Source organism: Camelus bactrianus, chromosome 29, assembly GCF_048773025.1.
Source record: "Camelus bactrianus isolate YW-2024 breed Bactrian camel chromosome 29, ASM4877302v1, whole genome shotgun sequence".
In the NCBI taxonomy this organism is placed as follows: domain Eukaryota; kingdom Metazoa; phylum Chordata; class Mammalia; order Artiodactyla; family Camelidae; genus Camelus; species Camelus bactrianus.
The window spans coordinates 25,845,493-25,906,440 of NC_133567.1; the positions used below are offsets into that span (position 1 = coordinate 25,845,493).

General features: G+C 36.9%; 1 long non-coding RNA gene and 1 pseudogene across 1 annotated transcript; one reads left to right on the forward strand and one right to left on the reverse strand.

Moving 5' to 3' along the window:
• Positions 1-4,832: 4,832 nt before the first annotated feature.
• Positions 4,833-47,880, reverse strand: LOC141575547 (uncharacterized). The gene is made up of 3 exons (XR_012503189.1): positions 47,783-47,880; positions 7,697-7,807; positions 4,833-4,898 (listed from the first exon to the last, which is right to left on the reverse strand). It is a non-coding gene; the product is annotated as an uncharacterized LOC141575547 (long non-coding RNA).
• Positions 47,881-58,635: 10,755 nt separating this feature from the next.
• On the forward strand, positions 58,636-59,348 carry LOC105064743 (geranylgeranyl pyrophosphate synthase-like; annotated as a pseudogene).
• The last annotated feature ends 1,600 nt before the right edge of the window (positions 59,349-60,948 follow it).

Consider the following 60,948-nt stretch of genomic DNA (forward strand, 5'->3'; position numbering starts at 1 on the left):
TAAGTCTCAGTACTGAGAGGAGTGTCCTCAAGGGGCTGTACTCTAGAAATCACACACAGGACCCTCATCCTCATCTTTATCTGATAAAGATGGTAAGATCTTGGACTCAAGCCTGAACCTAACATGACAGCAATGGAGACTTGTGGAGGAATTGGCTAGGGAGAAGTGTATTTTTCATGTGGAAGCAATATAAAAAAGTGTGGCTAGTAAGCAGATTATGCTAGTTTTTTGATGTATCCATAAGTTAAAACTAATTCCATAGAAAGCTAGAATATGGGCCAATCTTAAGTGACTTGCTCCTAATGAACAGAATATGGTGAAAGTATGAAAAAATGCTCAATATCACTAATTATCAGAGAAGTGCAAATCAAAACTACAATGAGGTATCACTTCACACCAGTCAGAATGGCCATCATTCAAAAATCCACAAATGACAAATGCTGGAGAGGCTGTGGAGAAAGGGGAACCCTCCTAAACTGCTGGTGGGAATGCACTTTGGTGCAGCCACTGTGCAAAACAGTTTGGAGATTCCTCAAAAGACTAGGAATAGACTTACCATATGACCTAATAATCCCACTCCTGGGCATATATCCAGAAGGAACCCTACTTCAAAAAGACACCTGCACCCCAGTGTTCATAGCAGCACTATTTACAACAGACAAGACATGGAAACAGCCTAAATGTCCATCAACAGATAACTGGATAAAGAAGATACGGTGTATTTCTACAATGGAATACTATTCAGCCATAAAACACAACAACATAACACCATTTGCAGCAATGTGGATGCTCCTCGAGAACATCATCCTAAATGAACTGAGCCAGAAATAGAAAGAAAAATACTATATGAGATCACTCATATGTGGAATCCGGAAAAAAAAAAAAAAAAGAACATACATACAAAACAGAAACAGACTCAGACATAGAATACAAACTTGTGGTTGCCAAAGGGGAGGAGGGTGGGAAGGGACAGATTGGGAGTTTGAAATTTGTAGATACTGTCAGGCATATGCAGAATAGATAAACAAGATTATACTGTATAGCACAGGGAAATATATACAAGATCTTGTGATAGCTCACAGTGAAAAAGAATGTGACAATGAATATATCTATGTTCATGTATAACTGAAAAATTGTGCTCTGCTCTGGAATTTGACACAACGTTGTAAAATGACTATAACTCAATAAAAAAAATGTTAAAAAAAGAGTTAAACTGTACCATTAATGACAATCATTTAAAATAATTTCATCTGATCAAGAAAATGCTGGTGATTAAATTCATATGGTCTTTATAACTACATCAAACTCTTAACACTCCTGCACGGCAAAGAAAATCATCAACAATTTGAAAAGGCACCTACTAAATGGGAGAAAATTTATCAGCAAACCATGTATCTGACAAGGGGTCAAAAACCAAAATATAAAAAGAACTCATGCAATGCAACAGTGTTAAAAAAAAAAAAAGTCCAAGTGAAAAATGGACAGATGTTCTCACATTATTTACAAAAATAACCTCCAAATGGACTAAATATAAGACTGGAAACCATAAAGCTCCTAGAAGAAAATGTACACTCTTTGACATCACTCTTAGCAATATTCTTTGGCTCTGTCTCCTAAGGCAAAGGAAACAAAGCAAAAATAAACAAATGGGACCTAATTAAACTTAAAAGCTTTTGCACAACAAAGAAAAGTATCAATAAAATGAAAAGACAACTTACCGAATAAGAAAATATTTGCAAATGATATAACTGATGGGAGCTACTATCCAGAATATATAAACAGCTCACTCAACTCAATATGAATAAAATAAACAACCTGATTAAAAAATGGGCAGAAGACCTGAATAGACATTTTTCCAAAGAAGAAAAGACATATAGATGGCAGACTGGTACCTGAAAGGATGCTCAACATCACTAATCATCAGGGAAATGTACATCAAACCCACAATGAGATATCTCCTAACACGTATTAAAATGGTCTATCAAAAAGACAAGAAAGTGTTGGCTGGAATGTGGAAAAAAGGAAAACCTTATGCACTGCTGGTGTAAGTTTAAATTGGTGTAGCCACTATGGAAAACAGAATGGAGGGCCCTGAAAAATTAAAAATAGAACTAGTATATGATCCAGCATTTCCACTGCTGGGTAGTTATGCAAAGGAACTGTAAACACTAATTTGTAAAGATCTGTGCACCCCCGTGTTTGCTGCAGCGTTAGGTACAATAGCCAAGATATGAAAACAATCTAAGCATCTAATGACAGATGAACAGACAAAGACGCCTGTGTGTGTATAATTCAGCCACAGAAAAGAATGAAACCTTGCCATTTGCAACAACATAGACCCTGAGTGCATTGTGCTGAGTGAAATAAGTCAGACAGAGAAAGACAAGTACTATATGATATCACTTACATGTGGAGTCTGAAAAATGAGGAAAAAACAAAACAAAACAAAAAATATCAAGGTTACAGATACAGAGAACAGACTGGTGGTTGCCAGAGGGGAAAGAAAGTGGAGGTGGACAAAATGGATGAAGGGGGTCAAAAGGTACAAACTTCCAGTTATAAAATTAAAAGTCACGGGGATATAATGTACAGCATGGTGACTACAGTCAGTAATATTATATTGCATATTTAAAGAGTTGCTAAGACGGTAAATCTTAAAAAGTCCTTATCATTAGAAAAAAAAATTTTGCAACCATGCACGGTGATGGATGTTAACTAGACTTAATGGGGTGAGCCTTCTGCAATGTACACAAATACTGAATCATGTTGTGCACCTGAAACTAATAATAATGCTATATGCCAATTATACATCAATAAAAATAAAAGAAAATGTATATGGTCTTTATAATGATAACAAAAACAAAATTGTTCAAAGAGACTGTCAGCACAATGCCCACAAGAGGATATGAAATTCTAGAACTTTCACTAAATGACTACAGTCAATAAATACATGGTTTAATTTTTTTATTTAATACTCATGTGGTCTAGTAGTATTTTTCTGTGACCTCACTGAAAACATATTGAGATTAGATCACTCTTGGAGGCTTATTTCCTCTAACAGAAATATTTTATCCAAATGCTGATACTTTCTATCAGTTGACAGAAGGCTACAGAATGTACTAGGGAACAATCAAAAATCTACATACAGTCAATAAAAAAAAGTTAATTGAAAAATCTACATACCAAAAAAATCTACAGACAAGAGAAATATGTTAACAATGTTGAGACCAAAATTTAATATACTTGCCTATGTCAAAATCCAAATGGTCTTAAGCCTTAATCACAAAAAAATTTTAATAAAATAAGAAAAACCAAACAAGCAAAATAAATCAACTATGCCACAAAGAGGCTGGAGCAACAGGAGAGGAAGATGGCTTGATGATACAAAGTAACTGTCTTTCCTGTCGCTTGCAACACTGAACATTTTTTGTAGTTGGTACCAGCTGGCCTGTGCCAGGTGAACAGGGTAGTCAGGCACTGAAAAGCTGTGATGGTGTTATTATCAGGCAAACACACAAAAAAGGCATGAAGAGGTATGTGTTCTGATCATCCAGAGGGCACTATGTTCAATTACAGGCTGTGAATCTACCAGAATTTTGGTTGTCATTACTGGCTCTAAAACCTTGGCCAGATAACTTTATCTCCCACCTCCCTTCAGTTTCCTCTTCCATAAGGAGATGTTATGAAGATTACACATGACAGTATGTGCAGAGGACTCAGTACAGTCCTAGCACATACTAAGTGCAAAATGAATGGCGGCTAATGTCCAATCATACACATGCGTGTTTTTGTCTTTTTGTCCCCACAAGTGACGTACATGTGCGTGTAAGATGGCACCTACAAAACAGAAGGGCAGAAAATATTTTTACATGGAGTAATTTCAAAAACTTACAAATTTTAGGCCCCCACAGTACCTACTACATATGCAAGGTACTAATGCCCTGGGGATCCAATTAAGTTTTTAAGTCGACCACAAACCAGCAGATACACACATCTATCTATTCTTTACAAAGTACAGCTTCATTAGGACAAGATATTTCGTGCATCTGCAAATGCTTCTTCAGTTTTGTTAGCATTTCTTAAAATTCACTCAGCTAGGTCAACATCCATTTCAGACACTCAAAAAGGCCAAAGGGAATATGAAAACAAATACATGTATGTATATGCATGACAGAGACACCATGCTGTACACCAGAAACTGACTGTACTTCAATTTAAAAAAATAAATTTTAAAAATTAAAACAAAAAAATGGCCAAAGAGCACACAGCAGCTTCCCACACATTCCCTTTAGCCTGCTCCCTAGTGGGAAGTAAAGCAGCGTGAACTTCACTGGCCAATGAAGAGAAACGGATGCAAAGAAATAAAACTCTGTATGTATGACCTTGTTCATCATGTACAACTTGCTGACAACCCTGAAACAATTTCATATGCCAGTAGCTGCTTTAAAGAACTAAAAGGTCTGAGATTTTTTATATTTTTTTGTTTTCTCACTTTTCATATTATCATGGAACTTACGTCACTTGATCTCCAATTCATCACCTATAATTCTGGAAATTCCATCATTTTAGTGTGTGAAACATGTTGAGACCAAGACAGGTGAGTAAATAGACAGCAATCAATGCTTCCTTGATGTTCATTTCATTTCTGAGCACAGTTAGGATATCAGGTTTTACTGAACACCATGTCTACTTTTTTCTATTAGTCTATTTAGAGAGAATTGTGTATTTATCAACTCAGTAACAAAGTAATCAATTAATTTTTAAAAGACCATGTACAATTATTGTTTCCCATTGAAGCATTAGAATTAACAGTGAATAAATAAATGAATTACCTTTAGTGGGCCATTTATGTGGTCATCCTGAACTTCCACTGTTGAAGAATCATGCCTAAATGTTACCTAGAGATTATAAAGTTTATTAGCCAACAAAAAAGCAAAAAAAAAAAAAAAAAAATCAAGCCACTGTTGAAGAATCATGCCTAAATGTAACCTAGAGATTATAAAGCTTATTAGCCAACAAAAAAGAAAAAAAATATCAAGCAACACAAGCTCATCAATGCATGAATCCATTTTTATTACAAGTAATCTAAACAAACAGCTGCCTAGTTTATACAAAATCTCAATCCCTAAGTAGATTAACTGAAAATTTTATTATTTAAACAGAAAAATTCCCAGACTAACTTACTTGATGTTTCACATATCATATTTTATGCAATACTATTAGTTATTAGTTTAACTGTATAATTTCTTTTCCTAAAAAAATGAGGGAAAAAGAGGTGGCAATCTTAGGCTGTTATATGAGGTACTCCACCATTTTGTGAAGGCCCAGCTCAACAACAAGCAACAGTAACCCTCACTCAGAGAGCCTAGCATCAGGCTCAGGCATAAGTATATAATCTTCACAACACCCTTATTAGGTAGGTGTAATTATTCCCATAATGTTGATAAGAAAACTGAGGGATGGAAAGGTTAAGTGACTGGCCCAAGATCACAGAACTAGGACATGGTGGAGCTGAGACTGAAACTCAGGCCATCTAGATCCAGAACTCTGTGTTACTACAGAACTCAGAGAACGGAATACCAGACATGAAGTAAAAATAAAGGGATAAGTTTAAATATTTAATTAGTTGGTTAAAAAACAAAACAGCTTCCTGTGTTCAGTACAGAAAAGGTTGTTTTCTCTATACAAAGCAGGAGTTCTTACAGGGACTGAACCATTAACATGGTCTTATTTGATGTGCGTGGTCGTTAATTTAGGTAACAGACTCACAAACCACGGAAGAAAGGACAGATCCTATACTCACAGCATCAGGGGCATTTCTGTTTCATACAACGGCACTGTAACACTTTATTTAAATTATGCATTTAGATGTCTGCATCTTTCACTTAGACTTAAGCCACTTAAGGATGAAGACAAGATGTAAATCCTAGAGTTTCAACACCTGACATAGTGCTTAGCATGCAGTAAATGCTCAATAAGGGAAAACTGATGGGGAAGAAGTGTATCAACACATTGCTGAAAAATTTACTACCTTTGAATCATAAATAAATTAAACTGGCACAGAAATATATTATGATACTTGTTGAGAAAATCATTAGCTTTGAATTACAAGCAGATTTTCAGGGCAGCAACAAATACTAACAACAAATTTCAGACAGTCAATATTTATAAGGCACAAGGTCCTGGTTGGCACTATCAGCAGAAGCAGTAGAAACTAACAGTTCTTGTCCTTTTACTGACACCAAGAAACAGCAGAGTTGCTACCTGCCATTTAGCTGGTTCACTCTTACCCAGAGCCCTCGAGCTGCGATTACCAGTCAGGGCCCAGATCTAACGCAGCATGAGGCCTGGCGCAGCGCAGCTCCAGCCCACGTAGAGCACCTTTCCTCACCCGCACGGAAGTGCTCACCTACAGGCCGAGCTCTGCTGAGGAAGGTCTCTACCGGAAGGGAGGGGTTTTGTCTAATTCACATGAAGATGTTACATGTGTGAGCAGTAGCTCTGTCTAAAAGAGTGAGAAAACTGATGAAAAAAAAGCTTTCTCTTCATCTCTAAGATAGTAATGGCAAAAAACAAGTGCTCAGAGAACAGCAGTGTGTGAAGTCAGAACAGGAAAGGCCACTACAAGAGCACTGGAAGATGGTCAAACCACAAACACGCTCACAAGCACCAAGCACGTGCAAACTGACGGCAGGGTGGGGCACCGGGACAGGCATCCCACAGGCTTACAGTTAATTTAAAAGCCTGATCACAATGGCTCTGTGTAAGGGAGAATCACCCAGGCAGTTTTCTTCAACATATCCATGTGTAAGGAAGGAACCTAGGTGTACAACACATGGAAAAGGCTCCGAGGAGGCTCTGATACTCTCCCCTGGAAGTACATCACCTCCAAGGCCTGTTTAACTCCTGGTGTTCAAACCAATGTTTTAAAGGGTATCTGCTAATCTGGAATATAAATCCCTTGGAAACAGAGACCGGGTTATTCTCATATCCCCATCCTCCTTCCCATCTAAGAGAGTAACCTGCACAGTTTGCCAGTCAATAAATGATTAACAAAAGAATAAAGATCTACCTTGAAATCTTTCTCTTATCTCATATTTTTCAACACTGAAAAGTTCACTAAAATGTAAACAACTACATTTCTTTTTGTGCATTATCTGAGACAAAGCACAGATTTTTAGAAAGATTTTTCAAGAAAAGTAAAGGGTAAGGAATCCACAACTAGATCCATGATCATCAGTTATAAATCACATCCCAATCTCATGGTTAAACCTGTGGGGGCGGGGGTGTCTTAGAACTGAAGTGCTATGGTCATTCCCATTCTGCCACTAAATTCTAATAATGGCCCTGGAGAAATCACTAACCCTTTATGAACCTCATTTTTCTTACAATAAAATTAAGAAATTAAACCATATGACTTCTAAGTTCCTTTCCATCTCTAAAAGGCTAACGATACAAACAATAACAAGTCTGTGGTGAAACAGCATTGAAAATAACAGCTGGGATCATCTAATTTCATTCTAACTGCAATACTTTAAAATCACAAAGAATGCTTTGTTTTTGGGTATTTTTACAATCATCACTCCTAGAAACTAAATTCATCTTGCAGGAAAAAAATTCTTAAATACACTCACCAAATAAAAGTTTAATTATCAAATACTAAACATATAATTTATAAAATCTACATATACTGTACCGTGACTTTGACAAGTCTTTTTGCTGTCTTGATCTTGGCTTCACAAAAGGCTCCTCTGTATTTCACACTCACATCAGTGCCCATTGTCAAATAGGGAGGCTCATCAAAGGCCTAAAAATGCAAACAAATATAATTAGATTTTAACTCTCCAATTCTTCCCCACAATCAGACCTTAGAATGGAGAACCCAATCCTACTGTAGTTATAAAAGTTGTAATAGATGGATGTATTTGTTAACAGGAACAATCTATCAAATACTTTAACTTAAAAATAAGTAAGTATGTATCCTAAAGCCTGTGTAAGTGTACTAAAATGTACATCACATAAAACATAAAGGCATCCTTTTTCTCTCTTAAAATACATATGGTCCATGATGAGAATTAGCTCAAACACAAGTATATCATTCCATCCACCCCTCCATCTACCCATTCATTCAAATATTTTTGTCCTAAACGACCACTGAAAGAGAAGGCAGATCCTTAAAGCTCAGTCTGAGAAAGCTCCAATATTCAGGCTGTCTCTTGCCAGCCACCCAAATTCAGAATGGCTCTGTTATATCCCTATCTAGGCAATTCTATGGCAGACGAGCATGCAAGGGGCTGAGAGGGGACTCTGTGTACTCAAACTACTGGGAAAACTAGATGAAGAAATTCAATCTAAAAAGTCTCAAGTAAAAATGAGCCACAATGTCTCCAATGCTTTGGCATGGGTTCACTGTGTATTTCCTATCTATAATAAATATTGTTTCCTCACTTGTGATTTAATTCTTAACAGTCCTAGTCTAGTTGCTCTTTTTATAATCAGGTGATTTTCTGCACAGGATCTGTATTTCTATGGAGGTCTATGTATATTAAACAATTTCATAGTCAAAGAAAGATTATGTAAGTAACTTTTCCCAAAGTGTTTTACAAGAAATACTAACATCCCAAGATGTTCCATCAGAAAGAAAAGGAGTTGGAAGTTTGGGAAAATCAGTTTATTGAATGAATTCCCACTCTGCCTCATCATTTCCCAATCTGTTTGTCCAAAGAACCCTTTTTTTTTTTTCTATCAACATCCTGCAGAAATTCTGTACAGCATAGGCTGAAAAATGCTGCTATTCAGCAATAAATAATGAAAACATTCATTTCATTTCGATCTGAAAATAAATTCACCCTTAATAGTTCCGGCTAATACAGACAGAAGAGAAAGACCCTCCCTCAAAAAAAGATACTCTAATGCTCTAACAAAAGCAACCATATGTCTATCAAATAACTTTAATAACCCTTTTAAAGGTGGGGAGGCACCACAAACCACAGGGGCGCTGCAGCCACCAGCATCAGGCCAGCCTCTTAGTGGCCCCTGGCTTCTTGTTCTATGCACTTCATGAAAAGTATTTAAAAAAAAGAACTCAAAATGCATCAAGTATATACTTTTTAAAATCTACTTAGGAAAGTGCCTGTATTTCAATTTATTTATGCCATAATAGAGGTGTATTCTCATAGAATGATAATCATTTCTGCAATGCTACCTTTCAAATTTGTTGGTATCACTAACTACAATTTGATAGCTCTGTACTGTTCCTGCACGCACTTTAAGTTCATAAATGCATTTCAACGTCATGCCTAGCCTTCTTAAAGTACCATTTTCCCTTGGTCAAAATTTTGATTAAATTTCAGACAAGCTAGTAGCTTTATTTTAGCAAGAATATGAAAGGGATTCACAATACTTCACTCAGAAAGTTTAGGAAATTTTCAATAAAACATCAATTCACTTTGTGGTTCAATTGATATTGTATGTTATTGCTAGAAAAGCCCAAAGGGTGTGGCACCCTTCATGGCCGCAAGGCTCATTACTCTCCACAACTTGCAAGCTCTCCCATGAACACTTCCTGCTTTATTAGCCACTAAAAATTTATTTTCATAGACAAATAGTACAGTTAAATAAAACTAATGAGGAACCCAAAATTGTGAAATGTAGAAGAGAATAAGAGATCATTTAAAAGTTGCATGTAACAAACAAATATTTCAGAAGCGATAAGCTCTTTATTTTTATTACAGAGAATTTTGAACAAAGAATAGTTACTTTTGTGTTCCTAAAGTCTCATCACTAGAAGAATATAATAATGAATTCTGTATACATCTGTTTAACAAGCCTATGTCAAAGGATTGGTGTTACAAAGCTGGTCAGAATGAGACACAATCATCTGGAACTGAAACTATACCCCAAAGTATGCGAATTTCTAGAGAGAAACAAATGAAACTCACAACCTACACAGTCAGACTTGCATGTAATTTCTGGCAGACCACGACAATCACTCTGTCACTAGCACAACGTGGGACCAAAAGCACAGGCTTTCAGAGCAGAATGACAGGGTCCTCATCCCAGCCCTCCTCCATGTGCTAACCAGTGAGCCATCGGAAGCTGCTGAACCTTCAGTTTCCACATCAGGAAAATATTGTCACCTTAGAAAGTACTCCGTCATGAAGCCCAGAGTGTGCAGCCATTCACAGTTACTATTAATATGATGAAACACTCAGTGTGGGCAAACAAGAGATTAAGCCAATGCAAATTCAGATTTCACACACTTCCTTTTTTTCTTCTTAAAATGGGAGAGGCAAAATCTCATTGTATTTTTGGTGGGGGGGATTAGGGTTTTGTTTTTTTTTTTAGAGGAGGTACTAGGGATTGAACCCAGGACCTTGTGCATACTAAGCATCACTTGAGCTATACCCTCCCCCAAAAAACTCATTTTAAATGACTGCTCATCATAAGTACATACAAGGTGAAAATAAACCATTTTTCTCACTTTTATCAAAGATATCTATATTATGTTATACATACACACATATTAAAAATAAGAACAGCTGTTAAAGAGGGATTAACTGATGAGAAAGGCACTGGAATAGAGTACGTACATGAAAATATTTTATTCAAAGTAAATCTTCCTGATTCTCTTTAAAAGGTTCCTTTTGTTTGTTTGTTTTTTGCTTGTTTGTTTGTTTTACAATTGGCATGTATTCTTTGCTTTTTAAAACGTATACTAAGGAACGTTTCAAACATACAAAAATGATAGAATGTATAATAAATGCCTCACAGACTCATAACCTGGCTCCCACAATTACCACCTCAGACAATTTTGCCTCATCTATACACCTACCCATTCCTCCCAAACTCGGATTATTTTCAAGGAAACCCTAGATATTGTATTACTTCACCAGAACAACAAAAAGTACTACAATCTATTGTGACTGGGATTATGGGCTATCCTGAATTTTCTTATTAACACTTTTCTACATTCTTCCATGCGTATGGAATGATTTTATTAATAAGGGTCAGTGTAACACAGTAATTAAGAACACAGGCTCTTGAATTAGATGCTTAGGTTCAAATCTACCACTCAGTAGCCAAAAGACCTTACCTCTGGATGTAACAAATAGTGACTATATCACAGCGATGAAGAATGAAATGCTATGTGAAAAATGTTTAGAACAGGACCCAGCATACAATACCAAATAAAGGCTATTATTATTACTTAATTATCTGGGGTACGGTTGTGAGTTTAAAACATTTGTAATCCTACACAAGAGAGACTCCATATAACTAGAACAGTTGAAAGTATAATTATATGTATAAGGGGTAGTGTTTAAAATATCCCCCTTATCAGAAAAAAAGTAATCGTGTTGAATTCTAGCAGTGAGAAAGGTTAACCGTCCGTGGGGGCTCTCCATCAAGTCCACCACAGCCCTTTCGTGTCACATAAAGACAACCAGACAACACACCTATTCTGAGGCTACTGTGCTCTGACCCAACACAGAGGTTCACCCAAAGAACCGTGTTAGCAGGTTAACCAAGATTCCATCCCGGTCAACACCAGCCCTGTTAGTTGTATATCACCAGAAAAAAAACTCCTACTTTCTCTTTTTGTTCTGCTTCTCTGATTGTGGTCAAAAATATAGACCATTTCAGAGGCTAAAACAAAATGCTTTTAAATAGCACCTCCAGGCCAAAAGGGGAATTAAACTACTAAATTATCTTCCTTTGTTTAGCAAACAGAACAGTATTCCAGTTGTCAAGGCAACAGCCACCTCACAGTTATCCTGGCACTGCTTAAACAATTATTTTTCTAGTCAACCTACCAAATGCCTGAACTGGCACCTGAAAACCACTGAATTCCATGGGGACACTAAAAAGCATAAGCAATTTTTAAATTAGCTATTGGTGGATAATAATCCTTCAAGAAGCCAAAATGGCATGGAAATACGTGGCATAAGCACCCAAATGAATCAACAGTAATATCTAATGTGACTTGGGCTACACCAAGTATGTAAAATAAGTTTTAGAAAGACAGTAGTTGAATCAGTTCTCCAAATGGCTAATGTCGACACTGCCTAGGAAATATTCAGTTATTCAAAATCTATTTTTAAAAAAGCAAAACATGCTAGATGACATTTTACAAGGTAGGTTTTTAAAAAGAGTAAGCATTCGAATTGGTTACTAAGGCAGTGCCAATGCAGCCAGGAGAACCAGAAAACAAGAGTATCAATTTGATACTAAAATCCTCAATAAATAAATATATTTAAACACACGGTGTGACAATAAATCTAAGAAAACAACCTTTTTGTACATAACAATCTCAAAGAGGCATTAAAACAATAATGAAAATAATTCTAACAAATGAATGAATGAAAAACACTCACACCCATATATAAAAGGATGTATCATTTTAAAATGAAGTTTAAAATTAAAATGCATGAGTCCTTGAGACATACTAAAAAATGAGTAGACTGAGGAAATAAAACTGTGCAATCTAACTTTAAAATCTTCTCTGGAGCCATTTCCTCTCCTCCTCTTCATGTGGCTCTAAGGACACAGGGTAGTGAGGGGTCAGAACTGGGGGCAGGAGGTAAGAGACACATGCTGGGTATACAAGGCTATGAGGGGGGCAGGTGGAAGCACAGTGAGCCTTGTGGCTGAGCCTGGGATGGAGCTAAGAAGGGGTGGAGGAAATGAGGTACACAGCTGGAAGAGACATTACAGTGATTAAATAAGTAAACTGAATGATCAAATAAATCAATGTCCTAAGGATAGCTGGGGCAGTGTTTCTCACTGAGAAACTTAAAAGGAAGGAAGGATAAAGGTTAAAATGAAGTTTAGGGTACTGGACTGGAATTAGAAATATAAATTCGTGGTTGTATTACACGCACACATACAAACACAGCAAAATGAACAAGCAGTTACAGGTTCATACATGTACATGCATATGTATTTGTATGTGTATACATATACATCATATAGTTTCCTAACTATGTCCACCAAGAAGGCCTAAGAACAACTGACAGCCCAGTGACAAAAAGTGCACCAATGGCCTATATCTTTATTTCTAAAACTCATATTATATTAAAAGGAACCAGAGATCCTTAGAGAAATAACTAATTTCAAAGTTGAGCAGGGAAAGTACAAGAAGAATCTAAAAAAAATCTTGTACCAGAAAGTAAGGAAATGCTCAGTAAATGATGGGGACATTTCAAAGGGACACAGGAGCCACACTGAAGGGGCTCCTACCAGCCAAATAGGGGAAAGTTTGTGTATCATAATCAGTATTGGCTGTCCTGTTATCCCATTAGGCATGTATGTATATGTCAACACTGAATGACTTAAGATGTGTGCATTCCATGGTAAGCAAATTATACTTCAGCTCTAAAATTAATGATAATAACAAATTACAATCTATTCAATAAAACTGGCATCCATGAGTCCATATTGACAAATGAATGAAAGAATGATGAATAAAAAAGTAAAGGCAGAAAATGGAAATATGGAAAGAGGAAAGCTCTCCCTTACAGTAAAATGTCAATAGATGCAGCAGGAGTGATGGAAACAGTCATCTTTCGGCAACCAATTTCACAGAGTTATCAATAGATGCTAAATGGATGACTGAAGGTTGAAGAACAGGATACTGGCATATTCCTGGAACACTACTCAGTTATCAGAGGTGGAATGATGTGATGTACTGAGAACAAAAGAGCATCCTTTCTGTAGTACACCTGCCAATGGCGACTCTGACAATGAGAAAAATTAGACAGATTTATAGAATGTAAGATGTGCATTCCTTAAGACTTTAAAGGATTTGAAAAATATGGAAACCTGAAAAAGAGTTTCAGATTGAAGCAGTCTGAGGAGACGTCATAATCAAATGCAATTTGTATTCATAGATTAAACATGGACCAGGAAAAAAAAAGAAAAGGAGACACATTATTAGGAGAGTTGGTAAAATTTGAAAGGGGTCTGACAAAAATGCTGACTTCCTGATTCAGAGGGTTGAATGCAGGACAGGTAGAAGTGTGCCCTTTTTGTTGGGAATTACACTCTGGAGTATTTAGGGTGACAGGACATCATGTCTGCAGCTTGCTCTCAAAAAGTGCGAAGATAATGAGAATAGGCCCATCTACATGTACACACATATATATATTATATGAATTATTTGTACTGTAAATTTGAAATTATATGAAAATAAATACTGTAAATTTGAAATTATATGAAAATACATTCTTTTTTAAAGTAGTATATACTTATTGGGCATTTGCATATCTTTTTCTATGAATTGTTCACGTATGTTCATTATCTGTCTTTCTCAGTTACTCATTTTTTGTAACAAGATTGTAAAAGTTCTTGCATATTAAAAAAATCACAAGGTCCTATTGTACAGCACACAAAATTATATTTAATATCTTTTAATAGCCTATAACGGGAAAGAATCTGAAAAAGAACATATATATATGCATATTGTACCTGAATCACTTGCTGTACACCTGAAACTAACACAACTTTGTAAATCAGCTATACTTCAATAAAAATTAAAAAAAAATCAACCCTCCCCTCCAAATATAAAAATCTTCTCTAGATGCTACCAATATTTCCTAATAGTCTTTCTAAAATTTAAATTACTTTAAGGGATAGAATCACAAATTATACATAAGTAAATTTTTGACCCACATCTATTAACCAGAGAGATACCTACATATTGACAGATATTAACAGAGGGGTGTCTGCATATTCCTGGATATTTAAATAACTGAGAAAAGACATTCTAACTAAAATGTTCATCATCAGCAAAGAAGTTAAAAGAGAAATATATTTGGAGGGACATTTAAGTGCCTACTGTATTTAAGACATTATTCCATGCGCCAAAGCAGCAAAGGCATTTTCCTCATGTAACACAAAGGTAGCCAATTCATTCTGCCCTCAGAAGAGGTTAATCTTATTTGTTATCTTGTTAGTGAGGTCCAAACCTTATTCAAATGAATCTGTTTTAATGTAACATCACTGGCATAACATACTAAGCTCATTTATAGTATTTAAACTTTAATAATTTGGAAATTAGAGGAGCCTAGTGTACAGCCAATTCAAAAATCAGAATTACAAAGGAAAACCATAAACTGGCATTGTTACAGTTTGTCTCTATCTCGGCATGTTAGTGATAGCCACTGGCATGAATCAGGAGCAGTGATAAGCAGGACATTTTGAAATGTCACAAGATGAGTCCTTAGCATACATCTAGAAAACATTTTCTATGAGTCTGCTTACTTATCAAGATCAATAATAATCCTTAAAACTCCCCATCAACTAGGTTTTTTAGAAATTTTTTTAAAAATCTATTACACTTTTGTTCTACAACTAATAAAAATAATAGCAGAAGACTAAAGGAAAAAAATCAGATTAGCAAAAGCATCATTCTTCTGAGAGATGACTATTAGCATACCATTCCAGACATTTTCCCCTGGCAAAATACTACCAGATAGATGCAGATAGTTTGATCAACTACTCTTACTTCATTGTAAATTTTTATTTTTCACTTAATAAAGCCTGAGTATTCCTCCAAATCTTAAATGTTATTGTATACAGTGGTCACTAACTACTATATAGTCTGACTTGTGCTGCACCAGCCTTTACGTACCTATACCTTCATGACTGCAGAAAGAGCAATGCAGGCAGGAAGGAGTGAGAGAAGAGGGGTGGATGGGACAGAGAATGATGAGGAGATGAGGGTAAAGACAGGTGGGTGGTAGGGAGCAAAAGCAGAGAGAACAATGAAGCAGCAAATCCCTCGGGCTTGGGTTTGGGCCCTGGTCACCAGCTTTCTGGATGCAAGCCACCTCCTATCTGTCATACAATTTCAGAGAGGCTGCTGTCTACACGAACTTCCCAATGTACAGTTTAAGACCCTGGCAAATTTGAAAATTCTCTGGCTTTGGAACCAGAAAAAATGCTATTAATTTACTTAGCAACTTTCTGCCTTGAAGTATGTCACCCCACCACTTTGATCTTTGGTTTCCTTTCTGTAGATGGATCTTGCAGGGTGACTGCAAGTTTTCAATTAAATTAAGTAGTCTTTTTAGAAGACTGACAGGTCCTGGGTAAATACTCAGCAAATATTAGATTAAATCATATGAAATCGCTATTTTTTAGTAAATCAGAAAAAGGCCAAATATTGGCAATTTTATATGGTTCAACCTGATACTGACTTCTGATCTTCTCCATTTCTTTTAAGCAGCTGGGAAGCCAAAGACCAACACCCAAGACATAGAACAGTCCTGTTCCATGATCTGCTCAGCCCCTGCTCCTGCTTTACTGCCTGTGAGCAAGACCCAGCTTTGCACTACTGATCTCTCTGGAGCTCCACCCGTATTTCTCCCTGTTGCCAGATGACTGGGCCACAAACTGAGCTCTGGGTCCTGGCCAACAACACTGGCCCCATTGTACCACTAGAGGAGCCATGGATAGTTTTCCCTACCTGCTGGCTGTCTGCTCACCAACCAACCTTTTATCCTGTTTTATATTCTCAAGAACATGACCTTGAAAGAAGCCTTTGAAAGGAAACAATAATCTTTGGCCAAATCTAGTGGCCAAAAGAAATTGACCCACATGGTATGTAATAAATACTTTAAGTCACAGAATTCACTTTAATTTCAGAGGACTAATATATTAACCCCTTTTGTAACCAATGCTACAATACTCATTGCTATTCTATAGACTGGCTTTGCTTGTCCCAAATGGATATAAACACTCTGTAAAGGTGAATGTTTTACACTATATTTTAATGATTTGTATCTGTCTTCTCTTGTAGACTAAGCAACTTTAAGGCAGAAAAAGCATCTTATATATCTTTAGATGTCCTGTTCCTAAAGTTACACTTACATATAGGAGGAATCCACAAACCATTTATTGAACCAAAGTTACATACACATTAGTTAATCCCTGCTAAATGAGATTTCTCTTAAGGTAAAAATTATGTATATTTCAAAAACATCTTATACTGGGAGGCATTCTATATATTGAGAGATCAAAAGCATAAGCTCTGGTATCAAAAGTATCTGGGTTCAAACTCCAGGGCTGTAGCTTACTAGCTACGTGACTTTTAGGACATGTTACTTAATTCCTCTGAGCCTAAATTCATGTCTGTGAAGTGTGGTTATAATAGTAATGTGAATGTATAATATGTATTTATATATCGCTTATGTAATATAGATAAAATATATAATAAAGTCATGACCTGTTACATACAAAATTACGCCATATGCTAATAAATTTAAAACACTGTTTATAACTTATCAGATGACCAAATTCTTACAATTAAAAAAGTCCACATAGTTTTATGAAGAATATGCTGCTAATGTGACAAGGATCAATTACCAGATATTTTCTCTTAACAAAAGAGATACATTCTGGCAATATGCTTTCCCAACAAGAAGCTGATTATACTGACAGCCATCCACCTGATCCAAACTGTGCCAAACAGGCTCCCTGTCCCAGGATTTAAAGCTGAAATGCTTGTCAATTTGTCAGCAGAGCAAGGTGATACAGCCTGTGCTAGCCATTTTCTGACACATGTAGGGAGAAGCAGAGAAAACTGGTTTGCAAAAAGAAAGAGAAATAAAGAAAAACAAAGGAATAAACAGATATGCAGAGAAAAAAAGGAACACATACGAGACTGTGTGTCCTCTGCATGACTGAGAGAACAGCCAGCCTCAGTTTCTGCTAGCTGCCCAACTCCGAAGTTCAATCTCTCCTCAAATTTGACCAGGCTTTCTGCCCTCGGGTACTTGGTATCTATAATATAAATTCTCTTTTCTGCTTTTGATAATCTGAAATGGTTTCTATTATCGATAACCAAAATAGTCTTGATTAAAACCCATCAGAAACTTATCGAAGGTGGGGGAGGATACAGCTCAGTGGTAGAGTGCATGCTTCCATGCACGAGGTCATGGATTCAATCCTCACTATCTCCATTAAATAATACATAAATAAACCTAGTTACTCCCCTCAAAAAAAAAAAAAAAAAACCAAGAAACTTATCAAAGGAGACAAGATGTAATCACCATCTTATAAATATTTATTTACTGAGCATGCATAATGCCCTGGGCTATTTAGGACTTAGATCCTATCTATACAAATATTAAGCCAATTCCAGGTTAAAATTTTAAGCTAAATTTTCACAATATACAAAGTCCTAGAAGAGCAGTAAGGAACAATGAAATATGGACATACAAAGCAAAAACCACAGGTTTTTTAATAGGTCATCAGGTCACCACTATAGCAGTAGTAGCATTAGAAAACAGTAGTAAAATACCACCTCTGGCTCCCAATTCTCAAAAATCAGCCTTTACTACATAGGTCTGGCCCTACAATATCAAATTACTAAAAATATATTTATACTGAAAGAAAAAAATCTCTATTTTCAACAGGCTCTTCTACTTTTCCCTTCAGATTTTTCAGAACTTAGATATATCTTACCAAATCAGAAGAAAAAACAGAGCACTAACCAAGAATAAAGCAGGAAGAGTAACTGTTCAGTAAAATGCTAAAAGGAACAAGCGAATCAATCAGTCAAACCAAGTCAAAACTGGACTGTCAGCAGGCAGGTCCTGGCTAGGTGCCCAGAACATACAAAAAACAAAATATTTTTCCTGTCTTCAAAATTCATGATTCAGTCAGAGAAAACAAGCAAAAGAACACATCAAATATTTAAAGATAAGAGAATTTTCCCTCTATGAGTTCAAATTAATCTGTTTATTCATGCACTTATTTTTTTTTTAGTTCACATATTACTGACAGCATGCAGCATTTGTCTTTTTCTGTCTGATTTGTTTCTCTTAGCGTAATGCCCTCTGGGTTCAGCCATGTTGTCAGAGTGAACTTTTTAAAAACTAAGTCTTCAAGGTCTGTGACACTGTGAAGACTAGTTGGCCACATTTAACATCGTATGTTCCAGCTATAATTTGGATTGTGGGTGGGAAGTTGTCAAAGCCTTTAAATTAAAATCTCAGAAACCTCAAAAGTAATTTGATATACAATTTTGAAAGATTGCACTAAAAGTAAGATTTTAATCTTATATAAAAAAATTAACTACTAGTCTATTAACCTGCTACTCTTTTCTCACTGAACTGAATACTTAATGAATAATTAACCTAAATACTGGTTAACCAGAGTATATATATTTCATTATAATACAAAGTTAGCTACTTGGAATTGCTCTAGGAAAACAGTCATTTCAAAGAATGGAATCACAATAATACATTGTGCTCGCCTCCTATGGAGTCTCAATTTGTATTGAAACTATCACTAAAACTGGAAAGACCTTTCTGATACATCTCATCAAAAGAATCCTCTTTTTATATTATAGGTTATTAGTCTACAACACAAGATAAACAGTGACATTAAATGCAGTAATATGTGAGGCTTTTTTAAAGCCTTATTTTTGAGTGTGCACATTTGAGGGCATTTTGTGAGTGGGTGTGTTTCATTTTGTTTTTTTTTCATTTGTTTTTCTCCTGATCATCATCCCAGCAATTTTCAAGTTTTTATTGGTGGCACCAAATGGCTTTACTTGGTTGGCCACTCCTACCATCACACTAAATGGAGATTCTGTTTTGCTGAAGATATTTATTCACTTAGGACCAAGAGAAATAATTTCAGGACAGGTATACAGAAATACACTTAGGTCAAAATTCTATCTCCTGACTCTCCACATGCACCCAGTCTTACTGCTAGATCATACTGGTAGTCTTCTGGGTCACCAGAAACTACTGTTACACTAGAGCCGATAAACAACAGTTCCTCCTGCACTTTAAGAACTGAGTATTTCCCCTTTCCCCACTGCACAGTCAGTTAAGTAAGTGAACACAAGGTATCGTTAGTGAACCCAGGGAGGAGGGTCACATTCTATGCAGCGTTATATGACAGACCCTCCAGGGTACTCAATTTTTGCCTTCTTTCAATGGGTTCTGACAACTAAACAGACTCAATCTCAAGGCATTCTAATATAATAGCTTACATTAGATTGTTCATTATTAGACATGGACTTTTAAAAAATTATACCAAATGAGTTACTAGGTTGCTTACCAACGTAGGGATCCCAGGTGGATCAGAACACTCTCAGAATTTCATTATGAAACCTGCCTTCCAGCCTACTGTGATGACCATGGCCCCCTTGCCACCAGCTAAACTCTGCTACCTTAGGATTCTCTGACTCCACTAAAGTCATGAAAGATATTTCAGCGGCACTCCCTTCCATAAGCATTCCCAGTTGGGAAGAAAAGCCAATAAACCCCTTAAATTCTAGCATTCCCTTGCTAACCCATGTTCCCCAAGAAAATAATGAAGAGAGAATCTACCAGTCTGTGATTACCTAAGAGACATGATTAAATTCCAAGTGATATGGGGAAGATTCACTGAGCACACAAAAATAAAGAATCTTTCATTTATATTAAAAATAGATAAGTAAGCTTTTCTAATAAATATTTCTTATGTTCATCTTTATGAGCCATGTGTCCTATGAACATTCTGAGAGAAAAGTAGCAGGTGCACAACACACTGGAGTAGGCAACGGTGCGGTCAACTGTTCGCTCACTTTCAATGCCCTGTGGTAGGCATGCCCTTCTATGTAAATTCTGCAGATCACATCATTCTTGCATATGTAAGACTGTGGATTATACTGTAAACTAGAAAAAGAAGTTTTTAAAATGTGTCCTGAGGACCAATAGTACCAATATCACCTGGGAACTTGTTACAAATGCAAATTCTCAGGCCCTACTCCAGGCATCCTGTATCAGAAACTTGGGGGAGGAAATCAGCAATCTGTGTTTTAGCAAGCCTTCCAGAGAGCTCTGATGCACCCCAGAGTTTGAAAACCAGTCCCCTAGAGGTTATTTCTCTAGGTCCTCACTGGGAACTTGTAATAGATAAATTCAGCAACTGTTTGGTTTCCAGACCAATATAATATGAGGTACCATGGAAAGAATGGCAAAAGTGAAAGCCATCTGGGGGATTTTGGCTACCATTTACCAACCTGAGAGATGACAGGAAGGTGATAATGAAAAAAAATTTAATATACACACAGAATGAAATAAGGCAATGAAAGCAGGCTCATTTAAAATAGTATAATACAGAAAAGTGGTTTAAGAAGATTATAGCAAAGAAATAAAAAATTGAGATTAAACTATCAATGAAAAAAGTAAAACTAAGAAAAGTAAAAGGTAAAACTTCTCTACAGAAAAGAGTTACTGCAGCAGGCCTGACTTCTGTTTTTGGCCTGCTTGCAGGGTTGGCCCTTGGATCACAACTGGGAATTTATGGGGATTTCAGGAGAGTTTCCACAATTAATAGATAAAAGTGGCTCACTGTGCCTACACTGTATGCACATATGATACAGCTTATGCTCAACACCAGCTTTCATTCTCAGAGTTCGGACCTGGGGTGTGCATCAGATATGGGGTCTCTCTGTGACTGGCCCCCCTATAAAAGCCCTGGATGCTGTACCACTAATGAGCTTTCCTGTTGGCTACAGTTCTTCTATGTTGTCACAATTCATTGCTAGAGGACTTAAGTGTGCCTATGTGACTACTGAGAGAAGACTCTGGAAGCTTGCACCTGGTTTCCCCAAGACTTCACCCCAAACATCTTTTCCTTTCACTGATTATGCTTGGTGTTCTTTTGTTGTAACAAACCACAGCCTAAGTACAACCACACACCAAGTCCTGTGAGTCTTCTCAGCCAAGTACCAAACCTGAGGTGGACTTGAGAACTCCCAACACACTCTGACTTCAGTTATGAGTTCTTTGACAGTCACATAACAGGGCTAAAAACACTGACCATACCACCAAATCTGACAGGTCTCTATTTTTCTTACTTGACCCATTAATAAAAGATTTTAATATTACTTTATTTCCATTTTCTTATTCTTTTTACCATATCCAGTAAGTGTGACTTGAATTACATGCTCAGCCCTTGGCCAGTGAAGGGCAGGGCACCTATGCTGACAGTGCATCAGGGAACTTGGTATGTTGCCACCAAATGAGGGCAGAATACACACCAGGCACGCCCACACAGGAGACGACTGCTAAAACCAGGCTCTTCGGTAAACACAAAATTTACTTCAGGGATGTTGGGGGAGCACTTCAAAGAAGACAGTCATGACCTTCCACAGTTGAAACTAAGTTTATGGAGTTCTGAGTGACACCTAATTGTTAGTTAATATGTTAAGACATGAAAATAGAAAAACTGAAGTGGTTTCACGTGTAAAACCAAAATAAAAAGTCACAGGCTCTGTAGATAGGAGGGATGACATGCCATCAGGCTGCTTCTCACCAGGGCAACTCTATACAGCAAGTGTCACGGTGAGCAGAATCTACTATGTGCTCAGTGGTCGGCAACTCTAAGGAGGATGGGTAATATCTCATAAAAATCTATTCTTTATACCATTAAAAAGACCAAAGAGAAATGATAGAAATATTAATGTAATAATTTTCAGGCACAAAAATGGCCCTTAAGACTTTCCTACTTGAGGTAAAATATCAGCCTAGGGATATACACCATGTTTCAGGAGAAGAGGGATCTAATGTGAAACAAAGACAAACACTGAAACACTAGAATTAAGTGGCATATTTGGAGGAGTCAAAGTCATCAAAAACACAATCACTACATAAAGCATAATGGTGCCCAACAATGGTCTGCCGTTAACACTGGGATACACTATCAAAACTGTCCACAGCCCAGACTTTGCTTACTTATATCCTCAAAAGATGAAGGTTTTATACAGCCCAGGTAAACCCAAGATCTGACTTCAGCGCGGCACTGATGTGGTCCCTCACTACTACCTCTACTCACTGAAAGCAATACTGTGCTCTAGATTACTTCAGAGAATACAAGCAGGTGAAGGCAACCTGCACACTGGGTATCCCCTGGGATGTAAATTAGTCAATGCAGAAATGAGTTCTGTGGGTCAGATTTTGGAAGCACAAGTAGATAAACCAAGGTTGTGTGAACAACAGATGAAGACTACTATATATACAAGCAGAGTTATCCTGAAAGCAGTAAAAGTGTTTCTTTTCTGTAGGTCTCTGAAGACCCTGCAATTAAAGACAGAATTTTTAGAGATTATGTACATAATGGCAATAAAGCTTGTGCTTTCTGACCCAAAAAAGTTTAAGAATTTCTATTCCAGCATGGCTTTTCATAAAGGTTACCTAATTAGAATGGGAGAAAGGGGGAGAACAAGAAAACTTTGAAGCAAGCTAATCAGACTTAGCCAGATATGAAAATATTTACTACCACAGACATTATTTAATATTATAACAAAATAATACATTTGATATCACATCTTTCAAAGCACATTCATTTCTATCAAAAAAACTCAAAAAACCAAAGCCCCTGGAGGTAAATAGGAAAAGTACTATTACCTATTGGTATAAAAGAACGAACAGAGGCAGACTTCAAGTGGTTATGAGGGCACAACTGCTTAGAGGCAGGAAGAGATTAAACTCTATCTATCCATAACTAATACATAAGTTAAACTTACCTACCCATTTAGGAGTCACTGTTTAAAATTGTTAAAAATAAAAATTATATATAAAATACATATACAGGTAAAGACTTGAAAGGATATACTAAATATTAATAGCAGTTATCTCTGCAATGTATGAATTATGGGTATTTTTCCTGTCTGCTTTTCTGGATTTTCCATATTTCCTATAATGAGTTTTTTATAATAACCAGAAACCAAATAAAATGTTGGTTTTTAATATAAAGTTATTCATATTAAATATTTGTATTTCATATTACTTAAATGCTATCAATTATGAGATCTCTTGCCAAGAAAAGTTAACTTCAACTCTCTCTAAAGGAAATGAAATCCATTCTCTATTTTAAATAAATCTCCGTTAATTCTATAAAGGCCTAACATTGCCTGCTTTCCAATTATCCTGCAAAATCATCTTAAGATGCAATGTGATAAACTGATCAGATAGAGAAATATATTTATTTCACCAGCTTTCATCTGTTTATACTTAAATGACAAGCATATCTTTAAAAATATGACTATGGCCTATTGTTTCAACAAAATATTAAATGATTCAATTCTAAATGATATACATTTTCACCTCAACTTGGTTTTTATTTTAACTCTGCCAAGATTTCCCTATTTCCTGCATAACTGGGCCTACTGCCATTTCCACAGTTATCAGAAGTAATTGTGCTTCTTCCACAAAGATTAAAATACTAGACGTGGTTAACCAGAGAATACAACATACCATCCTTCCACTGTACTTCCCCTATCTTACACCTCATATTTAAGTGGGCACTAAGTTTTATCAATAATACAGTCACCATCATGAAGGAAAGAGTTAAATTAAGTTTAAAACAATCTTTCAGACAACATAAAATATCAAGACATTTTGTTAAGAATTTCATTCAAAAATTTTCAGGCTTTATGTTAGAAAAAGTTAAAAATTGTAGTCAGTATCTACAAGTGACCTACTTTTCCCAAAGGTTCCCAAAAACCTAAGTTTTATACATCCTTAAGTAATATAATTATTCAAATATTACCAAAAATGCAAACCTTCTATTAACTATAACCAGCATGAAATCCTAAAGTAACATCTATAACACTAACCAAAATTATTTCCACAGTCTCAACAAGATAGTGTAAAAGAAGATACAGGTAAACAGAGGAAGAAGCAGATTGATAAAGGAATGAAACTCTTTATGACAATCTGATCTTTTATCTAAATCACAATCAAATATTATTCAGCCCCAATCTAATGAATATAGTGAGCTAAACTGATCATTTCTTCAACAGGCACTAGGCATAAATTCTGATGCACCATTTTTGTTTCTAGAATCTTGACTTATTTTTTTTAATGTGTAAGATATTTTCTTTTAAAGAAATTACTAGTCTCTTCTTTCAGCCAAGACGGAGTAACAAGCAACACAAGTCGCTATCTAGCCTGAAACAAAAGAACAATCAAAATACTTTAAACAATGATTTTCAAGTCACTGAACATCAGGCAAAAAAGGACAGAGATTCTCCAAAAGACAGAAAACAAATGAGGTGAGCCCTAAAACCACTGCCTTGAGAGTTATCAGGCTTTGGCACAATACGAGAGAGCCTTGGCAAAAGCCATAAAACTCCTTCTTTGAAGAAGCAGAGTCTGAGGAGGCAAAAGTAGCTAGAGTTCACACAACAGGGAACCAGGGAGAAGGCTGTACAGGAGAACCCTGGAGATCTGCAAAAGATCAACCTCAAAAATTCAGCAGAGGTCTCATCAGCACATGCATGTGAGGGAACTACCCAAGGCCATGGAAAGAACCATGACAAAGGGTTAGAGAGAGCAGTGCCTGCTGTTTACAAGGGGTCAAAAGAAGTTCTTGTTCCTGCCAGCCAGATTAGAAAGACGCATAATTTATGGGACATTGAGCAGCACTCTCAGAAAGGTCTTGTCTTAGCAGTGGAGAGTAACTAGCCCTTATCTGAGTAGTGCTCCCAACCTGCCTAACAATTCTTAAAAGCAAGACCCAAAAAGATCAAACTGTTTCCAAGTCATGTGACTATATCCTAAGAAAAAGCTCAAGAAGATTTACAGGACTACCAAAATATCCAGCACTCAACAGGCCAAATTCACAGTATCTGGCATCCCAATAAGACTAAAAGGCATGCAAAGAGGTAGAAACACATGAACCATAATGGTAATAACCAGTCACTCAAAACTGATCCTGAACTGTCCAGAATTAACATCTATGGACATCAATTAATAAGTATATTCCATACGTTCAAAAAGTCAAATAAAGACATGGAAAATATTTTTAAAAGACTCAAAAGAAACTTTTACATATGAAAACTATGATGTCTGAGATGAAAAATATACTAGATGAGGAAAAGTTTAGTGAACTTGAAGACACAGTAATAGAAACTGTCCAAAATAAAACAAAAAGAAAAAAGAACCCCCTCACACTTGCAAAAACTGAAGAACATGAGGGAATTGTGGCACATTTTCAACAGCCTAACATACCTGTCACTGAGATCCCCAAAGAAAATTTAAAAAAATTTTCAAGGAAATGATGGCCAAATTGTTCCCAAACTAGATGAAAACTATAAACCTACAGATCCATGAAGTTCAACAAATCCCAAGCAAAAGTACATAATGCTGTCAACCAACTCGACCTGATTCACATCTCTAGCCCTTCCCCCAACAAGAAGAGAAAATACATTTTTCTCAACTCCACACAAAACATTAACCAAGAACACATTCTGGGTCACAAATCAAGTATCAATAAATTTGAAAGCATTTAAGTAACACAAAATATGGCCCCAATGGAATTAATTTAGAAATCAATAACCAAATTATTTCTGAAAAGTCTACAAATATTTGGAAACTAAGTAACACATGTCAAAATAACCCATGGGTGAAAGAAGAAATCAAAAGGAAAATGAATAAATATTCTGAGCAGAATGAAAACAAAAATATAACATATTGGGATGTGTAGGATGTTGCTAAAGCAGTACTTAGGGATATATTTATAGCACTTAATGCCTACATCAAAAAAAAAAAAAGAAGTTCTTAAATCAATGACTTCAAGTTTCACCTTGAGACACTAGGAAAAGAGCAAATTAAACCTGAAGTAAGTAGGAGATAGGAAATAATGAAAATCAACATGAATATCAATGCAACAGAAAATGGAAAAAGAGAAAATCAATAAAAATAAAATGTGATTTGTTGAAAACAATAAAATTGCTAATCTAGGCAGATGGATCATGACAAAAAGAAAAAAGATGAAAGCTACCATTATCAAGAATGAGAGAGGTGACATCACCGTAAGAGTCTACAAATAATAAAAGCATAAAAAGGGAATATTATGAACAACTCCATGCCAATAATTCAACAACTTAGATAAAATGAACAGATCCCTTGGAAGACGCAAACTACAACAGCACACACAACAAGAAATGGTAACTGAAACAGATCTTTATTTTAAAAATTTACCCAGTAGTTATAAACTTTCCTACAAAGAAAACTTAAGGCCCAAAAATTTTCACTGGTGAATGTGATGAAACATTTAAAGCAGAAGTAATAATTTACAAAAAAAATTCTGGAACTAGTAAGCGGCTTTAGGAAGATCACAGGACACATAATCAATATAGATACATCAACTGTACTATATGCAAAGTGATCAGAAATTAAAATTTTAGAATATCATTTACAATAGAATACAAAATTACTAAATATTTGGGGATAATTCTGGCAAAAGATGATAGTTCTCATTCTGAGAATACTAATATATCAAGATTCCCTTACACAAGTAGTTTTCAAACTGTGAGTCACAACCTATTAATAGATTGTGAATATAATTTGGTGGATCCTGTCCAGCATTCCAAAAAATGAAGTTGAAAAGAAGAGAAAATATCTGAGTGAAATGAAGATGGTAGAGTTATTATTTTGTGAAATTTGTGTTTCCAGTGTTTGTGTGTTTACATTAATGGGCTGTTATTTTTTTTTCTTGAGGAAAAACCCACCAAGATGCTTGGCTGAGGATTAGGGCCAAAGCAAAGGATGAGAAGCTCCAACTCAAAGTACTGGCACTAAAGCAAGGAACCAGAGAGGTACGGGGACCAGAGAGTGTACTTCTGATAGGTCAGAACCAGGCAGGAGTAGGCTCTGTGCTCCAGACATGCCACGCTTTCACAACTTTCAATTCTCCCAGCCCCCTGGGCCTTCGGCCACAGCGCTGTCTGTCCCGGGAGAATCCCTCCTCCTAGTTCCCATCTGGAAAACTCCTATTCATTTGTCAAAGTTCTGCATTTCTTCAACTTTTTGTGTGGCCCCAGGTCAGAACACACAGAATCTACCATCAGTGTCTTACTCTACCTACTTTATGAGCTATCTTTCCACCACTCCTTTATCTATCTGTGACCCATTTATATTTAAAGTAAATGATTTGCATTTCAATTAGCAATAATGAGGTATCACCTCACACCAGTCAGAATGGCTATCATTAAGAAGTCTACAAATGATAAATGCTGGAGAGGATGTGGAGAAAAGGGAATCCTCCTACACGGCTGGTAGGAATGTAAATTGCACAGTCACTACAAAAACAGTATGGAGATTTCTTTAAAAACTAAAAATAGAGTTATTATATGATGCAGCAATGTCACTCCTGGCATATATCTGGATAAAGTTCCAACCTGAAAAGACACATGCACCCCAATGTTCACAGTAGCACTATTTACAAAAGCCAAGACATGGAAATAACCTAAATGTCCATCGAAAGATGACTGGATAAAGAAGCTGTGGTATGTCTATATAATGGAATACTACTCAGCCATAAAAAAATGAAATGATGCCATGTGCAGCAACATGGATGGATCTGGAGATTGTCCTATTAAGCAAAGTAAGTCAGAGAGAGAACAACAAATAGCATATAATATCATTTACATGTGGAATCTTGGGGGAAAAAAAAGATACAAATTGTATTTACAAACCAAAACAGCCTTCGGACACAGAAAACAAACTATGGTTACCAAAGGCGAAAAGACAGGGGAGGGATAAATTAGGAGTTTGGGATTAGCAGATACCCATTACTACATATAGAACAGATAAACAAGTACCTACTATATAGCACAGGGAACTATATTCAATTTCTTACAATAACATGTAATGGAAAAGAATCTGAAAAGAAAATGTATGTGTACGTGTAACTGAATCACTTTGCTGTACACCTGAAACTAACATTGAAAATCAACTACACTTCAATAAATAAAATTTTAAAAAAATAGAGTAAATGACAGGCGATTTCCAGTTACTGGTCTGGACTGTGAGGAAATTGGAAGTCATCACTTCCACCCAAAACCAAAACCAAAACCAAAATCAGAAAAAAAAAAAAGCAAACTGAAAAATCAGTACCTTTTCTTACATCCAATAGAGAACTAAGGTCACAGAAGAAAACACTGCCCAGACTGGGGAGAGAACAGGCCAGCACAGACTACTGTAATTTACCAGAGAGGCAGCGCAGGAGTAGAGCCCTCTGCTGGAGGCCCCACCTGGACAGCCTGAGAGCGGAAAAACTCCAAGTGGCTCAGGGTTAAGAAAGCCCCCACACTTTCATGCACTCATGAAATGAGAGCACAGGCTCTCACAGAGAACATCAAAGAAAAATCTCCCTAATGCTCTGGCAGCGTAAAAGGAAACTTTTTCACCATTTTGAAATACACCCAGAACATTCTGTAAAAACAGAGCCCTGCCCTCAAGAGAAACTGTTTTATGAGAGTCTAACCTACTGGGGCTTTACCAGAGCCTAACTGACCAGTGGTGGGGGAGTAAACTACTCAACTCCAGCCCTCAAGCCTTCCTGTCTCATCTAAGGAGGAGAAGCACCTGTGAAGGTCACAGCCCAAGGACACCAGCTCACTAAAAGAATGACACCTGATCACAGGACTACTTCCCCCACACCTTTACATTATATCTACGTAACTCCTGCATAATAACAAATGAAATTTGATTACAAATGAAAACCTGCACGTATCAGACCTTATTTAAGACATCTCTAGGAAAACTCAAAAGACAAAAACGAGTACACGAAAGGAAATTTTAGCCTCTAATACCTACAACTACAGCAAACAGTAAGCATAGCCTAACTCCTAGGCGATAAATATAAAACCTCATATTAAAGGCTTCAGTTCCTTTTACCCAGTACATCATGTCCAGCCTTCAGTAAAAAATTACAAGGCATAATACGGTTTGAAGAAAGAGAGCGTGTATCAGAACGAGACTCAGCTATGGCAGACAATGGGATTCTCAGACAGGGACTGTAAAGTAAATGGCAAGGCTAAGTGAGATGAGTCAGAGAAAGACAAATAGTGCATGACATCACTTATATGTGGAATCTAAAAAGTACAACAAACTAGTGACTATAACAAAACAGAAACAGACACACAGATCTGAAGAACAAACTAGAGGTTACCAGGGGGATAGGAAGGGGGAGGGGCATATAGAGGTCAGAAGTTAAGAGTTACAAACTATTATGTATAAAACAAGCCACAAGGATATACTGTACAACTTGGGGAATATAGCCAATATTTTATAATAGCTATAAACGGAGTATGTAACCTTTAAAAACTGTGAGTCACTATATTGTACACCTGTAACTTACATAATACTGCACATAAACTGTACTTCAATTTTTTAAATAAATAAATAAACAAAAAAAGCGAAGTAAATGGCAGACATCAGTGCACTTTCCCCTAAATACTTCAGCATACATAGTGCTTATTTAGTTTTTAAACTAAAAATCATATCCCTTACCCCGAAACTTGAAACTGGAATAGCAAATGTCCATTCTTTGTAACAAAAATAAGTTATTTTATCCCTGGAGTGGGGAGAGGGAGAATTAGGCACAGAATTATTACTATTATTACTAAGAACCTAGTAGCAAATGTTCCTCCCATTCTTCTTCAGTTTCCTTTTCCTTCTCCCCTTTTCCCTATTTCTCCTACTCCCTCATCACTGAGTGGGGAAAGAACAAGAGAAAGAAGGTAAGAGAAGAAAATGGCTGAGAGGCTGCACGTAAAATATCATCCACTGAGTCACATATTCCACCAAAAGCCTAATATGCAGCAGGCACTAGTCAGGAACTGGGGATGCAATCTAGGATCTAGTATTCGTTTCAAAGGAGTCTAGTGGAGGGGTCAGTTAAACGAGTGAGCAATTACAACACAGAAATAACTACTGTGATCAGGTTCTGAAGCAGCAGGGCATGCAGAGGGACATAAGTCAGCCTTAGGGTGTCAGGGAAGGTGGCCTAGGAGAAAGAATCAAGGAGTGTAATGACCCAAAATGAGAAGTACTGTGTCCGGAGAACTGGAGGGCAAGGGGAAAGGTGGCAACGCAGGGGGTGGCGATTATGAATGAGCATATCGAGAATTCTGAGAGCCAAGGGTGGAGCACGGCGTGACAGCAACAGGAGAACCGCGGCAAACTTCCATGCAGAGAAGCGACACAGTCTGACACGCGTCTCAGATCACCATGGCTGCTCTGTGGAAAACGGGCTCCAGGAACACAAGACAGAATCAGAGAGACAGGTAGGAACCTCTTGTCAGAATCCACAAGATATAAGGTAGGGACGGAGACAGAAGGACTGACTGGAAACATCTTTATATTTCAGTGACTAATGAAATAATGGGATGAAGAAGAATTTTATATTTTTTTCCTCTCACTGCTGATTCCTTCTTCACAAGAACAGATCTGATCCTGGACCAGTAAAAACTAAGAAAACTGAACTAGAGTGATATCCAGGCCGCAGGAGAAGTTGGAGAAGCGAAGGGGAGGACGAGAGAAAATTCCAGATGAGGGCATAGGGAAAGCAAAGAACAGTTCTGACTATGTTTTCTATCTTGTACATATTAGAACCACTAGTATTCATGATGGTGTATGGGAAAAGGACTCATTTGTATTCTTGTATTTGCCCTAAAGTGGTGAACATGCATCACATCAAGTAAATTAATGCCTAATTATCAGCAAATCAGTGAAATACATCTTTATTCCCCACCCAGTGATTCAACTGACAGCTACTACTTTCATTAAGAACTGTTAAACAAGCCTGGCAAAATAAGAACACATTCTCATAAGGATTCTTGGTCCCAAAGAATTTAGTCTTTTTTTTTTATCATACACCTTAATACATGAATTCACTTGCTTTACAAAAATACAGAAACACAGCTGCACACAGCAGTGAGTGCTGCCTCCCACCACCCCCCTCTTCGCACACCCTCTTCAGCAGGACTACCAGCCCCTGTGAGGAGTACCCTGCCAGCCCCCCTTCTCTGCATTCGCAGGGATCTACGGGTGAAACAACATACTTCTATTGCCAAAGTATGTGTAAAATCACCTTTTATGTAGCGTTAGTTATAAATAATGAAACATTAAAGTAAGTCCTAAGTTACCAGACCCAACTCCATCCTCTTCCCACTGATCCGCACTTTTATCATTTTGGCATACATCCTTCCAGATTTTTTCCCAGACTTTCCCATTTATAAACATGTATATACATCCATATATAGTATTTCTGTGACTATATTTTTACTTAATTGGTACTGTATTTAATGCAATGTCTTTCCACTTTGATTTTTCACTGAAAAAATGTTTTTGAAATCTTTCCAATCAGTAAACACCGACTATCACATTATTTTTGTGGTACAATTACTGTAGGAATTTACCATGGTTTGTTTGGCTTCTCCTCTGTTAATGACACTAAATGGTGTCCAGCTGTCCCCACCACAACAGGCTGCAGTAAACATATGCACACATGCTTCCTTGTGCACGTGGACAAGTGTTGCTCTTGGGCAGATGTCAAGGAGAACATTTTTTTTTTAAGAGATAATGAAAATTTTTCAGGAATTTCTAAAATATAATTCTGCTGCCTTGAAGACCAATACATAATGAAAAAAGGAGATTCTTATGTACAGCTAAGTATTCTACTTTCAACCAAAGCTTTTCTAGCACTGGAGGAGCTTAACAATATGGCATATTGAATACAAATTACCATTAATTTCTTCACCAGTTATTAGCAATGCAATATCTAATAGTTTTGGAAAAAATATGTATTCAATATGATAACAGTCCAAATTTAAAAAACACATATATCCACAGCCCCAGGAATATACACCAAGATTTATCTAACAGATATACTTGTCCGTGTGTGAGATAACATATCTTCAAAGGTCATAGATGCATCATTTGTCACAGATGGAAGTTAGTGTATCTAGCTAAATCTCTAACAATTCAAAGTGATGATGAGTTAATGACCTTGGGAGGATATTCAATATATGCCTTACTTTAAATAGTAAGTTAATTCAAAGTTCAGAACTTACAAAAGGAAATATTGAAAAATTTAGCAACAAAAAAATTCTGCATGGCAAACAAAACAACAGAAACTACACAGAGCAAATCAAAATACAAATGACAAATCCTAAAAGAACTATGTGTAATCCATATCGCTACAATGAGCTAGTCTCCCATATATAAACACCACCTAGAAATCAATAGTTCATAAAAAGACTAACCACTCAACAGAAAAATAAACATATTATGAGATAGTTGACATAAAAAGAAACACAAGTGGCTCTCAAACATAAAGAGAAGTTTAAAACTCACTCATTAAGAGAAAAACTACTCCAAGATACCACTTTCCACTAGCAGACTGGCAAAAGTTCAGAAGTCTGGTCACATACTTGGCTGGTAAGTTTTGGGAAAACAAGAAATCATACTGCTGGGGAGAATGTACATCTGTCTATATGGGGAAAAATCAGCAAGGATTATCAAAATAAAAAAATATATATATACCCTTTAAACCAGTAAGCCTATCCTCAGAAACTTATCACACACACAGATACCCTTGCTCACGTATGAAATAACATATGTACAAAGTTACCTCATCTCAGAGCTGTTTGTAAAAGCAAAAAGTCAACAAGAACCCAAACATTCTAAAATAGGGGAGTGGTTAAGTAAACTACATCACAGCACAGAGCTGCAGAAACAACTGGGGAGATCTGGGGTTGCCTGGGGCTACAGATGGGATGAGTGTTGACTGCAGATGGGCAAGAGGCAACTTCTTGGGGTGATAGAAATGTTACAAAACTGGATTGTGGTGATGACTGCACAACCCTACACATTTATTTAAAACCAGTGGTTTTATACTTACAATGGTTTAACTTTTGATGTCAAAATTATACTTCAATAAAGCTGTTAAGAGAATGAGGGCATCTCATCGCACTGGTGTACAGTGCAGTAAAACATCTCCCAGGTGTGCTAAGGGGCAAAATTGAAAATTATGGAACAGTATGTATGCTTTAAAAACTGAAGGTAAAAAAGAGAGGAATAAGAAGGCAGATCTGTGCTTTGCTTTTCTATGCATAAGTAACATTGAAATGATGCACAAGAAACAGTAGTGGTTACCTGTGCAGAAAGAAGGAAACTCAAAAAATGGAGGGAAAAGGTGGGATGAAAGGGTTTTTTATTACAATTTTTAACTTTTCAGCCATGTAAAATATAGATATCTGGACTTCAACAATACAGATATATCCTCTAATGTAAATTGTATGCTTCTGCATTTCATTACATATTATATGTGATAAATTCTTGCAATCATCCTGATTGTCCCCAAGAGCCTGCCTTTGTGAAGTGTTGCATATGCCTACGGAAATCTTGCATCCTGAATATTCTGGGAACAGTTCCAGTTTCAAATATTCAATTCTAATGCTGCTGATTTATATACCAACAAAGGCTCTTGAAAATTCCCAATTTTCCAGGTTATATCTGCAGTGACATCTAGAAGACGCATAGAAAAAGTCCTGTTTTAAAATCACATGACCCAGTTTGAGGCTGAGGAAGCAGATTCATCAAGGATATTTGTAAAACTTTAAATTTCAACTGCTCTATTTTTACTGAGCAAGATAAATTTATGTATCTATTTGTAGGTAAGAGAACAGGTAAAAGTGGCCCCCAAAGTCTCTGCTGGGCAGAAAAACCAGAAAAGAGTCCTCTGAAAATATACTTTAGGGAAGAAAAGCTGAAGTAAAACTAAGCAGTCAGGAAGACCTGTCCAAGGGAAGGCTGTGGGCTCAAATGAAGACAGCTCTTCTGAGACTCCACATTACACTCCTCATACCTGTGTGGCTATGCTGACCCTCCTGAAACCTGCAGGGTAGCAAAAAGCCAGGCTCTACAAAGACCAGCTCCTACTCCACTCCTCACCCGCCACATGCCAGGCACCATTCAGTAACATCAGCCCAGTTAATCTCATGACACTGAGGCATGCTAGTGTTATCCTGAGTATCTAAGTACAGGAACTAAGAAGCAACATCTCCCAATTAAATGTCAGAATCAAAATACATACACTATAAGAGAGATTTCCATGTTTCCCCCCTTAGATTTTCTTACATCTGAATTACTGATCACTAACAACTTTTCAGAAGTAGAGAACTTTCACACTTAATAAAGCAGTACATGCCAGCAAAACTAGGAAGCATGACAGTGGCACAAAGCAGACACTAAACATTCTCTGTACTTCCCCCCAGAGACAGTCACTTGCTACAGGTTCTCCAGACCTTCTCCAGGAAGCATCAACAACTACTGTGCCTACCTCAATAAAGCTACTTTAAAAACAGAGAAAACAAGACCTTAATATACAAGTCTATACCCCTTAACTATATTAAACCAGTAAGATTTGACTTAAAAAATAAAAAACAAGTTAATCCAATAACCTGTGAAGTAAATCATCTTGCTTCTCTAAATAGTACAAATATAAGCAAAGGCAAACCAGTACCCAAATCTAGGTAAGGCACCACACAGAATATTCTAAAAAGCAGAGATACTGCGGCTGGGGGGGGGGGGGGTAGGGGAGACAATGAGAGGAAAATAGGGCAAATAAAGTCTAGCAACCCAATACAGCAGTACCACCAGTTTGTCACCACCTACCTACTCAAGAGTTGATTTTAACATCTATTTCCATGGTAGCTAGGCATCAAGCAAATGATACATACAAAAAACTGTTAGGGAAAGATTCCATCTTTCTCCTCCACTAGGAAAGTGCCTAGTCTGGCAAATTTGAGCCACATAATCTGGAAGTTTGACCCTATGTCATAATTTCAATGTATCAGCCTGAACAACATCTTTAAAGAGGTAACTGATGGGGGGACAGAATTATTTACTATCTGCAGATATCACAGTCACAACTTTTAAGCAATTACATTTCCATCTGCCTTTTATGACATGCATTATTTTCAAAATCCAGTAAAATATGTGAAATTCTAAAAAGCAATATATAAACAAGAACTATTTACTGCCATCTAGCAACCATCTGGTGACTTGGAAAATTTATACTGGACTTTTAAACTTGAACCTTAAAAACTCATACAAGCATAAATTAAATTTTAAATTAAAACACATGGTAAAATAATACTTCATTTCTTTAGTGATAGAAAATGGGGAGAATGATGATATGCCAACCAGTGACTTTTTAAAAAAAATACTCTCAACATTTTGAAACAATGTAAATACTTCACACCAAAAAATTAAAAAGGAAAAAAGAGTAATCCCTAAAAATCAAGAACAAACTGAACTAAATGACTTGTTTATCAAGTTGTTAGGATAAGCACACAGGAACAATTATTTCAAGTCAATTTTAAATAAGTATTCTGTTCTTCTATCTATAGTGGAATGCAGCCTAAGGACAAAAAGAAACACAAATCTTGAATTGCATTAATTAGTCTTATTGTGACTAATAAGACTGGTATTGTTATTTCAAAACAGATATGTCATATATAACGTATGTTAACATTGTCAGGAATATTCTTAGCATAAAAGATTTTTAGCATGAAGTTTAAAAGGTACAAATATAAAATAAGTTAAATCAAAACTCTTAATTTTTCATGGGAATTGAAAATATTAGTATAAAGTCATCATTCATTTTTCTCTTTAAAAACAAACAAAAATGACCTTATTTCCTGGGTCTAAACACTAAAAAAGCCTAGAAACAGTAACAAAACCAGGAGCAGTTAACATCCCTTATATCCTAGATGTGATCTCTAAAAACCACCTCCCACTTGAGAACACCAGGGCTCCATGAAGAAGTAGCTGATGCCAGGTCTGGGGCAGGAAATGTACAACATGAACCTGAGAATTCTTGTGCCAGAAAGTAAGGAAATTATCAGGAACTAATGGGATCATATGCAAAGGAACACAGGAATCCGTCTGAAGGGACTCCAAATGGCCAAAGATCAGATAATTAAAATATCAAAAACAGCAACCACAATAGATTAAAACACATAGAACACATAAAAATTTTCGATGCTTAAAAAACAAAAAAAAAATTCATTGGTCATTTTAGGAAGTTCGTAGAGGACCAACTCATTATTCTAAAAACCAGCAAGGTGAGAGAGTAAATAATCATTTATCCTGCATTTCTGTATTTTAGAGTCACCAAATACATAAAAGAATTTCAACTAATAAAAGTAGTAGGAGTGCTATAATTAGAAAACCATTCTGAAATCCTTATATAATGGATCAGGCAACAATCATTAGTTCTGAAAACCACTGGGTGAAAGTAGATAGGAAGTTTATAACTGACAGAAGGCTGACAACACCTAAAACCACTGACCAATCATAGCAATACTAAAAATGAATCAGCCTCACATAACCTGCCTCCTGATGATACGTGGGGGAACAATATAGCACCTCCTTATGAAGTACGCTCACTAAAAAAGCCTCTAGAACTAATCACCAGTTTATAGGAAATACAAAGGTTAATCAAAACCAAAAAGGTTTAATGAGTCCAATACAGAATGTGGGAAATTATACAGGTTAAATGACATGATTCCTTCACCAAATAAATGGCATGAAAAGGGAGAAGATTTTACAGAAGAAACTCAGCTTAAGAGACATATCTTTTGATTGCAACATGATCCTAATGGATCCTAACAATTCAATTCAATTGTAAAAAACATTTTTGAGACAGAGAAATGTGAGCATTTCTAACTATCTAACTATAGGATGGCATTAAGGAATTACTGCCAGTATTATTAGTTGTAACAACAGCATGGTGCTTATGTGTGAAATGATATCTGGAATTTGCTTTAAAATGTGACATAGGGAGCAGGAGGGGAGAGAAGGAGCTGCAGGGTGAAACATACACGAATGGCAAAATGTGGACAAGCGTTGAAGCTAACTGCTAAGTATAAGAATATTCACTGAACTTCATTTTTGCACGCTTTAAATTTCCATAATAAAGTTTTAAAGCTGTTATCACCAGCATGTTTGTTACCCTCAAGTGTATTCATCTCTAATCTATTTCTGAGTCCCCATATTTGAATATCAATGAATTTTCCAAAACTTAAAAAAACTTTATAATGTTCCTAAAAGTGAGTTACTATATCGTATTAAATATATATATATATAATACCTGCATTATAAATAGTCACTGTGCCTAACTAGGCTGGCTAAACATCTGTTTAGCAGATTGGTGCTTAGATAATATACAGCTTCTTTTCATTTGAGATCTTCATTGTACATAATTAGGGCCCTATGTTTGTTTCACCAACACTTAATCACAGCTAATAAGCCATCATGGCAATTTAAGTTATAACTGGAGGGACATGGAGTGGGGGAACTAAACCACACTGTTAATGTTTGCCATAAAAAGCTGGCTTCAAGTGGGGGGTATAGCTCAAGTGGTAGAGTGCATGCTTAGCATGTATGAGGTCCTGGGTTCAAGCCCCAGTACCTCTTCTAAGAACAAACAAATAAACCTAATTACCTCTCCCACCAAAAAAAAAAAAAAGATTGTGGCTGAGAGGCCACTTAAAAAAAAGCTAGCTTCGATCTGTACACAGGCATTTCATTCATTAAAAACTGCAGTCTTATTAAGCCTCTCATTGTACTTTCCAGAGTCGTCTTAAAGTCTGAACCGATTTTAAGTTCATATACAATTAAGGAGATTTAATGTGAAAAACCAGGGGATAAACTGTATGTTTTTAAAATCCTCCAAGGTCTAGCATCCTAATAACAATAACAAATGCTGAGAGTTCAGCCTCGTCAAAAACGAACACAGGATAATAATACAACAAGGAGTTCTTTACTCATAGGAAAAACCGCTTCTTGCTTATATCACTATTTAACTTTGCCATCTGAGGAAATCTGAATCCTGGTGCTGGTTTAGAAATAGAGCAGTTCTCTGGGATACTGGATTATGAGTCAAGAGATCCAAGAGAAGGGGCTGGTCTACACCAGTTTGAATTCACAATTCTTATCCATGGGTGGTTGCTGCCTAAAGCACTATTTTGCAAAGAATTCTGAGGCTTCTTTTAGGACCAGCAGGAAGGGTCTTCAGGGTCCCTGACTTTTTAAATGTATGATACAAAGTTTCTGGGAGCAGAAAAGAAAATGGCTTTATTAGGTATCTTTTAACTACTCTAGAAGGAACCTACACTCCACTACTTTCTCTAAGCCTCATATTCCTTATCTATAAACAGGGCTAATAGTATCTCTCATAGTGCTGTCATGAAGATTAAATGAGATACGTGTGCTTAGAAGACATTTTTATATATATATAATATATAATATATATATATATAAATAACTCAGTAAACATTGGCTGTCATTTTTTTTTTTTACTATTATTCTTACTATAGTTTGTTCTACGTTAAAGATGCCTTGCAGGAGAAAGGAAGGATAGCCACAATACATTTTAAATAAGTGTTATTCTTCAGTGATGGTGTCCTTCCTCCCTCCATTCATACCCTTGTTTTAAACATTTCTAAAGCAAAACTAACCTACAGGGCTTTGGTTTAAATTGTTTATGCAGAAATTTCACTTATATTTTCTTACATGTGTACAGACTACCTGGAGTATACTTTGGTCTCCAAGTTTTTGTTTCAATTTAAATATAAATATTATACAATTAAGAAAATAGACCCTAAAATTTAAAACAAAACCAGAAGTTTTATCATATTAAATCACTAAAATGTTGAATTTTCCTTTTAAAAGTACCCTCAAAAAAGATCCAAGTGTAAAAATAAACTAGATATCAACAGTCAAGTCAAAAAATTGATTACCTAGGGGGAAGTTACAGCTCAAGTGGTAGAGCGCATGCTTAGCATGCACAGGGTCCTGGGTTCAGTCCCCAGTACTTCCATTAAATAAATAAATAAACAAACAAACCTAATTACCTCCCCACCTAAAAAAAATTCATTACCTAAGTCAAATGAGATAAGAGATAAATAGGTTATATATGTGAAGTTTAGTTATCTTACTGTAATATTAATGACAACAAAAAAGGTACCTAGCATAACATAATATCTATGGAATATTCAGATGGATTTTAACAAGAGTATTTTTAAACAAAAACTTTTTAACTGTTGGAAAAATTAACTTTTAAAATACAACACCATCAAAGAAAAACACCTAATAATACACAGGAAGCTAAATTTTAAAAAATTTTATTCTCCATATGTACACATCAAGAAACTTGAGAATTCAATAACAGTATGGAGTTACTTAAATAAAGACAGCAAGATCTTATTTAAACAAGAAGAATGAACATACACAAAGTACAAAATCCCAAGCACCAGAAGTAAATGAAAGAACCCAGGGTGGGTGGGCACAGGCACACGGGGCAGAGGGGGGTGGGGAGCCTCCAAACCTGACTGCCTGAAGTGTAGCTACTACAGAAGGGCTGAATTTTTTATTTTATTTAACTTTAATTAATTTTAACTTAAAAACTAATATTCAATTTGGTTATTAGAAAACTTTTATGTGTGTTTAGAACAACCTAGACATGAAAATCTACTTTTTCACCTGTAAATTTTATGAACTCTAAATACAGATCAAGTTATCTCCAAGGAAAATTTAGTCCAAATTAAGATTACTATAGGTGTAAAATACACATCAGATTTCAGACAGTGTGAAAAAGGAATCTAAACTATCTCATTAATAATTTTACATTGACTACATGTTAAAATCACAGCACTGTGGACACACAAGGTTAAACAGAATATTATCAAAGTGAATTTTACTTTTTTAATGCAGCTACTAGGAAACTTAAAGTTTACACGGCTCACACCGTACTCCTACTGACAAAGCTGCTCTTAACAACACACCCACATGGCGGTCTGCCTACTACTCATCCCTTCTCCCATTTCTCATTATCAGTAACAACAGTTAACAACCATCGTTCACCAACATTAGACACCATCCTAATTGCTTCACGTGGATTATCTCATTCAATACCTCCAAAGTAGGAGGTAAGTTTTACCATTATCCTCATTTTGGAAATTTTAAATTAAGTATCAGAGAGGCTTAAGTTATTTGCCCAAACCGGTAAGTGCCAGGTTCCAGGGTTAGAATGCGTCTGGTTTGCAAGTATTCTTAACCACCGTGGTTCTACTATATCTCATCCTAAATTTATATTCCTAAATTATTAATGACATTGCCCCCCAAACAGAGATTTCCCAGCAGGAAATTCCCAGTTACCTTTTTATTTTTTTTTTTATTAAACACTATAGGGGATAAAATGAACAAGGAAAGAAAAAAAAATTAGGGCTCCAAGAACAAAGAGTAATCAAAACTATATGAATTTGACTTCCAATAATTAGGCGCACAGGTAATAAGCACTCAGTTTATTTTATCATAATGCAACGCACACTGAATGTATTAAGTACTTGTTCTAAACCACTAGCAATCAGTAATTTGAAGACATGTAGTAAAAGTGGCCTTCTCCCTACTCTACAATATGTTACGGTTATTATTTTTTGGCTCTTATAAACTAAACATAGTATAAGTATTTTATGTCACCTTATTTAATTTATAACAAAACAATGAAATAAGGCTCAAAGAAATAAACTGCCTAAGGTCATGCAACTGGTTAAGAGGCAGAGCATGATTTAAACCTAACCAAATTCATCCCAGTTTCCATACCATCAGGGTGATGGGGGAGGCACGTAACACACATCCTGAAATATGCGCTCTTTTGCCTCTAATAGACCTCTGATGAAGTGTGACAATGAAGCATGGTACTTGAACTTATCACCTCCTTTAAAATGAGGTACCAATATTTAATTTTTTTAAAGTTAGATAATTTAAATACAGTACCATATGAACTATCAAACCCAATCATTAAGGTATCTACATTCTAAGAAACAGACAAAATATCTGATATACATAGAACAAACTTTGAGAGCATAAATTTACAACTCAGGGTAGACAGAACCTTGTGAAACAGACTTTGTACTGATGCATGTATGAAAATACACTGCTGTCCAGTATTTACCGCCTGTCATCAGAGTGTTATGGGGGCACTAGAAACAGGTAGAGAACAGTGACCGAACAAAGAGAGAAGGGCTGGAATTGGGAAAGACATCCTAGAGTCAGAGAATCCTTCCTGCTACAGGAATCAAACCAGTGGTGACAACTCAATCTTTAGGCGCATCCTAACTTCAGTCATATTCAGTCAGCAGTTATGTGTGCAAAGAAATATGTGATAATGCAATCTAGAAAGAAACAATTTTTTTCCAAGCACAATAGTGAAAAACTTTCAATCACTTACTTACTTGAAACAGGTTTGTAATAAGACAGAATTAGCAGACCTCTCTTTCCATCAATAACAGCTACAAGATGTTCACAGAGAAATGTTTTACATAGCTCACACTTTAACCTGCAGACATGAATACTAAAGAAGACATACATCTCCCCCTAAGATTCCCTTTGGAAGGGTTTTCTCACAGCCATTTCCACTATCTACTGCTTCACTCTATGACTTGCCTCCCAGCATAATTTTGAGAATTTAAAGATTCAAAGAAAAATTAGGCAATGACAACACTAAAAACAGCAATTCTCCAAGTTAACTTCAAAAAAGATACCATCTAGGCACATATAAAGGAATCAATCATAAGCCACTGAGGTTTAAAACTGCAATTACTCAAGGCCCTTCCTTAATTATTGTTATAATAGTTTTTAGAAAAATCACAAAAGTAGAAAAGCCTACTGCCTAAAATGTGTCGTATCTTTGAGACTAAAACAGATTCAAACCATAAAACAAACCAAAGTTAAGAACTCATCTATTTTATTCAACACTGTGCTATAAATTATCACTCTCCTCAACAAGCAAAGGTCTGGAAAGGCTGAATTCTAAGGCAAAAACCTTTATAAGAGTCAAATAAAAAGTAAACAACAGCAAAGAAGCCTCACTCTCTGGAAAGCGCCTGAGTCACTGATATCTTTTTCTCCTTCCAGAGGCCAAATTTAAGCCCAGATATTTGGACTGGAGTTTACCAAACCCACTCACATGTTACCCTGAAGACGCCTATCCCCAAGCATCAAACTAACAGATAAGATCAATCAGAAGGCATCAGTTAATATCTCTGAGTGTGTTCTATGCATGGTCTGTCTGCATTGGCATGTGATTTATATTTTCATAAAACTCCTTTGTGGTAAAGAGTAAATATTAATCTCATTTTACCGAAAAGTCTAAAAGGCTAAATGATTTTGCTAAACTAGAGGCTGTGGCAGGCAGAATAATGGCCTCCCCGAAGATGACTGTATCCTAGTCCCCAGAATCTGTGAAATTGTTGTTACATAGCAAAAGGGAATTAAGGTTGCAGATGGAATTAAGGTTATTAATCAACTGACCCTGAAATGGGAAGATTATACCGGATTGTTTGGATGGGCCCAGTGAGATCAGAGTCCTAATATAAGTGAAAGAGGGAGGCAGGAGAGGTAGTGTCAAAGCCAGAGACATCTGCACACACTAAGCTGCTGGCTTTGCAGATGGAGGAGAGACCACGAGCAGCGTGTGGACAGCCTCTAGAGGCTGGAGCAGGCAAGGCAACGTCCTCCTCTGAGGCCTGCACAAGGAATTCAGTTCAGAGAGACCCACTGCAGACTTCTGACAACTACAACTGTGAAATAATAAGTTTGTGTTGTTTTAAGCCACTAAATTTGTGGCAACTTGTTACAGCAGCAGTATGAAACAAATACACAGCCTAAATCTGCCACCGTTCTGCAAGAATTTGCTAACTAGTTTTGTGAAGAACATAAGGAATGAGTAGTAAACTCTAGCAATGACTTGCTGATGTAAAACCAGTGTCCTATTTAATGCCTCAAAATTCAACTTGCATACGCTTACATAATAGATTCGTGACTCCTAAAAAAAATTACATAGCAATTGATCCTGAATTTTAAAATATCCTTTAAAAATATGACAGCAATCTACAGAATAATAATAGAATCAAGTCCCAACAAGTAAGTAGAGAATGTTTCAAACAAATAAACTTATAACTAAAGGAATGCCACCCAGATTGTATTAAAAAAGTAGATACTTTTTCAGACTAGATAACCTTCCATGTTGTCACCTGGCAGTATACTTGGTGGCTAAATTCACAAGTGCAAGGGAGGGAAGGGTATAGCTCAAGTGGTAGAGCACATGTTTAGCATGTATGAGGTCCTGGGTTCAATCCCCAGTACCTCCTCTAACAACAGATAAGTAAGTAAATCTAATTACCTCGCCCCACCAGAAAAAATTAAATTCACAAATGATCTTTGAAAATCTCTTCTGGCTCTATGAGCTATAGTTTTTCAATTCAAAATTACTTGTGAAAATATAACCTAATGATTCATTTTTCTCCTACTTTAAAGTATCTTCAAAGCCTTGTACTGTCTTCCTGTAATTTACAATACTGATTTACAAGCTAGTAAAGCTTCTCCCAGAAAAACTACATCCACTGTATTTTGTTTTAATACATTTTCATATAATTTCTTCATTTTTTAAGAGAAGAAGATAAATTTCTCTAAAATATTTAATATCATGATGCAAATAAATTCTAGCTTTAAAACTGCTCCTTTCAAAAAAGAAATTAGGTAAACAGTTTCTTAACTACACTCACTATCCCAGGAAGCCATCAAAAGGTCCCTAAATGGCGACAACTTTATTACTCACTTATAACTCCCAGAGAGGCGCGTGGTTCAGTTTACGAACAAGAGAGCAGATTCTGCCATCGGTTTAATGTGTGCCTGTGGGCAAATCACTCAACATCTCTGCACCTGCTTTTTCAACCATAAAAAAGGAAAAATGCTCCTGACCCGCCGCAAAGGGATGTTATAAGAAATAACTAATGATTATGAAACTTTAAAAACATAATGTGCCATTTAAATACCTAAATATGGTGTTTAAAAATCCTTTATAAACCACATATTCTGACCCTAAGCATCTGCTGGGGTCATTGCCTTCAAAAGTCTGTCCCAAATTAACCTTTCTAATAAATGCTACCAGGGATCCCAAGAATAACATTCACTTCTTCAGAAGCAGCCATAGCCCGGGATATTCCTTCCTCACCTCTCACAGCTTACCTTTTAATAGCAATTCCATGCAACCAGATTTCATTCACAGTAGTGGTAATAATAATCTATAGGGTTTATGAGAAACTACTGTAAATGTTACAGATGACTGGGACTACTCACCACCTGGCAGTGCTAGATATTTAAATAAATTAACACTTACTGAATACCTGCTGAATGCTAAACACTGCTAAGCGAGGTCTCTACAAATCTGCCATAACTTAAAGCTAAAGAAACATCAGTGGTGCCCAACATAAATCATTTAGTGGTAGAGACAACAGCATACTGAATGCTAATAAAATCTTGCTAAAGGCATCACAGAATGACATAGATCTGTTATATACTCATATAGGAAGATATAAAAACAATTACAGAATAACATGTATAGTATAAGCCCATTTTTGCAAAACCAAATATAACAAAAATACTCACATGCAAGTGACGTGTGCAAGGAAAAAGGTATAAAAGAACTCACCCTAACCAGTTACACCAAGTTGCCAAGAGGAAGGGACACTGGGGAAGGCAATGACTTACTATTCACCATACACATTATACTTCTGAATTTTTTTTACATTTACAGCAATCTGTATTGCTTTTATAACTTAAAACACTTTAATTTTGTATGGAATAGGACTAGTTTAGAAACATTTTTCCAAGTTGAGGCAAAGCAAAATTAGGTGACTTACCAAGTGTCAAAAGCCCTCTGATACTGAACAATTTTCTTTTTTCTTTCTTTTTTTTAAAATTTTTTTTATTTAATACAGGTCCTGGGTTCAACCTCTGGCTAAGCACGCACTTGAACACTGAGCTGTACCCACTTGCCCTGAGACTGAACAACTTTCAACAAGGATATTCGGACAAAAAATTGAAATGGTCCTTTGATGAGGCATACTTACCAAGATAAAACTGAAAATATGAAAAGCTAAACTTTTTTAAAACTCCCAAATAGGTATAAGCCATTGTGCCTCATGTAACCTTTGACAGCAAGAGTCACTCAAGTCTGTTCCATTTCCTCTGCCTCCTCTACAGCAGAGACCCTCAGGCTGGCAGGACCCAGCACTCAGCCCCACCTGCCGGCTGCCAGGCCAGGTGAGCTTCGGGTGACTGACCACCACATCAGGACAGCAATCTGGGCATAAGAAGAAAAATCCTTTCCCCACATAAGCAAGGCTGGAAGTGGATGCCTAGAAAACAAGGCTCTCCGGTGCTTCACCTAATCCAATAACAACCCTCTATCTAGGCTTGGAAGTAAAATTTACTTTTCACTTGAAAGTATCCCATCTGGGCAAGCCAGCAGCAAAGTGAGAGGAAAGGTATCGTATTTAAGAGAAGCTTCTGCATCAGGAAGGGCTAGAATAAATAAAGGTTTGAAATGAGAGCAAAGGGTTCTTAGAATAAAGAAATCTGGTTTTCACCTTCCACTGAAGCCTTCATAAACAGTACCAGGCTTTAATCTAAATCACAAAACTGCAACTTCTTCCCTCAACTTCCAAATCAACCTTTAAGTTAAGAGACTGGAGTCACTATATTACCTCAAAAGCCTATTTACATTTCCCAGAGTTTGCACATTCCTTCCACAGCACTAATTAGAGCTCATTTTAGTGAGCACTTACTATGCAGTACATCCTGTTGTTACCTTTAGTCACCCCAGCAACCCCATGGGGTCGGCGCTACCTACCATTCCTCACTTCAGACAAGGACACCAGCCTTCTTAGAAAGCTGAAAAAAATTATCCACAACTTGGTAAGCTGGAGAGTCCCAATTCAATCCCAAGCAGTACTGATGAAAGAATCCTCACTCCACCCATTTATAAAAGTGCCAGGCTTTTCCCAGAACACAGCTATCACGTACCAACTGCTCAGAACCACACCAAGCACGGTGTAAGGCACTTTAAATGTTATCTCGCATAGTACCTACACAACCTTGTATGGTTACCTGTTACTATCCCCATTTTGCAAAAAACTAAAACTGATGTTTACTTTCATTTCTAAAATAAATAACTTTACCCCAACTTTGACAGCTAAGTAAAGAACTCAGAGAGACAGAACGGGGGACAAGCTCTCTCTTTCTCCAAGCCATATGCTCGGAGTCACCAAGCTACTCTGTTTGAGCACTTTAACTAAACAAGACAGTTGTTATAGTCATTTTCAAGTATAAATCTTACTATCAGTATAAAGTGAATCTATAAATGCCATTTGCTCAAAGGTTTGACAACTTATAGTCTTCACTTCTGCTATTAAAGAAAATAATAAAAAAATTAGTGTGATTGTTGATGAGACTTATTAAACAGCTTTCTGTGACCATGCTCACATACATGACTGTGGGCAGCAGCCCCATCAGATTAGAAACGGCAGCCTGGTACTTGTCAAACCTTGACCCAGGACTTCAGATAGCCTCGAGTTAAGTCACACTGCCAAAAATGTAACTATCAATTGGAAGAAAATGGCTTAAATAAGAAACATTTACATTAGGTACCCACCTCACTGTCCCATATATACTGCACTCTGACACATTTTAATAGTAAAAAAAACTACATACAGAATTATTATTCTCTTAACATGCTGATCGGCCACTGTGGATCAGATGCCCCCAAGGAAACACAGCTGTCACCCAGATTTGGGTGATGTGGCGATCAATGTATTAATTGACAGCTAAATTTATAATTTAAAAGTGATAGATTCACAACATGGTAAACTGACTATACTTCAATAAACATGTATATATATACACATATACAGAAAAAAAAGAAGAAGAAGTGATGATACACTACTTTCGGTAAGATTTTCTTCCTTTAAGTCATAGTAATGGCCCAGAGACTTTGACTCTACCACCTGACTGCCAACACCAATACTAAGCTGGAAAGACCCAGCAGACAGGGTAATGCAGAATTGTACACTTACCTCCAACCTAAAGTTCAGTACATCTAGTTATTCACAGATAGATATTACCCTCAGAGTAAGACAAGCATTGTTTTAAATCTTTCTTTTTTGCCTCTTTTATTTTGTCCCTTACTCCTATTAACCAGCCTAAAACATGACCCTTAGTACACAAGGTAAACATGAAGATTGGTTTCTTTGTCTCTGTAAACTGACCCTAACGATCTGTCTTTTACTTTCTGGTAAACTGTTTACATGCTTTTTAAAATTCATTTTTCCTTCCCAAACTTACATGCTGTCTCCAATCTTGGTATGAAAATGACCAGATTTCTAGAAACATATATCTTTCATTGAAAACCTGAATGTCAAGATTTCCTGCACTCCTTAAAGAGCAGAAAAGTAATACTTTTTATAACAAAAGTTCTCCCTTAAAGTTGTTAAACACACTGATTAGTAGTTTAAGAGGTAACAAATATACTTTCTTATTTTGATGTAAAATAATTAATTGAAAATATTTCAATCATCTTGGGAACAAAAGCTAGTTATTTACAGCTTATGTTTCATTCATTGTCCATTAGGTTTAAAGGAGGCCCAACTGAAAAGAAATAAATAATGGCCATTTTCTTTACTATTTTCTTTTATCTTTTATTTTCAAATTAAGTCACAAGCTAAAAATGATCCTTTGCACTTAGGTAATCAATACAAATTTGAAATAATTCTATTTGTAGTATATGCCTTACCAAAATCCACACCTTCTAGAATCCACAACATATAAACAGCAAAAAGATTTTGATCCTTTTTGACCCACAGATGACTGTGGTGACATCTAACACAGAAGACTAGTGCATGCTTCCCATGAATGTACAAACACCTTCGTTCTGTGACACCAGAATGAGGGCAGCGGCTGTCCTGCTTTTAAACAATTCATCAAGAATGAAGGTTTGCAACTCTTTTAAATTTCCATTACTTAAAAATTAATAGTTGACTCCTGAACAACCCTGGGGTTGGGGGCGAAGCTGAAAATCCCCTTACAACTTTACAGCTGGCTTTCCGTATCTGCAGTTCCATGTTCTCGGATTTGGCCAACCACGGATTCTGTACGACTGTAGTATTTACTGAAAAATAATCCTTGAAGCTAAGCAATTCCAACCTGTGTTGTTCAAGTGTCCACTATACAGAGTATCTGTATTTTGTTTACAACCCACGTTCCACAGAGCAATATACCAGTTAGCATTTTTCATTAATGTAAAATATATTTTATAAATATATTTAATATATTAAAGTATGAATATTTATTTCCAAAATGTATGTAGCCCTAACTTCATCATAAATCCCAGTTTTCCAGTTATTCAGCCAAAACAATCTTGGTGTCCTCCTTGACTTTTGTCTACATTCAGTCTGACAGGAACTGGCTCTACCTTCAGAGGACATGCAGAATCTGACCACCCCACACCCCCACTGTGGCAGCCGCCATCCTTTATTAACACAGCTTCTGCACCAGCCAGCTTCTATCTGGCAGACATGCCTGTAGCCTGTCTTTAACACAGCAGTCAGTGCTCCTTTAAAAATACAATGAAATAAAAATAAAAATACAATGAAAATTTCCCACTCTGTAATGAGACCGCATTACTCTGCTATTCAGACCCCACAGTTGCTCTCGATTTTTATCAGGATGAAAGCCAAAATCCTTACAAGGGCCCTCAAGTTCCTAAGTGATCTGATCTCATCTTCTGCACCCTCCACCTGCATCCCCTTTAACTGGCTGACCCCGCCCACCCACTCCCATTCTCTTCCTTCCTTCCTCTACCCTGCCACCCCACCTCTGTGCAGTCCTCTGAGACCACGTGTCTAAGTCCTTCACATCCTTCCCTGCAGTGCCTGCTGGACCACACAGCAGTGCTGCAACCTGCCCACCCGCCTGCCCCATCTCCCCTCTTCCTTCCCCACCACTGATCACCTAACAACTTAGGCATCTACTTATTATGTTTATTCTTATTGGTCTGTCCCCCACCTAGCACATGTCAAATAAATGCTGAATGAATTTTGAAAATGTCCCACTCCTTGTGGTCACTTGCCACAACAACACATAACACTTGAAGTTAAACACTCGGCTCCCACCCACAGGTAGTGGTACCCCCAAAACTGAAAGGTTTGCTCCTAAGACCCCCTCAAAAGTGGAAATATCTGTTCACACAGAAGCTTGTAAACAAATGTTCATAGAAGCATTATTCATAAAAAGCAAAAAGTAGAAATAACCCACATGTCCAACAGCTAATAAATGGATTAACAAATGTGGTATATCCATAAAGTGGAGTATTATTTAGCAATAAAAGGAATGAAGTACTGACATGCTACAAAATGAATGAATCTTGAAAATATTATGCTAAGTGAAAGAAGTCAAACACAAAAGGCCACATATGGTAGATTCTGTGGCCAGGAAATGCCCAGAACTGGCAGCTCCTTAGCAAGTAGATCAGTGACTGTGGGGGTGTGGGGGAGGAGGGAGAACAGGGGTGATTATGGGTAACAGGGCTTCTTTGGGGGAAGACGGAAATGTTCTGGAGTTAGTAATGATGGATACATATCTTGTGAAACTAATAAGAAGTACTGAATTGCACACTGAAAAGTGTGAATTTTATCTCATTTCCTAAAACTAAAAAAAAAACAAACATGAAAAGGATTGCTCAGCTGAGTGTTCACTTCTCACTATAGGGAGGGCTAAGAGTGGGGAACTTCTTGGCTGTACTCAATTCCAAGTATTCCATCCACCAACTAATTATAGCAGAAAGATTTTATTTAAAAGGGGCTGGGGTGGGGGCGGGGGCAGAAGTGGCAGGCAGATCTTCCCCTCACATCCAATCCATTCAAATCCTACACCCTCACCTTGAACACAACCGCCTCTCCCAGCTGGGCCACCAGCACCTCTCCCCAGCAGCAACCTGCATTGACCCCCACCACCACGCCTGCTCCCCCAGCCTGCGCTCTACAGCCACTTAACTCTTGCTCAAGACCCTTCAGTGACTTCCTGGCACACTTAGATTTTACTTAAATCCCTTACCACGGCCCACAAGGCCCTACACTGTACTGGCCTTGTGACCTCTTCAGCCTCATCTCCTACCACTCCAGCCCCAAAGTCTGCCTTCCTGTTTCTTAAATATGCCGAGGTCCAACAGGCCAATCAAATCTAAAATAACAATGTTCCTTAACCCTAACTCCTCATCTGGATTCTGTTTTATTTCTCTTTATAACATGTATCACATTTTTTTGGTTTAGTGCCCATCCACCCTAATACAGTTTACCCTCGAACAACGTAGGGTTAAGGTTAGGGGCACTGACCCCTACCCCGTGCAGTGGAAAATCTGTGTACAACTTTGGACTCTCCCAAAACTTAACGACTCATAGCTCAATGTTGACCCAAAGCCTTATCGGTAACACAAACACAGGTCAATCCTAACAGTCGACTAACAGATTTCATATATGTATTATATTCTGTATTCTTACAATAAAGTAAGCTAGAGAAAAGAAAATATTATTAAAGTCATAAGAGAAAATACATTTACAGAACTTACATGTATTTACTGAAAAAAAGTCCATGTCTAAGTGGACCTGTGCAGCTCAAATCCATGTGGTTCAAAGGTCAACTGTAGACAGTAAGGTCCGCAAGTGTGAGAACGCGTGTTCACTACTGTGGCCTCAGTACCAAGAACCACATCTGGCACAAGGAAAGCATGCAACATCTCTTTAAGGACTGAATTTACAAGCTGAGTTAACAAAAACATGTTCTTCAGTGAAATATGTACTCATACAGCACACTCTTTAAAATTACAATAAGCGAAGAATCAGAAATTTGGACAGAAAACAAATCAGTATGTTACAAAAGTACCTGTTCATCAAAAAGACCACAAATTTATAGCACAGAATACGTTTGCCATGTATGGATCTCAATGTCTTAGAATATCATCTATTAGGTTAACATTCACATTGGATTAACCATGCCTCTGACTCCTCCTCATCCTACCTGCTCTCTTAGTCTCACATCTTAATTAGTAGGTCCACTTGGATGTGGACCTCCTACAGGTGCCTTAAACAAGCAAAACCTCATTCAGGTTTACTCCAATGACAACAGGATTCAAGTGACAGTAGCATCTCTCCTGTGAAACCTCGGTCTTCCTCCTACCCCAGGGCGATTTACTAGTCCTGAACTCTGCTTCCTAGGTATCACAGATCTAGTCCCTAGGTTCCACTCCCATCACATTACTTCAAGCCCTATTCACTTCTCACTTTGGCTTACCACGTGGAATCTCCACTTTCCATTCAGATCCCCCTTCTGATGTACTCACTATAACTACCAAAGTGATCTGTCTGCAGTACAAACCCAGCATCTCTGCCTTTGGTGGTTCCATAAAGCCTTCCAAAAGATTCTCAACTCCCTAACTTAACTTCACCTCTCATCACTGCCCTCCTATTCCCACCCTAAATACGTCATGCTTTAAATTAATCGAGCCACACTGAACTACTTACAGTTTCCAGACACATCATCTTGGTTTTTTCCCTTTATTTTCCAATATGTTGCTCCCTCTCTGAAACACTCTTTTCTACTCCTCCTTGCCTAGCCAGAGCTTAAGCTCTCAGCTGAGATGCCAGTTCCACCGGAGCACTTTCCATGGCTCTCTGCTTTAGACGTCCTCTTCTGTCCTCTCACTGCACTTACCACAAACACTGCATGTTGCAAAAAAAGAATACTCTTATAATTCAATATGTGCTGTTCGCTTTATTTTTCTCTGTCTTCTACTAAATTGTGAGCTCCCTGAGAGCAGTTCTGCTCACATATTTACCTTCAATCCACACTGCCTGACACATGGAAGCGGTAGTTGTTATATGACTGATTTACAAAAGGAGGGAGGAAGGAAGGGAGATGGGGAGAGGGAGGGAGAGGGAGCCAGAGAAAGGAAAGGTGAAGGAAGAGGGGGAAGGAAGGGGAGAGAGACTGAGAACAGGCACACAAGCAAAGGACATTAAAAAAGCCATCTGAAATCAATCCATTATTTTCATGTGGCCTCAACCAGCGATTACTGAAGAGAGAATGGTACATCGGACAAAGCCCATCTCCCCAGATCTAAGTACCACCATCTAAATCACTTCATCTCTTAAGATTCTGCAAAGTCCAGTCTATCAAGCCCATTTCCACTTGAAAATTTACTGTAGTGTAATGAGATGTTAATAACATGCACGATATAAAAGCAAAAACAAAATTCAGTTAGAAAAAAAGTAGGAAGTGAATTTGACATAATTAAGTCTTAGTATTATTTATAAACTTTAATAACCCATCATTTCCTGATAGTGTGCTATCACTGACTTCGAAAGGTTTATCAAAAGTATGAAAAAAATCCAACATAACACCAACGTCATGATCTAGGTTAAAACACAAAACTGCTTTTATGTTACAGTCATATTTCTCAAAAACACTAGGTAAAAATATCACATGATAGAGTATACTAGTCAGGAAAGGGGCTTTGTTTACTTAAATACACTCCTGAAGGTAGTGCCACAGGAAAATTGCTTCTAAAACATACAGCACTTAAAATGATATACACATTTTTCTTTGTTTTGGGACTTCAAAGCAACAACCAAAAAATCAATACACTGCCACTTAACAAAATTTAAATTTGTGACTAATAGGACTAAATAATACAAACTCAAAAGCTTGCTTCAAAGTACAAATCTGGTAAGATACGATGATTGGTGTGAACCCTTCTATAGCTCAGTTGTCACAATACAGAAATTGGGAACACACAAAAAAAGAAACTTAAGCCCAATATAATCAATACTACATACTTTTTGAATGGTAATTTATTTTAACAAAATACCAATCATGGGCAGCCTCTCAACTTTTACCACATAAAAAATTAAGCTGTAAGAAATAAGCTAAGATTTTAGCTTCCCAAAGAGAGGACTTAACTATACTCATAATAACGTGAAGTTCTTCTTGTATAAAATTAGAAGATTATTTTAATAATTCTTTCCCTTTAATATTACTAGTAACTATTTTTAAAGGCAGCAATAATGGAAATGCTGAGGCCTTAAAATTAGTAGTTCTAAAGTGATACCAAAAAATTTGCATTTGCCTAGTACTATGAAACTTTCAAGGCTAAAATTTCCAACGTACTTTCATTTTTTTAAACAGATAAGTTGAAAAATAAAAAAGACATGAAAGGAAGAGAGAAAAGGAAAGAAAGTTTAAAATCTAGAAGACCTTCAACTTACATTTCTTTTCACCAAATACTAACAGAGTACCCAAGATGTGCCAGGTACTACACTGGGAACTGTGACAGATTGCAACATTTATTCAAAACTAAAACTTGTACTATTCACTTTCTTAATGTTTTATATATTATTCAATCCAACATTTTTCTTAAGAAAGTCTCATCCAACACCAGAGAAGACATATTTTCCTAATAAATTTGTCACCATTTCACACGGGTCACAGAAGTTGCAGCTAGCATCTATGACTAACAAAAGGAATTCATTTCTGAAATATCACTGATTATTTTTTCATTTACATGAAAGTTAAATAATCATTCAGCAGATATAAACTACTTCAGAGTTTATAGCACCCCAAACTCAAAAAGAAAAAAAAAACTGGACTAAATCTAATTACTGTGTATAGCTGACAAATATTTAAGTAGCCATGGTGTTCACTTGCTACCATAAACACAAACATTATTAACTTAATTTAGATGCAGTACTATAAAAGCAGTCCTGATTCTGAAGAGAAACAAAGTAAATTTTTTAAAAATAGTTCAAATAAACTGTCAAAAGTAGATGACATTTGCATTTTTACATTCTAGCTGTTGCAATTCTATACCTGTGATTACATACACCCTTTCAAACATTTCTGAATTTGTAATGGATGAAAAATATCTGCTAGTCTCTAAGTTCCACCAGTCGAATCAGACATTTCCAATAGCTAAGGCTTTTCATCCTAGAGTGCATTTAAAAAATATGACAGCATTTAATTACACATTCTCTAAAGTGAAAAAGCAACCTGTACTTTTATGACCATAATTTCTTCCACCATTTAAGCAAATTGTACTTTTTAGACAATGTCCTCCATTCGGTTCACATGCTTACATTTAAGAGGAACCTGGCCATTGGCTTTTCACATGGGTTTTATCACAATGCGATACAGCATCTGATAATTCACAGACCAAATGGATCAGTAAAGAATAAACCACAGAATCCTAAATCCCTGGAAATACAAGACACAACTGCAACCTCCGAGTTGTGCAAAGACCACCAAAATTTCTCTTTAAAAACCTTCTGATTAAGATTATGCTGGATTTTGCTCATCAGGTCTGCGAAAAATTCATGGTACTGTACGCGTCGCACGACAAGTTAGATTTTCTTTCATTGGCGTAACAGATAGAACCACAATACAGTTCAGTTTCTCAATTCAGATTACTTGACCTGCTTTTCAAACACTTGAATTCGTGCAGTTATTCCTAACACCCCCCTGTAAAAAGAGACGTTCTCTATGGGAAAACCATCCTCGGTGAGATACCCTGTAACCGGATCCAACTTGGCAGTGAAGCCCACCAACTCCCATGCCAGCTGACCCCCGGCCCCGGGAAGAGCTTGGGCCCCAGCCCCCGCACACACCTCTCTCCGCGGAACTCGGGGGCCCCATGGAACTCGGGGGCCCCATGCGTGACAGTGATCAGACACTACTTCCTGAATTCCCTAAGCCCCAGGGTTCCTTTTCTGGAGGTGAGACTACTGTTACGGAAACGACAGGCCAGTCAAGAAACAAGCACCACTCGGAGGGTTGGAGTACTCAGATGTATTATGCCAGCGGGCTCAGAGGGGCTGCTGCTCCGAAGCTCTGAGCACCTCCAAGACGTGCACATGAGGTTTTATAGGGTAAAGTACAAGCTTGGGGTATTTGGCCAATAAGCAGGGAACACCTTTAGCAGCATTATCATCACAAAAGTGGAGGCAGGGAGGCAGCAAACCAACATTCCAAAGCCAGATATGTAACTTTGAAAACCCAGCTGGCTAGCAAAAAACATGAACAGCAAACCAACACTAATTAACTTAGATTTACAAGTTAGTCCAGCAGAACTCAGATCAGTATTCCAATACTTAGATTTGTGAGTTATCTTGTTAGCCCAGTCCAGCCTCTCCTTCACATTCTGTCCTTATTTAAGAGCAATGGGGTATCTTTAGAGGGATCCCACTCGGAAGGGATATAGGACCAGATTTGAATTTGGAAAGGATCACTAGCTTTAGAGTAGAAGATAGATCAGCAGAATTGGGTTAGAGGAGCGACAGCAGGGACCCCAGACAGGAAGTGTTTGCTTAAGTAGCCCACACATAGGAAAGAATCTGGTTTTGTATTCATTAATATTCATCATCCATGGTATGAACAAATTTAAGGCAGTTTCCCAGTTTTGAAAGTGAGTAGTTTCAGACTCTCATAGAGACATTCAGTGGTTGTTACTTGGTCAGAAAGTAAATTAGTAGAGTTCATGTAACACTCTAGTGCCTCTCTAGTATGTGATAGCTGAAATTGCTAGGTGTGACAAATTGGACTTCTGGGTAAAAAAGAAAAGAGGCAAGTCACAATATATGCCACTGTAATGTAGAACCCCTTAGACTCTCATATCACACCATTACGTACAGGTAATACGTGTTAGCATACAGAAAAGGTTAGACATGCCAGCTCTTGAAATTTTCTATTCAACGTGGTACATATGAGGAAAATGACAATGGTTTTTATAATTTTTTCATAAAAGGGACATTTTTGAGGCACCCATTTAAAAATATCCCATTGTTTAACATACATTAAAAAGTAATACTTAAAAAAATACTTAACATACCTAAAAAAAAATACATTTAAGTATCTCATTAGAGGTTTTATCCTTTATGGGTGCCCTACTGTTTAGATATTAAGGGATGTCATGCAATTTGTATAACAACAAAAAGCTTTATCTTCCGTGTTGACGTTTTCCACTGTCACACACACTGCATTTCTTACACTGCTGGTTCAAGAGACAAATAGTAATGCACCTAAATAAAGCACATTGCTTGCAAGCATAGCCCCCACTTTCCTGTAAAAAGATGATCCTCTTGGACATGGCGTCCTAAAGAAACACCTGCCTAATCATATATGTGTACTTGTTTTATTTTGCTGTTTTTTAAACTTTGTCTGGAAAATGATAGTACCAAATAAAAACTCAAGCATATGATAATGGGTTCTTATAATAAAAATTCACATATAAGCTAGACCTTAGATGACAGGGGAAAAGTATTAAAACAAAACTGCGGTGCCTGTAAGTTAAGCCATTTATTGTACTGTTTCCGGTATACATTCTGAAGTGAAGGAAAGTGTGACTGCACGTTGATTCTCTGTTCTTCATCTTCTAAATTTGTTTTTTAAAGTGATAGTGTTACTTTGCACAGTTGTGCATTCTTTGTATAGACCAGATTGCCCTTGTTAAACTGGAAAGTAGATTAAAAGTCTAAATGATATAATTGCTACTCAGACCATGTTCACCTTAAGGGTTAATAGACAGGAGATGCTGCTTCCAAAATCCTGACAGCTCCTTCCCTTTTTGACTTCTCCCAGAAAGTGAAACTTTGTTCCATTTGGGTATGCTATGAGGGTTTGTGTATTCATTTGTTTGGATGATTGGTGCAGAGAAAATACAGATGGGACTTAGAATCTAAGACTGGGTTTGTTTGCTGAAACTTTTTATGTAACTATTTTCCTGAAGCCTAATCTGAAATTAGGATGTTACTGTGCATTTACTTAAGCAAGAAGCTCATAGAATGAACATTTTTATTAAATGAACTGGTTGTGGTTTTTATCTATTATTCCTTTATTTTTGGGCTAAAATGACTTCTAGTGGTGACTAGTACCCAAAGACCTCTCTTGAGTTTTCTGTGTAAGAAAAAAAATATTAAAGAACTAATCACCCTAGCCAAAAATGAAGATACTAACCTTGACTAAATTCAGGATGTTAAAAGGGAGTACTTCATGGAGTGGTAATCTTACTTTTTCACAGGAAAGAAGTAGAGCTGTCCAGTCTCTCAAATCTTAATTCAAAGTAATGGCAGATAATTTTAGGAGGTAATTTTATGGGGTAATTCAGTAGCAAAGTACATTTACTTAAAAATACCTCTGGTTTCTGGGCAGTGCTGATGGCCACTGATGGGCCTCCCTTTCCAAAAAAGGAGTGAATTAGATTATATTTCCTTAAAAGTTCATTCCATTCCAAAACTTAATATAAGTTAAGATGAAAGGAGTAGGCTTACTAATGGGCACTGGTGTACTTTAGCAACTCTTTTGCCTGCCCTAATTTTAAAAGGTTGTGCATTTTAGGATTTTTGGCTGAGAGGGCATTGGGGGCCCAGCAGTGGAACACCAGCTCTGCAGTAGGCAGATTGATGGGGCTGGATTTATCAAGTCTGATCAGTTTTAGAGGAAGTTTCTGAATGTGTTTCTGATCATTAAAATATTAATTTATTGCCAAATTTTATTCTTTAAATGCAGGTAAACAAGTGACAACCAAACTCACAGGTGCTTAATCATTGGCTAAAAGTTCCAGAAGACAAGCTACAGGTATTTAGGCAATTCTTACCTTATTCTTAATCCCCAAGAAATTAATAGATGTTATGTAAAAATATCCCTTGCCATTAATTCAGTTTAATGCTCATGCAATGTTTTATATTGAGGTTGCTAGATAATTATTAGTTTTAAATACTAAGACATCTGACACTTTGATAGTCTGTTACTATACAATAAGTATTTATAAGTGCTTTTGAACAGTTCAAATAAAATTAAATTTTTCAATTGTATTTCTTGTTAGATTATCATTGAAGTGACGGAAATGTTGCATAATGCCAGTTCACTCATCAATGACATTGAAGACAACTCAAAACTCTGACATGGCTTTCCAGTGGCACACAGCATCTACGGAATTCCATCCGACATCAATTCTGCAAATTATATGTATTTTCTTGGCCTAGAGAAGGTCTTAACCCTTGATCACCCGGATGCAGTGAAGCTCTTTACCCGCCAGCTTTTAGACCTCCATCAGGGCCAAGGCCTTGACATCTACTGGAGGGATAATTACACCTGTCCCACAGAAGAGGAGTATAGAGCGATGGTGCTGCAGAAGACAGGTGGACTGTTTGGCTTAGCAGTAGGTCACATGCAGTTGTTCTCTGATTACAAAGAAGATTTAAAGCCACTACTTAACACACTTGGGCTCTTTTTCCAAATTAGGAATGATTATGCTAATCTGCACTCCAAAGAATATAGTGAAAACAAAAGCTTTTGTGAAGATCTAACAGAGGGAAATTCTCATCCCCTATGATTCATTCTATTTGGTCGAGTCCTGAAAGCACCCAGGTGCAGAATATCTTGTGCCAGAGAACCGAAAATGTAGATATTAAAAAATACTGTGTATATTATCTGGAGAATGTAGGTTCTTTTGAATACACCCGGGATACTCTTAAAGAGCCTGAGTCTAAAGCCTATAAACAAATTGATGCATGTGCATCTTCTCAGTACTTATTTTTATAAGATGTAAATGTTCAACAGTAAAACTAGTAGTTACTATTTCTGGTGGTTTTGATTTTTTTTTCTTTTTGGTTTATTAAAGTAAATTTATCATACATCTTATAGAATGTTTATTGTATACTTAGTACTTTAAAGTTTGTTTAAAAAAATATATTTTCCATACCTTAGCATTTTGCTGGGAAATGTGCAGACGAGACCATTAGAAAACAACATGATGGACATTATTAAGTGTGAAATGAGTACCACCCAGAACGTAGCTAGAGGCCACCGGAAAGGGGGAGCTTAACAGTTTGCTGGTTATTAGGAGGCTGGGATGAATTTGTGGAGCAGTGATTCGGGAAGATTTGGTGGGATTTGAAAGTACGTAGAGAAAAGTCACAAGTTTATTGATTCACTAATTTTATTAGTCCTCTTTAATATAGTTTTTTTTTCTCTTGGTGGGGGAGGTAGTTAGGTTTACTTATTTACTTATTCTTAGAGGAGGCACTGGGGACTGAACGCAGGACCTCATGCACACTAAGCATGCACTCTACCACTTGAGCTATACCCTTCCCCCCTCTTTCATATAGTTTTATCATAAAAATTGTGGGTTTAAGTCATTGGTGTTTTAGACAGAAGACTCATCCACAGCCTCTTCAGATATGCCTAAAGCTTTTTGGAGGAGCTACTTAGGGTGACGTGAGACAGTTCACTCTGAGGCGGGGAAACACTGGGAGGGTGTAGGACAGTTTGGACACAGGCTTTGATGTTAGGTGCGAAGTGGAGGAAAGGACAGTGGGACATGATGCAAGCCGATCACTAAAAGACAAATACCGTGTGATACCACTTCCATGAGATATTTAGAGTAGTCGAGTTAATAGAGATTGAAGGCAGAGGCTGGGGAGAGGTGCTTACGAGGAGTTATTTAATGAGTGTAGACTTTGCAGTTTTGTAAGACGATAAAGTTTCTGTGATGGATTGCACACCAATGTGAATGTATCTAATGCCACTGAACTGTGCACATAAAAATGGTTAAGATGATAAATTTTATGGCATGTGTATTTTACCACAATTAAATCTCTTTTCGAAAAAGGACAGCAGATGGATTTGTTTCCAGTTAGGCTCTTGTACTTTGGAGTTGTTATGTTTTAAGTGGTAATTTAGGAGCAAATGACATTTTTGCCTTTACATGTTCCCAGATTCTTAGTCTCCCAACATGAACCACCCATCAGTGAAACCTTCTTCAATTTCCCTGCCTGGAAATCTTGTTCACTTCATTTCCACTGCCCACTTCGATTGTCAGCTTAACTAGGGCAGGTTTTCCGCATGGAGCCTTCCTCACTCTTAACCCACCAGGTTGTTGTCAGTACCGAATGTGATTTCTTGCGTTACTAATTATAGGTCTTCATTTTTTGCTGTTAGTTACCTCTGCTAACTAAGATGTAAGTTCCTTATAAGAGCATGTCTTCTCCTTCCATATGTGCCTCATGATGGAAAGGTCAGCGGGGGTCAGGGCTCAGCCTGTCAGTGTCCTGCCTGGGCCTCCTCATCTCCGTTCCAGGCATTTCCCACTGATGTAGCATTTCCTACTGATGTAGCATTTCCTACTGGAGAGGTGTCAGCG